The sequence below is a fragment of the Paroedura picta genome, chromosome 4 (assembly GCF_049243985.1).
Source record: "Paroedura picta isolate Pp20150507F chromosome 4, Ppicta_v3.0, whole genome shotgun sequence".
NCBI lineage: Eukaryota > Metazoa > Chordata > Lepidosauria > Squamata > Gekkonidae > Paroedura > Paroedura picta.
In genome coordinates, this window is record NC_135372.1 from 64302327 (window position 1) to 64374415 (window position 72089).

The following is a 72089-nucleotide window of genomic DNA, read 5'->3' on the forward strand; positions in this document are numbered from 1 at the left end:
TTTTCTGTACCAACCATGGGTGGAAAGTCGCAGCGAAGTGATGAAACTTTATCTGTGAAATGGCTTGCTAAAGCCTCGCATCCAAGTTCCAATCAACTATCAATTTGGCATGATCCCTCTAGGGTTGTAAGACCAAACTATCCTAAATAACTGAGCAAGGCATGAGCTCTCAGACACAATGGAGGCAGCATAAAACTTACATTTAGCCATCTTTATCACCATCTCATATGCTCTCATAAGTGTGCAATAATATGCTCTCACCATTTCATTGCAAGACTTCCTCCACATTTGCTTTTGCCATCTCATGACACTCTTCCTCTTATGTAGCACAAAAAATGAAAATCAGAAGCCTTGGCTAATTGATAGTAGTACTTCCATACATACGGCATCAGATATCAATTTGATTGAGGAACTGGATACGGATGCTTCAGAAAAAGTGTGCCTAACCAATGGAGATTAAGTATGCAAATAACTAAAAGGAAAAGTATTCTAGTTAATGGCCATATAAGTGATAGTGGAACTGAAATTACTGCAGATAAGGTTTAATACATTCCTCATTTAAAGGCAAATTTCCTAACTTTGAGAATTTTTTATTTTAGTTCAGCAGTGGAATCAGTTGCCTAATGAGGTGGTGAACTCCCTCTCACTGGCAGTCTTCAAGCAGAAAGATTGTTTTTGTAGAGCTTGTGTTGAGTTTCTGGGAAATATTTTGTTTACTACTGTTTATCAAATTATTTTTTCCCTACGAAAATCTCAATCAGAAGACAATATCATGTAAAGAAAGGGATGTCCATACATGTGCATGCACATACAGTTGTCTGGGTTTCTCACCAGCACTTTCTAGGATCTGACTCTAGAACTACTGATATGTTTTTTGTTTGTTTGTTTATTCAGTTTTAGTTTCACAATGGAATAGCAAGAATTTTGGGATTTTTCTTATGTATGGTAGAGCCACATGGGAAGACAGAGAAAGTAAATTTCCATATATCTTTCTGCCTTGTGGCTTCTTTTTTATAGCACTGAAGTTCAAATTTCAATGTGCCTTAAAAAACAATAATGCATTTGTTCAGTTTGCTTTTACAATGCAAAGAAGTTGGGTATGCATTTTTAACTTGCATTTGAAGTTCTGCTGAACACTGCTAACTATTGTTCTAGTTATCTAATTCAGAAGCCAGCAACTTGAACCTAGGTGATGATTATGGCAGACTGTGTTGTGTTATTTTGCTGAGCCTTAATGAAAAGCTTTAGGTGGCAACTGTTTTTGGATTCAGCAACTCCATAAGTGACTCAAGGTGAGTTAAGATGACTGATTATCAGTGTGGAGGCTGTTGGAGAACTTGCTTTGACTGCTACCTGTTTGATCTTTGAATTCAATGCATTTTTAAAGAAAGAATTCTCATGTGGTGCTGTAAGGATGCTGGCACAGAAAAGGGGTTGGGAAACTTTAGGAAATGTGCTTTGCATAATATTGGAAAGGTATTTTTTTCCTCCTCCTTTCCAGTACTACATATTTTCAAAATAATTGTGCTCCATTCTGAATATTAAAATAGAACAAGCAAATGTTTCAAAATGATGAAGATCCAGCAGCCCTTATCTTCTCTGTATTACAAGACTTGCTGCTGGGATGGTCATAGTGGTTGACTTGCCAGTTGGATCCAGCCAGTTTTCTCCTGGTGTAAAAGAGAGTGATAGCCTTTGGCTACCCAAAAAGCCTGTGCTGGCCATAATGAGACCTGCATTTACAAAAGCCATTAGGAATAGGGTTTGTAGTAATGAGAAAAATAGGGTGACATTGTGTGAAAAAAGCTGGCTGGATCTAACCCAAAGATCCACTTAGTTCTAATAATGGCCAGGCAGTTCTGCTCAATACCTTTTGCTTGCTACAGCTGGATATACAGTGAGAGTGAAAGAGCATTTAGGAGTTGTGAAAATAAGATTATAATGAAATTAAATAAATAATAACAACAATAAAAATCCAGTTGTTTACAAAATCACCATTCAGTTGTTAGGAAAGCTCAAACACCCACCAATTTTTATCTTATTTTTCAGTTGCAAACAGGGAGCTGATTGCTTGAGGATTGTTTCTTGTGTTCATTGCCCTGTTTGTGGCTGTTCAGCAGGCTGCTTCACTGTAGTCCATCCTGCCTATACAATACAGTACAATTGGCTTCTTATTCAACCCAGTTGACTTGTTTGTTCATTCGTTCTTTCATTCATTTGGACTTATATGTCACCATTCCCCAGACTCATGGTGGCTATATATCCCCCCGACAGTTTTTTTAAAGATACAATTCAATCAGTCACAAATTATATAAATACATGCAGCGTTTTAATAACATTCTGCCCTATGATGTTCATCTGAGCATTCTCTAGTGATGCTAGTGTCTGTTCACTGGTTTGAATCAGCAAAGCAGCATCTTTGCAGTTGCACAGTTCTGCAAATTCAATGCTGGTGTTTGTAGCTGTTCAGCAAACTAAGAAGACCAAGTGATTGGCTCATGTCTGATCAACAGCTTCAGACACAGTAAGATTATCCAACATGTCTGTAGTGAAATTTGCAGCATCCCCATCAGTTGTCAGTCAGTCATTGGCATAAAATATGTATAAAACATATAGAAATAGGGCTTAAAATTGCAATGAAATAATAAGACAGGCCACCGAACGGATCTTAAAATGCTAAGATAAAGTATAAAAGATAAAATACAGAATAAGCAGCATATTATCAAAGCATCTTAGTTGTCTTTGTTCTTATATAATATGTAACATTTATATAGCGCTTAAAGTGCTTGAAGATAGGCAGCTATTATTATCTCCCTATTGCAGCTGAGAGGAAATGGGTAGCCTAAGGACAAGTCATGGGCTTATGATGGAGATGAAATTTGAACTGAGGCCCTGTCGATCATAGTTCGTTGAACTGAGGCCCTGTCGATCATAGTTCCTACAACTGTGCCACACCAGCTTTTTGGAAACTTAAGCCTGTCAAGTTCCATGCTTCTTAATACCAGGATTTCATTGGCGTTCAATATAGTACACCAGATATATTAGCCATTGTATCTCAATTTATCATAATTTTTGGATTTGAATCCAGATATTCACAATAATGATCTCCTGTTATTTGTACAGCCCAGTTCAGGATTTTTAGATTGAAGGCAAAAGTATAAGCCTAGTAATAATTTGAGACTGGCACATAATTTGGGTTTCCCCCCTTTAATATTCTTGCTCACATCTAAATTCAGGAATAGAATAAGAATAAGGAAGTGACACTATTATTTTGGGAGCAATTTTAAGCATGCCTACTGGGAAGAAAGTCTAATTTTATTTTATTGAATATGGCTTACTCCCAAGCAAGTATTCTTAGGATTGTTCAGCCTTAGTGTTTTGGGTGAAAGCCCAGCTATCATGGATACTTATTCCCTCCATGACAATTTGACAAAGAGGGAAATCCTGTAATGCTGCCTTGAGAGGATGAGCTTTCTAAACCCTTTCTAGCTGTACTTTATTTCTCTGACTGATGTGTGGAAATGCCACATAGTTAAACTGTTCCATCACATTTCTTCATGTTAAGCACAGGAACCCTCTTCACAATATTAGTTTGAGATCTGATGTTATATTTCGTTAATCTATTCCCAGGACCAACGCTTGGTTGATTTGGAGTTAAGTTTGAAAGACTAATTTATTTGTTTCAGTCACATCTTCAAACTGTAGGCATGATACACTTTCTTCATATTGCTGTGCTATCTTTTCTTTTACTTTTTCTTCCCACCTACAAATTTATTTCCTACAGTCTTCCTATTAGCTTTTTGACAAAGGGAATATGAAGTAGATGCTGCAGCTTGCTTTAGTTGTGTTCTCATGGATGATCCCCAAATTCAGGAATGATCTCAATATTCTTTCTAAGGTCTGATTACAGGTCAGATCCAATCCCACCCACCCCATCCTACAGCCAGTGGGTAAACTGCTTGGATGGGACATGGTGCTCTCTAAAGTGCATGATCACATTGTTATCATTTAGCCAAGAGGACTAGGTAAAAGCAGCATTTCATTGAAGAATGCTACTGTTATAGCTTTGTGGAACATATTGTGGCATAGTGGTTACAGATGAGCTTTCCAGAGCCATGTCTTCAGATATGTGAAGGGAAATCAGACTGGAGACTCTTCTTAGGGGAAGATTACATGGCAACCAATTCCCCCCAGTTCTGCGTCATTTCCCTTCTTGTGTGAATTAGGCCACAGACACCGAAATGCCCCTCTTCCCTAATACACATGGGGTAGTCACAGTGCACAAGTGTCCACCCTGTTCCTTCTTTTCCATTTTTCACTGCTGATAAAATATTATGTGCTGACATGCTTCTTTCATGGTTGCTCCTTAGAAGAAGAATGGATTTTTGTACCCTGTTGTTTACTACCCAAAAGAGTCTCAAAGTGGTTTACAAACACCTTTTCCATTTGTCTCCCCATAATAGTCAACCTGTGAGGTATGTGGGGCTGTGAGAGGTCTGAAAGAATTGGGAATGGGCTGCAGTGACCCAGCAGGCCTCAGGTGTCTCAAAGCATGTTCCACTTGTCTTCCCTTTCTCTCCCCATAGCAGACTCCCCATGAGAGAGGTGGGGTAGAGAGCTTCACATGGAAGCTGGCAACCCTAAGAGGAAGACTCTCTATGCACAGCAGTCTTGACCTTAGTAAGGTTTTTTATGCTGTTTTTTTATTTGCCAGGCCAAGGTTGAAAAACGTCAAGTCAGTTCCCATGTGTCTCCAGCCATTTACTTGTTCACTGTTTACAGTTTCAGGCTGCAAATATTTATTTAGATCTTCCTGCACTTTCCAGATTCACAGGACTGATGCTGGTCTGCCTGTCTGCGCCCCAGAATACAAACAGTTGCTGGTAAGGGCTGGCCATAGCCCATAGCCCAGGACCACACCTGCACCACTCCCTCCCAACTGCAGGCAAAAATGGCTCCTTTGAAGGCTGGACTCTGAGGCATTGTATGATTTTGAAGTCCCACCTCCAAACCTCCAGGAATATTTCCAACCCAGGGGTAGTCAACCTCCAGGTTGGGCCTGGAGAGCTCCTGGGATTACAGCTCACCTGCAGAGTATAAAGATCAGCTCCCCAGGCAGAAAGGGCTACTTTGGACAGGGCTGTGGTAGAGAAGAAACATTTAAGGCCTCCCATACAGGTTGTTGTTGAATTGAAAGACTTGAGGCCAGTTTCATCTGCAGAATAACGCTGTGCGGAGGCCTCAAATCTGCAGAGAGTTGCAAAGAAGAAAGACACATGGCTTGGCTGTGTCTAACCTCCGGGCAGAGCAGTATTTTAAGTGAGAAGGGGCTTTTCTGAGGCCTCCCTGTCAGCCAACTGTTTGGCAGAAGGGGAAAGTTCCCCACCCTCATAAGGAATGGCCTCAGGCTCCCCTGCGTTGTTCTTGGAATCGCCTCCTCCCCTCAGACAGGGCCTGTCAGCGGCTCATTTGCATCAGGCCTGAAGGGAGGGGGACAGAGCGCACTCACCAGCCTCCTGCCAGTTCATGACAGTTAGGACAGCCTTGGGGCAAAAAGGGCTGGCACAGCCTGTCCAAGCCTGTGTTCCCATCCCCCTTGGCAGCCCTACTGACCTCCTCTCCCTGCAGTGGTCAGGAGCAGACTGGCAGCCATGTATCCAGATTGCCCCTCGTTGGGCTGACTGGATGGAACTCTGGTCTGTCCTGGTGAGGGGCCAATCAGAAGGCACTTTGCGCCTTCCGATTGGCCTCTCTGGTTGTCAGTCCAAAGGGCCAATTGTTGCCCCCCCATCCCGGACTGAGCCCACCCCAACACCTCTTACTGTTTTATTAAGAGGGACAGATTGAGAATTTAGTATTAATTAAAAAATGATAATGCTATTAATAATACAGAGTATCCAAGTACTTCCTGTAAACCTTAAAGATCACTAGAACCATCTTATAAAGTAGATTTGGTATCTATTTACATTGAAGGGGTAGGTAGTATCTGTGGCTTCCATAAATTAATTTGGTGAGTCCATGACTGCTTACTGTTAGCAGAAAGCATCTAGGAGCTTTTTTAGTATATTCTTAATTTCCCAGGCAGTGGCATTATTCCCTTCCAATCAGCTTCTTGCAAGGAATCAGGAGGTGAATGTTCCCAATCAATCAATTTTGGAGACAAACCCCAGAAAAGGAATTTCCTTGGAGACATCTGTGCTGATCTATGAGTGCTCAGACAACTCCACATATACAAAGCTCCAGATTTATGCAAATCATTTCCTGTCAGCATTCTTGGGATCAAGAAAAAACCTTATGGGAAGCAAAAGGCACCACCCACACTGACTCTTGTCAGCAAAACCAGCTCCTGTTGCTTTTAAACAATGTTGGAATTGATGTGTGTCTCTGATCAAACCAGAGAAATGAGAGACAATTTGTAAACAAACATGTCATGTATCTTAGCTCTCAAACTACCTCACACTCCACCCTCTTCAGCCTCATTTTTCTCCCAGAACTCCTTAAATATTAGTACTATACTAATTGACTGGCAGGATGGCATAGGGCCAATCAAGATGCAACTCAGGTTTTCTGCTTTAACAAGGTCACAGCTTTATTTGTTGTCAATACCACCAACTGGAGGGCTGGCCTGGTACAGTGAAAGAGCCCACCATTGCAGCTGTCCAGCTGCTGCTCAGGGCTCCAGGTGCACCCTGGCTCACCACCTTCCCACCTGGGAGGGTAGGTCCCTTGTGCCTGGGAGTCCCTTTCCCAGGGGAGATAGTCTGTTAATGATTGATGAGCACCCATGTCATTTGACTACCACATCCGCCTGGCTTTGAGCCCCTGGCATTCCCAGCCGGGTAAGGCCACGCTTGTTGTGAGCCAGTCTCTTATTGAAAAACCCCATGCTCAGGGTTTCAGTGTTCAAACTGATACCCTGGACTAAAGGTTCTTCCCCATGCCCTTTTAAACTGCAGTTTTGACAAAAATGCTAAAACTAACAATACCCAACTTTAACAACAGGGTGGGCGGGAGGGAAGCTGTCCTGGCAGCAACTCAGCGGCAGAGAGGCCAGGCTCCCAAGCATGGCGCCTTAAACAGGTGCCTGAGAGTCCCACCCTTAAATGCTGCCACTCTGGGCCAAGTGGGCACACACAGATGCTGATGGGCCTAAGACACAACTGTGCATCACTTGGCTCACCTTGCTGCATTGTCAACCGCTGGCCTTGCTTATTAAACAGCCACACTTTACTATATAAGATACTAATTAGTATTTAATAAATGTGGCTAAAAAGCATTGAATGATTGATTAATCACCTGCCATCATGTACACACACAGGAAAGTTCTTTTTTTTTAAATGAACTATCTTTAAATGAATGAAAGAGTAGTCTCCAAATGACGCCCTTTTGAAATGAAACAATAGGAATAAGGGCAAATGCAGAGTTTTTAGTGGCAATGTAAAACAAAAATCCATCAGATCCATGAATCAAGGTAAGCTGGACGTGGTCAAACAAGAAATGACAAGACTGAACATCGACATTTTAGGAATCAGTGAACTAAAATGGACAGGAATGGGTGAATTTAATTCAGATGACCATCAGGTATACTACTGTGGACAAGAATCTCGCAGAAGAAATGGAGTAGCCTTCATAATCAATAAGAGAGTAGGAAAAGCAGTCTTGGGATACAATCCCCAAAATGACAGAATGATCTCAGTTCGAATCCAAGGCAAACCATTCAACATCACAGTGATCCAGGTCTATGCCCCAACCACTGCTGCTGAAGAGGATGAAGTTGATCAGTTCTATGAAGCCCTACAACACCTTATAGAAGCAACGCCAAAAAATGATGTGCTTATCATCATGGGGGATTGGAATGCTAAAGTAGGAAGCCAAAAGATAACTGGGATAACAGGCAAGTTTGGCCTTGGAGTACAAAATGAAGCAGGGCACAGGCTGGTAGAATTTTGTCAAGAGAATACAATGGTCATAGCAAACACTCTTTTCCAACAACCCAAGAGACGACTCTACACATGGACATCACCAGACGGTCAACACAGAAATCAGATTGACTATGTACTCTGCAGCCAAAGATGGAAAAGTTCTATACAGGCAATAAAAACAAGACCAGGAGCTGATTGTGGTTCAGATCATGAGCTTCTTGTTGCAAAATTTAGGCTTAAATTGAAGAAAGTAGGGAAAAGCACTAGGCCACTCAGGTACGAACTAAATCATATCCCCGACGAATATACAGTAGAGGTGACAAATAGATTTAAGGAATTAGATCTGATAGACAGAGTGCCTGAAGAACTATGGACGGAGGTTCGCGACATTGTACAAGAGGTAGCAACTAAAACCATCCCAAAGAAAAAGAAATGCAAGAAATCAAAATGGCTGTCTGAGGAAGCTTTACAAATAGCTAAGGAGAGAAGGGAAGTGAAAGGCAAGGGAGAAAGAGAAAGATACACCCAATTGAATGCAGAATTCCAGAGAAAAGCTAGAAGAGATAAGAATGCCTTCTTAAATGAACAGTGCAAACAAATAGAAGAAAACAATAGAATGGGGAGGACCAGAGATCTTTTCAAGAAAATTGGAGATATGAAGAGAACGTTTCATGCAAAGATGGGTATGATAAGGGACCAAAATGGTAGGGACCTCACAGAAGCAGAAGAGATTAAGCAAAGGTGGCAAAATTATACAGAAGAACTATACAAGAGCGAGCTTAACATCCCTGATGACCACAGTGGGGTAGTTACTGACCTGGAGCCAGACATCCTGGAATGTGAAGTCAAATGGGCCTTAGGAAGTCTGAGCAACAATAAAGCTAGTGGTGGTGACAGCATTCCAGTTGAACTATTCAAAATCTTAAAGGACGATGCAGTAAAAGTGCTACACTCAATATGCCAGCAAATTTGGAAAACTCAGCAATGGCCACAGGATTGGAAAAGGTCAGTTTACATTCCAATCCCAAAGAAGGGCAATGCCAAAGAATGTTCAAACTACCGCACCATTGCACTCATTTCTCATGCTAGCAAAGTTATGCTCAAAATCCTACAAGCTAGGCTCCAGCAATATGTGGACCGAGAACTTCCAGAAGTACAGGCAGGATTTCGAAGAGGTAGAGGAACTAGAGATCAAATTGCCAACATACGCTGGATCATGGAAAAAGCTAGGGAGTTCCAGAAGAACATCTACTTCTGCTTCATTGACTATGCTAAAGCCTTTGATTGTGTGGAGCACAACAAATTGTGGCAAGTTCTTAAAGAGATGGGAATACCAGAGCATCTTATTTGTCTCTTGAGAAATTTATATGCAGGTCAAGAAGCAACAGTGAGAACTGAACATGGAATCATGGATTGGTTCAAAATTGAGAAAGGAGTTCGGCAAGGCTGTATACTGTCGCCTTGCCTATTTAACTTGTATGCGGAGCACATCATGAGAAAGGCGGGATTAGAGGAGTCACAAATTGGGATCAAGATTGCAGGGAGAAATATCAACAACCTCAGATATGCAGATGATACCACTCTAATGGCAGAAAGTGAAGAGGAGCTAAAGAGCCTGTTGATGCGGGTGAAGGAGGAGAGTGCAAAAGTTGGCTTGAAACTCAACATCAAGAAAACAAAGATCATGGCAGCCGGCCCTCTCAATTCCTGGCAAATAGATGGGGAAGAAATGGAGATAGTGACAGATTTTATTTTCCTCGGCTCCAAGATCACTGCAGATGGGGACTGCAGCAAAGAAATTAAAAGACGCTTGCTCCTAGGGAGGAAAGCTATGGCAAATCTAGACAGCATCCTAAAAAGCAGAGACATCACCCTACCAACAAAAGTGCGTTTAGTCAAAGCTATGGTATTCCCAGTTGCAATGTATGGCTGCGAAAGTTGGACCATAAGGAAGGCCGAGCGTCAAAGAATTGAGGCTTTTGAACTCTGGTGCTGGAGAAGACTCTTGCGAGTCCCTTGGACTGCAAGGCGAACAAACCGGTCAGTCCTAGAGGAGATCAGCCCTGACTGCTCTTTAGAAGGCCAGATCCTGAAGATGAAACTCAAATACTTTGGCCACCTCATGAGAAGGAAGGACTCCCTGGAGAAGAGCCTAATGCTGGGAGCGATCGAGGGCAAAAGAAGAAGGGGACGACAGAGAATGAGGTGGCTGGATGGAGTCACTGAAGCAGTAGGTGCAAACTTAAATGGACTCCGGGGAATGGTAGAGGACAGGAAGGCCTGGAGGATCATTGTCCATGGGGTCGCGATGGGTCGGACACGACTTCGCACATAACAACAATAACAACAAAACAAAAATATTATCAGTTAGTCACAGTAAGATTATGTTGAAAAATGGATTCTGACAGGTTTTTTTCTTTTAAAAATGCCCGTAGCTGGTACCATTCCCCCCTCAATGAAGAATCAGTGGGAAAGTGTCCCTGCACTGAAAGGCACCTACTTTAAAGGGGGGATGTTTTAGAATCAACCCGATTCATTACTCTGTTTCAGACTTAGGGAATATTTAGATTTGAAACAACTATGATCTGTGAAAATTTGGTGCTATTATCTTTAAAAGCTGTCCCAAGCCCTCAGATTGCTTCCTCATTGAAATTAATGTTTCCCAAACTCCAGAATTATGAAACAACCCCCCTGCCCCAGAAAACCGTGAAAAAAGTTATGTCCTACTTGAATATCAGCAATTATGTTAAAGGATCAACCCCCACTACCACCCCCCCACCCCCAAATACCAGATCTGAAATAATAATGATTTTTGTTTCTTGGTGCACATCCCAAGTATGAAATATCTGTAGGATGAAAACTGTTACAGCCTTTTCATGTGCAGCTGCAGGAGATACTGCAGCTTTGATAAAGCATTGCTTCCAGTCAATACATTACGCTCTCATACAATGACCCTAAAATTGGACTATTGTTTCAAACTAGCCAAATGAGGTAAGTAGTTTGTTACTTTAGTCATAAACATTTACATCTAGTGGTGACAAATATATAAGGAGTCTTGAATATCTATATAATTTTAGTTGCATTCCACAGGCATGTCAGAAGTTCCCTTTATCTCCCGAAGGCCCTCAATGAATAACTCCTGCCAGCTGAATTAGAGCACACACTTCAGCTGTTGTCTTTGGTCTAATTGGCCATTACTAAGGGGCTTTACGCACCGGGATCTTTGTTGCAAATTGGTCACTGAATGAAAAATCGCCATTTAAAATAGTGGAATTCGTCGTTATGCATACCTGCCTTTGTAGTGGAATCCAGTTGCGTTTTGTAGCGTTTCCCACAGCTTCCGGTCTCGGCAGAAATCGCTAGAAAGGAAGAGCTATTGCCAAGCTCGTCCTGCCCCTGGCCGTCAAGCAGCCAATGGGCAGCCGTTAGCATGCTCCCAAACAGCCCCTTTCCCTTTAAGTAAGGTTTTTTTAAAAAAAAAACAGACCCATTGTAACAAATCCGTGTAGATTCGTTGCAACGGAGAGACCCATCCAGCTGCCTAATGTGTTTGAGCTGTCGTTTGATCGTATGATCGTTGCCACGCTGCCTCGAGTAAAAAAAAAAAATCCCCCCCCCCCTCTCACGGGCCCGATTTTCGGCTGAATGAATGTGTAAAAATTAATGGGAAAATACATCAGCAAACGGGCTTTTCAGTGGTTTGTGCTTAGTGACTAAAGGTGAAGGACTGAAGCCAGGGAAGCCTCTAAACAGAAAGAGGCTCGCTGGTGCGTTTATCCCCGCTCGCTCGGAGAAAAAAAATGGCGATCGTTTCACCGGAAGTTTGGAGGACAGGCTCAGGAGGAGGGACTTTGAAGAAACCGCAACAATGTTAACGCACAGGTCTTTTTCGCTAGTGTTGCAGATTGGTTGCAAGAGTGTAGCGCTTTCCGGAGGGTGAATCCACTTTTTGGGATTCCCCTGAAAGCGCTACAAGGAAGCGCTTTTTGCAGATTGGTTTCAGGTGTGTGGCAGATTGTCTACGACATCGTGCGTTATGGCAAATCAATAGCGTTTCCAATTGGCAACCATTGTGCGATTTTGAAGGCGTGCAAAAAGCCCCTAAGGAATTACTTACCTGTGGGGTCTGGCTTGATTCCCACACCACATCTCTTTAAAAGCTCTTTTCTTGGCATACATTCAATGCATGGAATGTGGCTTCAAATGCTCCTGAATTTGTTCTGTTTCAGATCCCAGTAGGGAAAACCATAGGATGGCAGGCAACAAACATTGTTGCCTTCAGTTGCCTCAAGATTTTATGTCTTTGGTTGGTACTTGTTACTTTTATAGAAGTTTATGGGAAAAGTCGTGAGTAGATGCTTTGCCTTCCCAGTTTAAATGGAGTTCAACTGTGATATAGTTTGATTCCAGTTCCAGACAAAAAAGGCTCATCAACACCCTGAGTTCCAGTTCACTGTGAGATAGTGGAACTACTCCTCATAATAGGCTAGAGACAGCCTAAATGTATAGGTTCCTCACAGAGAATTCTGCCCCCATGCTCCTGTCTGACAGAGCCCACTGAAGGAGTGCTTCTCCATCTTGGTAGGACCTTGCCTAGGATCTCAACCAATGTTAAGCCTCCCATTTACCTGCTGGGAGATTGCCAGCCCCAGCCCCAATTTCCCATCCCTGAGGAATTGAGAAAAATGACCTTTACATAGTAACACTTCACGAGACTAGAATGTCACCAGGTCCTCCCCAAGCTCATCAGGCACCACCCCCAGCTGCCAAACCAATGTTGGGAACCTTAACCAGCACAGATGCAGATGTTCCATGTGGCAGAAAATGCAAATTGCATAGGCCTTCTGTGTTTTTTCTCTCTCTTCAGACCACAGGAGTGAGAGAGTAATGTATTTTACTTATGTCTAGATCTTCTCTGAAATACAGTCCAAACAGATGTACCAGTCTGGGTACAAACATTTTGCCTACATTAGCAGTGTAAATAATGAAGCAGCCATAAAAATATTACTTGCTGATCAAGAAAAAAAAATACCTATTTTAAGAGTGATTTGGCAAACACTAGCAATTAAAACAACTGTGCTGTTTAAGTTCTGCTTAAAATGCATTAAGGATAGTTGTTCAGCATAGTTTTGCAGTAGTTTCACAGTATTTGCTTGCAGAAGCCAGCTGTTGTATACTTTATATAATATTGGCCCACGGTTTGCAAGGAGACACTCCGGGGCAAATAAAGCTTAGCATGCTCTTTCTTATATATATTTCTGATTTTTAAAAATACACCAAGTCATCATTTCTTCCAATAAGGTATATTTAATTATGAGATTGGTTAAGCCATATTATCTTCTTGGTCTTATAGCACTCAATCAATAATCGGTGGAATCTCTCACAGAAATCTAAGTTTCAGGGAACAAAAATAGCAGTTGGAATTTTTTCTTTCACTCTCCTTTCCCCCTGCTGTCACCTCATTATTCACTTTGTGTCTTGGGCTGTTTCTAGAGGAACTTGGTAGGGCATGTTGCCTCTTTAGCACAGTAAAAAAAAAACCCTACTTCAAGATATGTCATGTATCAGTAGCAAGACTGGTACAGTCTGCCTTTTTGAAGCTAAGCTTAGCTCTGTTCTGATCTCTTTTTGCAAACTACATCTTGAATAGGTTGCACTACATGGTGACAGAGACAGTGTGGTGTAGTGATTACAGTACTGGCCTGGGAAATGGATGATCCAGGATCATTCATAGACTCTCAGCCTTAAATTACTTTATAGAGTTGTAGAATTCTTTGGGTCCCTGTAGGAGAGAAAGTAGGAGTACATATGAAATAAATAGTATAAATGATAGGAATAGTTTGTTGTTCCTGGATGATGTTCAGGTTCATTTGACAAATCTATGAAAATAACTGCAACTTCCCACCTCTTTTAAAAATAATGCTGGCATGCTTTCTGGGAAGTCAGAAGAGCAGCTCAGATTACTGTATGCCTAAACATTCTCCTATGCATTTTTTAGATGTGAACTATCTTTCAAATATTCTCCAAATTTTTGAATAGTTGTAGTATACTCAGGATTTTAATAAAAGTGTTTAGAATTTGGCAATTGTATACCTAATACACAATGGCATTTTTATATGTAGCAGCATAAATGATGAAGCCAGCAATCATATTCTGAATATGAATTTTTAACTGCAATGCTCATCTCTTCCAAACTAATAGTATTTCTCCATACTCAGATTCCAGTCCATCCCTCTTGTTGCCTGAAATGCTTTTGGCAGCATCCAGGATACATAAGCCCTGCAAATGTCAACTCTCCAGAAATTGACTTTGCATAATCACTTCAGCCTCCACTGTAATCAACTCTGTAGCTATTCAGTTTGATAGGGATACCTGATGCAGTTTGGGCCCCACCCCATGGCCATTTCAGGCCTTCTATGATTTGCCATTGGGTATTGGAATAGAGGTCATGCTGCCATAAAAACCACCCAGAAAAGTCCACCACACCAAGGCCCATCACCCTACTTCCCACAGGCCTGAAAACCAGATGATGAATAAGCCTGAAGTCCATGTATTTTTAGCAACATAAAACAGTTAAGACTCGGTACAGCCACCTGTTGATGATGTGGAAGGCTGGCTGGAGATGGTTGCAACCACCTCAGGGGCCCATTTGGTGTCAAGGGGCAAGGCGGGTCCCATGGTCCCTATAAAGGCCCTATAAAGGCCCACTTGCACAGGTCATGGCCTGTTTGCCCAGGATGCTGCAGGAGCAGCTTCCCTCCCACCCACCCTATGTTTATGTTTAAATAGCTTTATAACAGTGTTTGAGGTAGAAGTTTTATGGTTTATATTTCATCAGAGCTGCGAGTTTGCATGCGAGTCCAGTGTGTGATCAGAGGGGTTTGGGGCCTCCATAAGGGAAAGCATGTAAACAAGCATGGCTTACCAAGCTGGGAGGCCAGGGGCTTGTTTGCCAGGTAGCCTGGGAGCCTTTGGCTCCCCCACATAGGTTGCTTCCCTTAATGGCAGACGTCAGTAGACAAAAGGATATGCTCTCCCAGTGGGGAAAGGTGTAGATCCGCACGGCACCTCTGGACTCTGTGGGGTGTTGGGGCAGCCACTGACTGCTAGGTCAGGTTCCCTCTCCCATGTTCTGCCAACCCTCCCATGGGGAGGTAATAAAGCTGTGGTCTTGTTTATACTCAACATTGGTGTGTTGTGTCTTATGAAAGCCCAAAATGACCTCCTTCAATTCAACTCAGTTTTTCAAGACGAATTCTGAGTTTAGTTCATTTTGAAATGATATTAATGTTTTGACGGAAGTTGACACCAAGCATTTAATAATAGTTAGGATTATTGATACCCGAAAGCCTACCAAAACTTCATCAATTTTAGCTTATAAAACTGAACTTCATAGGCAACTGTCTGGGGTCATGGACAGAGGGTAGCAGTAGGAGAGAGAGAATATCTAGCCATCATCAGCTCACATGTAGAGTCCCACAGGGAGCAATCCTCTCTCCTATCATATTTAACATCACAATGCGCCTTATTGCTCAACTGGTTTGGAGAGTAAGGTTGGTTTGCCACCAATATGCAGATGACACACAGCTCTTCCTTCTGATGTATGACCGCCCTGATTCTATTCCAGTCTCCTTAGCCAAATGCCTGGAAGAAGTGATGAGGTGGCTCAAACAGAGTCATCTGAAGCTCAACCCTTCAAAGACAGAGGTCTTGTGGCTGGGTAGGAAGGAACCAAGTGAGGAAGCACCCCAACCCAGCCTGGAAGTAGTGCAGCTGTCAGTAGCTCACTCTGCCAGAAACTTGGGTGTGATCCTTGATGCCTTCCTGTCCATGGAGGCACAGGTCATGGAAGTAGCATGGCAGTCCACCTACCACCTATGCCAATCCAAGCTACTAGTACCCTACTAGGTCCCAAAACACCTAGCCACAGTGATCCAAGCAACGGTCACCTCTAGACAAGACTTCTGCAACTCACTCTACACAGGTTTTCCCTTAAACTTGATCCAGAAACTGCAACTGGTCCAAAATACAGCAGCCAGGATCTTCACAAATACACCGTGGAGATCCCATATCTGGTCTGCACTTCAACAACTCCACTGGCTCCCAGTTGAATTCCAGATCAGGCTTAAAGTTTTGGTAATCACCTTCAAGGCCATATGTGGTCTGGGCCCAGTGTACCTGAGAGACTGTATCCCTGCATATTCCCCCAAAAGACAAATGTAAAGTTCTGCATTTAGGTAGGAAAAACCAAATACACCATTATAAGATGGGGGAGACTTGTCTTGGCAGTAGCATGTGTGAAAAGGATCTAGGAGTCTTAGTAGACCATATATTGAACATGAGTCAGCAGTGTGACTCAGTGGCTAAAAAGGCAAATGGGATTTTGGGCTGTATCAAACGGAGTATCATGTCCAGATCATGGAAGGTGATGGTACGGCTTTAATCTGCTCTGGTTCAGCCTCACTTGGAATACTGTGTTCAGTTTTGGGCACCCCAGTTGAAGAGGGATGCTGAAGAGGAACGTGTCCAGAGGAGGGCAACAAAGATGGTGAGGGGTTTGGAGACCAAGACGCATGAAGAAAGGTTGAGGGAGCTTGGTCTGTTCAGCCTAGAGAGGAGACGAATAAGAGAGGATCTTCAAGAATTTTAAAAGGTGCCATATGGAGGATGGAGCAGAATTGTTCTCTCTTGCCCCATAGGGACAGACCAGAACAAATTATTCTATGATTCTATGTTTCTAAGAGCCCTACACTCTGCCACCACCAACTGGCCCCAAAGAAGTATGCCAGACCTCAACTAGGGGCAGAGCATTCTCAGTTCTGGCCCCTACCTAGTGGAACAAGCTCCCTGAAGAGATCAGGGACCCTTCCTGAACTACCACATTTCTGAACTGCATGTAAAAGGGAGCTCCTCCACCAGACACTTGGTTGAGGCCAGCCAATTCAACAACGTCTGTTGTTCTCCCGAACACCCCCTCCGTGATCTCAACCATGCTGACCTCCCACAAGTTCATGTTAAAAGTTGAGAGTTGTTGTCATACTGTGAATCTGTTATAGTGTTTTGTTATAATCTGTTATGTTCAATTTTGGAACCACTATTCTATTACCATCACTAGATTTTGATGTATACCCATGACGTTTTATTAAACCACCCTGAGCCTTATGGGAGGGCGGTATAGAAAGTTAATAAATAAATAAACAAACAATGTTTCAAAACTTTATTTCATATTCCGATTTTTATTCAAAACTTCACAGTCATAATCAAATATTTAAAACGCTGATCAATTTCAAGCGGATGTGAATATTTATTTTTGTCCAAATTCTATGCAAGTGTTTTAGGCTTAATACACTTACTCCTGAGGATAAATGCTGAGACTTTTACAACAAATGAAGTCCACAGGTCAGCTTAATTAATTCAATATCTATGGGGGGGGAATCAAATTTCCCTTTTAATCACCTTGAAGATTTGTTTTCAATTCAAAATGTTGTAAGAGGTTTTGTATCAATGTAGTGGCAGCACTTGGCTTGGTAGCTGACCGGGTAAGTTGTTGTTTATTTATGCTTGATGACTATGCCCAAACTTGTAATGGGATGTCTCTCTTTAGAGAAGCTAAACAAGGCTAAATGTGCTGTTTTTTCACCTGTGCAGTTGATAGAATTCACCAGTCCACTTCTGCATTTTTCGTTGACAGGAAATTTCCGTTGTTCTTTTCAAACTCTTGTGTTTCTCAAAGTTGAGCAACTCCATTCTTTTAACCATAGATTAATATTAGGAGGTACACTGACTACTTTTCTTTGACTGTAAAAACACCACTTCCTGACCAGCTGTGCATAAGCTCCATCCCCAACAAACAAAGTATTATGTCTATCTATTCTATGATTCTATGATTCTACCATTGGTTGGTTTTAGGTATATTACAGTTTGTATTGGTCTAAATAACCATTAATAAAAAAGATATCCTTCACTTGGTTGGTTTCAAGCACCTTTGTGAGGACATCATCATCAATACTAGCAACTATTTATAGCTACTGGACTACAACAATTTTTTTCTCCATGAAAATAAGGAATTATTCTAATTAAACGATTCAAGGAGATATGTCATGCTTCTATAATTAACCATGCTTCTGTTTAAGGCAAATTCTACCAGTCTATTCCCTTGGCTCCAGCATATTCCTCAGATGGAAGAAGCCTTATGCTGATGTAAAATGTTCTCCTGCCAGTGATAGAGCATCTTTTGTCAGCAGAAAGCTCCTTGTGCTGGAGGAAAATATCCGTGCTAGTAGAGTGAATGTGTACAATCCAGCACACAGTTATGTCGTTTCAGTGGCATCATAGAATAGGAGGCTTTCACTCAGCTTGTTGGTATAGATTTAGAGGGTACCTTGGGTATGAAAAGCACATGTAACAGGGCTTGTCCTCCAAGAATGTTCTTACTATTAGGATTCTGGTTTTGTTAGTTCCTGGGCTTGGTGAGAAGACATGACTAATGATTCAGAATTAAATATAACCCTTGGAGCTGACAGTGACAGATGTATTTGAAGCACAAATACTAGTCAGATAGTGATAATACCAGATCCTACACTTCCTGTCACCAGTTTTTAATTGACATTCAACTTTTTTTGTTTTCTAAAGGCATCACTATCTTCGGATCACTCAGTAGTTTTGGAAAAAATGCCTCTGTTGTTGTTGTGCACCAACATATTTTGTACAGCATTCTGTTTTCTACCAAACCAAATTACATACTTTAAATCTCAGCTGTCAGGAAGATAATATTTTGGCAGCTTGTTAAGTGCAAAGGAATAAGAGCTATGACTTCAAAGATTATTGTTGTGATATTCCCCTTGCCTGGTCTTTCTGAGGAAGTGGTGACTCTTCTGAGGAGGAGGGGCATCTAAATCATAAAGTACCAGAGTTTTGTTTTTCAAACACTTTAACAGCCTGACCTTGCCTTTCCTATGCTATCTTCTGCCTTTCTAAGTCAATTCTTACCAAGCATAATAATAATTACAACAGCAATAGCAATAAATGTCTTTCAAACAGAAATGGTAATTTTCTACAAGTATCGGGAGGGGGGAAACTAAATTTGGAAGATTGACTTTTACTCGCAACCTTGAGCAACCAGTCCTTGGGAAAGCATGCTGTCTCTAGAAGAGACAATTTCTGGACAGCTTTGGATGTGCATATGAAGTTGCTTTATGTGAAGTCAGGCACTGGTTCATACTATAGCTCAGTATTATCAATTTGAAAGGGCACTAGGTGTCCAGTGTCTCAGCATTGTCTTTCTCAACAGCTGTTACCTAAGATCCTTTGAGCTGGAGAGGATAGGGTTCTGGGACCTTATGTGTACAAAGCATGTGCTGTACTACTAAGCGACAGCCATTCTATCAAAAAATGTTCTTCCTCATGTCTTAGTTGCACTGCGGGAGAGATGTATGAATGCCTGCTTCAGATGCTAATGTCTATTTCTCTTCTCCCACATCTGTGAACAATTCAATGATGCACAAAGGGCTAGTTTAAATAAGATGCTGGATGCTCAAAAAGTATTTTTTCATGCCAGGTTCCATGTAGTTGTGCATTTCATTTAAAGTGTTCTTCATCGGTGCACAGTGTTTGTACAACAGTGGCCAATGGCATAGCATTCACAAACAAAAATGTTTGTGAATGCTATACACATATGGGCTAATACTCAAGTTTAAAATCCTTTATATAAGATGAGAGGCTACTTGGAACCCTGTATGTGGGTACATTTTTGTTCCCACTATGTTGTTTAAATTTGTCCTCCATCATTGGAGAGCTGGTTCTTTAAAATCCTGGAAAGAGTAAGCTGAATGTCTAACTAAATGTTCTGGTTTTCTTCCACCCCCTCATCTAGATCATTAATAAATATGTTAAAAAGTACTGGACCGAGCACCGAGCCCTGAGGTACCTCGCTACTCACCTCCCTCCAGTCTGATGAAACACCATTGAAAACAACTCTTTGAGTGCGGTTCTCATTTACATAGACATGACATTACATTGGTAGGTGATGTATGAATGGCATATGACAACCATGCAGCAGCATGGAACACATTGTGAATAGATAGGAGTAAGCAAGAAGGGATGAGAGTCCAGTAGGACAACCCAATGGGGGGGGGGAGGAGTTTGTGCATCCCTTTCCCCCTGTTCTCTTGCCAGTTCCTCTCTTGCACAACCTAGATAGCCTGGACTCTCTTCATCACTTACTCCCTGGTCTTTTTAAAGAGAGCATGGCAGATCACACACACACATACTGCTGGCAGGCTTGATGACTTCCTTTACTACTGTGCACCTAATAATGTCTGAAATATTTCTTGCACTTACATGTCTCTGCTTACAGCATACAAATCTGTCACTTTATGGTAACAGTCCTTAGTTCCCCTTCATTCTTTTCCAGGCTAACATAGGTAATCCCAGCTGTCTGGTACATTCTGGCTACTTTATCAGAACTGAGATTCATGTCTTCCATGAGAGTCTCTACAACTTTGGATTTCTCATTCCTCTCACAACTATCTCTTGTATGACAGAATGTATTCATAGTTACCCCTCTGGCTCAGAAACTTCAGGTCTGTTTAGCATCCTCTAAACGACTATCTTTCCCTTGAATCCTCTTGTGATGACTTGTTTCTTTTGGGTAATTAATTAATTTGATTTCTAGGCTGCCACTCCTAGCCAGCAAGCTCACGGTGGCCTACAACATTTGGTGTACAAAAAACATTCTTGGATCTTTTAATGAACTTTATTGTAGCTTGCCTGCTAATAGCTGGTCTAAATATGCATATCCTTGGACTTGCCTTCACTTGATTAGGCGACAGAAAAGCCCTGTGCTGACAACCCGTCATCTTATTGATTCCCCACACAGGGAGTAAGAGCAGGGATGAGTGTGCTGGCCCTGATCCCACCTCCAGGTGATCTCTGAGTCATCCGCCCAGTACAAACATGGGGAGAAAGTGGCTTTGGGCATGTCCCTTCCCTGTGAGCAGCCTTATTAGCTTTCCAAATGTTGCTAATAATGGGAAGGAGGCATGCACATGTGCATGGACACTTGCTCTGCACATACATATCCCGCACATGACTAGGTGCTCGTGACCTCTCTTCAACACCATGTAGTAAATCAAGATGTAGACAGGTTTGACCTGACTGCCCTGAAAAAGCATTGAGATTGAGGTGTGGTGATACAAAAGTTCTGTCTTGTACGTTAAATGACATGGCTCATTGACACATACAAGTCATCAAGTGAAGTGTGCATGAGCAAGCAGATCCCCAGCCTGGCCTATGTACTATTAACAAAAAGTTTTAAGTACTGGCAACCTAGCAACATTCAAGAGTGTATCTGCATTCTGATGATCATAATTGCCATCAGAAATTGCTGCTTCCATCTGCAGGTCATGACTTATATGAGTCTATTGCAAAATTTTGCGGCACCACATGAGAGCTTCAATTAGCTGTGTGCTTCTAGGTACTTCAGTTCTTTCATCTTCACAGCAGTCTTTCCTCTAATCAGATTTTTGTATATATCTCAATCCTTATACTATGTGATGTTGTGTTACATGTTAATTGAGAAAAAATTAAAACAATCTTGAATCAGGCATGTTTCATTGCCGGTCCAAAAGCAGATTCTGTACCCACAGAAAGTCTTGTTTCCTTCTCTGAACTCAGACTCTAGGGTTGTGGTTTCTACACACTCAATGTGCACTGCAAGTTCCATACTTGAAACTTATCCCAGGATGGGATCAGGGGTATGAAGCTTGAGGAGAAGGGGTGCATACCTTCCCGCTAAGTTATTTTCCTGCACAGAAACAGGCCCAAGGGGGTGTTGCTTGCCCCACTGGGGAAATTTAATGCATTCAGCCACCAACAGACAAAATAGGAACCCTGTTAAGTATGGCAGGACCCCTGCCTCACAGATGGGCACTCTGTCTTCTACAACCGATGGCACTCCTCAATAATCTAGGCTTAAGCCAAAGCCATGACACTGCTAAAGCCTGCCAAGCCAGGCCAGACCCCATCTTAGAAATCTTTCTCTCTGCCTTAGGTTCAGAATGACAGAATGATAGGTAAGTTCCCAGAGGGACTACTCATCAAGTTTGCAGATGACACCAAATTGGGAGGGCTGGCAAATACTCCAGAAGATAGAGACAGAGTTCAACGAGATCTGAACACAATGGAAAAATGGGCAAATGAGAACAAGATGCAATTTAATAAAGATAAGTGAAAAGTTCTGCATCTGGGTCAGAAAAATGAAAAGCATGCCTACTGGATGGGGGATATGCTTCTAGATAACACTGTGTGAATGAGACCTTGGGGTACTTGTGGATTGTAAATTAAACATGAGCAGGCAGTGTGATGCAGCGGTAAAAAAGGCGAATGCCATTATGGGCTGTATCAACAGGGGCATCACATCAAAATCACAAGATGTCATAGTCCCATTGTATACGGCACTGGTCAGACCACATCTGGAGTACTGTGTGCAGTTCTGGAGGCCTCACTTCAAGAAGGACGTAGATAAAATTGAAAGGATACAGAGGAGAGTGATGAAGATGATCTGGGGCCAAGGGACCAAGCCCTATGAAGATAGGTTGAGGGACTTGGGAATGTTCAGCCTGGAGAAAAGGAGGTTGAGAGGGGACATGATAGCCCTCTTTAAGTATTTGAAAGGTTGTCACTTGGAGGAGGGCAGGATACTGTTTCCGTTGGCTGCAGAGGAGAGGACACGCAGTAATGGGTTTAAACTACAAGTACAATGATATAGGCTAGATATCAGGAAAAAAATGTCACAGTCAGAATTGTTCAGCAGTGGAATAGGCTGCCTAAGGAGGTGGTGAACTCCCCCTCACTGGCAGTCTTCAAGCAAAGGTTGGATACACACTTTTCTTGAATGCCTTAGGATGCTTAGGGCTGATCCTGCGTTGAGCAGGGGGTTGGACTAGATGGCCTGTATGGCCCTTCCAACTCTATGATTCTATGACACAAAGCAATAATCAATTTTAATAGAGAGCAGCCGCGAATTACTGCGGATGCCATTAGCAAAGCAGTGGGCAAGCGGGAGAGGAAGGCGCTCCTGGAGGAGCATCAGCAGTGGGCAGAGCAAGCGCAGCACAGACGTGCCTCATAAGAAGGGAGGAGGCATGGGCATGTGGAGCCTCTAAAAGCCGCCATGTGCGCGAAGCCTGGCCTCTTCTCCTGCAGCAGCAGAGTGAACAGCTTCCCACACACCCACCTAGTTACAAGGATAGTTAAAATGGTACTGTTAATTGATGTTTGTTAAATTGGTTATTACAATGTTACAAAATCTTTCCAACTGGTGGCGTGGCAAATGGATGGAGCCTAATCAGGGGAGGGGAGTCTGGGAGAGGGACAAATGACTCACTAATTAAGGTGCCTCTGGAAGAGACAACAGTATTGAGTGGGGCCGACCCAGCTGGGGATGCCCAGAAAGCACTCATGGAGCCAGGTGATCTGATGGTGAACCTAGAGAGGTCTACGTCTCCTAAAGAACCCCTGGATTCACTGCATTGGATAGAATACCCAGCAGTAAGGGGACCCATGGCTCAGCAGGGGTCTGGGACGGGGTCCCCAGGGTTAGATGACCCAAAAGAAGTAGGAAGGCTCCCTCTCCCCTTGCCAGCCAACACATTGATGTTTTAGTTACTAAAAGCTGTGGCCTATTTTGCTAATAAAAGAAGTTGTGAGCCTCTTCCTTCAGCCTACATTCCCGCCTGTAAGCTAACAACATTTATACCAGAATTTGCTTGTGGACAGGAAAAAAAGGATAACCACAGTTTTGCCCTAAAGTAAAGGTGCCCTTCCAAAGTGAACCAAAGTTGTCAAGAAATCTGGCAACATCCCTAATGTTTCGATACCTGTAATACCATTCTGTACAGGGATTCCAATGTGTCTGTTAAACATTGACATCTTTTGTTCCAAGGACCATGATATTGCTTCACTGAGTCCAGAGTATAAATAATTGTGTCATTTCAAGCAGACCTGAACTTTTGCTTGTATGTTTTCCACTCTTCTAACACGGAGAGCTTAGCCAAAGAGGTTCCAGTTCATGGCATCAGAGCAAGGAAAGGAAAAATACTTAGAAAACAATTTCAGAATATCTAATTCCTTTCTATGGATGAGCAAGGACAGAATGGGATTTCTCCTTCACTTAAAATACTGTCTGGCCTGGTTGAAGGAAATATATGGCACAAGAGGCAATGGTTGACATGGGTCTTTAGGGAATAACTTGCTCTTTTAGGAACAACTCACTTTCTCTCAGCCAGAATAAAGATAAAAGTCAGACAAATCATTAACCAGCCATTGAAAAAGATAACCTGCTTGTATGGCACAGGTGACTGGAAGTGGACTATATTGCACCAGGACAGGAGCTGCCATTTTATTTCTCAAATCCCATACTGCCCACACAGCTGACCCAGAAGACTACGACCCCTTTTTAGCCTTCCATTGAGTTCCTCCCAGTTTCACTTCTCTAGAAAATGACTTCTACAATTGTACCCCAAAGATGATTTAGATCTTAGAAACATTGGGGGGGGGGGTGTAATGACAACTCTGTATATTTAGCATTTTCTTCAAAAATCCCAAGCCATTTTATGAAAGAAAGATGAGAGGAAAGTGGCAGGAACTGGTAAAAAAGGATTAGAGGAAACTTTAAGGGGACCCTAGAATACCAGCAAAGGAGGTGAGAATGCAAAGACTCACTGAATCCCCAGAATGGCAATACAGGCATGAAGATTAAGTTACTTTCACTTTCACGGAAGATTCTGTGAAGAATCACCGTTAGGTCCTAGATACTGATGCTAGCATACATAGCCGTGTGCTCATGTGTCAGGAAGCATAGGAGATGTAGTTCTTGGACGATGGCACTCATTTTATGGAAGCATCTCATACCAAAGGAATCCCCTGGCATGAATTATTGCCGCTGCGCCATCAGACAAGTTGGGATCAGGGAAACCGAAAAAAAGCAGTAAGATCTAAGGGACCCAAGATATAAGAGACTGGTCTCCCACTCCAAAGGGAGTTATCCCAGTTCAAAATGCAGTCAGTGGTCTAAGCACAGAAATGAACATTTCAATAATTTCCTTGTTTTTGAATTTCCCCAGTTTTTAGTGGTCAAAAAGTTCTTTTTTTTACACACAAGGTATTACCATTTGTATTTAATGCACTGTCATTATAGATAATTGCTAGAGTGTCTGGCATTTTGAACTCCAAAACACTGACCTTTTATGAAAGGCATTGAGAGATTATTACATTTCTGCTATTTATGGCAATGTTTTGTAATCTATATTTCCAGGTGGTTGTTTTATTTGATTGTTTTTTGGTAGCAACTGTTCCATGATGAAGATACTCCCCAATAGTTCAAGCCTCTGCAGAGTTTCTTCACAGTTCAAGACAGTTGAACTCAAGGTGCTTAGACTAGAATGATTGCTCTGCTAAGCTCAGACCTTAGACGTCTAGTGAAGTTCCAAGTGACACAGGAAGTTCTTCCTTTCTCTTCCTTTCTCTCCAGATGGTATGGAGGGGAAACAGCAAATGCTGAGCCACCAGTCCGTTCCTTTATTAATGAGCAACTTCTCTGCTTTAGTTTGATGAAATTAGGAACTCGCTGCTGCTGGCTCCAACCTCTGGGAGAATAAAATATTGTCTGGAGTCATGGAAACTAATAAATCCTCCCCTGACAATTAAACAGGTTGGCAGAAGGGATAAAATTACCTTTCATAAAACTGCTGTGCAGATGGTGAAGCCACGGGAATTAAGAGTGGATCAAAATTCTCTGAAAACATCAAATCATGGAAATTGGGAGAAATTGATTCATATGCTTTGAAATTGTTCCTGCTTTAAGATATTCTGAGGGCTTGTTCGGTTGTTTGGTATATGGTCTCCAAACTGCCTGGTGGTTTCCAAGTTGTGTCGTATTTTAAGATGTATAGAAGATTTTAAAATCCATGCCTGAAAAGCAACATTGCTGGGATAATACAGGAGATCATCTTGTAATTTATTCTGCAGTGTTACTCTTTGGTGACTTTGTATGATTTCAGCTTTCTGAAAGTATCAGACTGATCATGCTGAAGTCCTGGTCTTACATATGCAAGTACCTAAATCTGAATGCTTTACGGGATCTGGCTTTTGTTTCAATACTCAATTTGCCACTAGGAATTAGTCTGAGTAAATCAAAAAAGGCAAAAATCCTTTGCTTTTAACAAACAAATAAAAGGAAATCAAATATAATTTCCAGCAGTGCACTCCTTGTCCTGGGATACAGAGAGTCATTTTCAAAGCACCAGTGACACAGGGGAAAAAGATATAAAGGCACTGACAGACAACATTATTCTTGAAATCTGTCTCAGGGGGCTTCGCTCAGCATGATAGTGCCCTTGTCATTTTTCCCAGCAAAGTACCTAGAGGCAATGCTATTCTCTGGAAACTTTCAACGTTATTTTTCAGTCAGACAAAAGTACAAGCTTAGAGCATGCTATGACTGCATTCAAAAGCCAATAGAAATTTAGCATTATTGACAAAAAAAAAGTGTTCAGCTGAGTCCTGCTGGAGAACCTCCCCAGAAAATTTGGTTGGATGCCCTAAACACATTGAGTGCCAAGCTAGATAGATGGTTGGTCTTAGTGTAACAAGATTGTTCTTACACAACTTTGGTTCTTCTTTCTTATTTTTCCTCCCACTCTGGTATTTTAAATGACTATTAAAGTCTATCTCTGATTCAAGACCAGGATAAAATACATAGATCTCCATGAGTTGCTTTCATGAGATATGGGGGTGGGGATGGAGATAGGAACAAAAACCATGTATCCCTTCTAAATTATTGCCAGGAAAATTGTTGCTAAAATTAATTCTGATTATATTGTATAATTGTGTTCCATCAGTTGTTAATTGGAGTCTTATTTTATCCAGACCTGTCTTATTTAAACATCTGTTTTTCCTCTTTTCCACATCTATGTGTCCCAGGAATGGTCAAGGTATATAGAGATATCAGGCTTTCTCAGCCTGGTTTTGTGATGGCTCTTGTTTTCATTGATTTGGTGTGAGTTAATTAATTTTTTATATGTTTCAGCTTCTTAAAGCAAACTTAAATACATAGGTTTGTTCTATTTTCTGTGATGCCACAATAGTCTGAAAGCTGAACCTGGACATGGAAAGCCCAGACCCTTGAATTCCATTCATGGTTAGCTGAGAACAACTCACTTTCTCTCAACCTACCCTGGTTCATTAGTTATGAATGCTGGATTGTATTCACTGACTCCCTTCATCCAGCAGAGGAGCTATGATAGAAGACTTCCTCAGTCTAAGGAAGGTTTAATCTGTCTGAGAAATGTCCATTTACAAGCCGGTTGGGAGGGAATTTAACCAGTTGGCTGCAGGAATAGCAACTATGATCTAAACCACCTCTGTGTTTAACAAGGAATTAGTCATTTATAAAACTATAAATGATCCAAGACAATATTAGTGCCTTCAAATAAGAATAACTTGTCTTATTCTGGCTGGCATTTGGGGACTGGGCTCTGCAGTGAGTTTTAGATGAAACCCATTACTGGAGGCTCCTGAAAGCAGTATGCATGCTGATTTACAATGCTGCAAAGCTGCTGTAAAGCTGCCATAATCACACTGCTAAAAAATCCACTAAGACCACAACTACAAACATTAAAATGCCTCTTGATCCCCCGGAGAAAGAGTCAGCAGGTACAATGGGTATAAATAATGTCTGTGAAACGTGTTTGCTCTGAAGGATTTGAATTGTCCAGTGTGGCAAACATTTCTCATATTAGCATTGGATTAAGCATAATTTACCTTCTACTGTGTTAAGGTAGAATGTTTTCAAGCATTTTGGTGCTGCTTCACTGAGTCACAGGATACCTCAACAGTCTGTAGTTGTTTTCTTTCAAAACAATACATCAAAGGGATTGCAAGACTTTAAAAAGAATCCTGATTTTCTAGGAAATAATTTGCCATCTCTCCTACAGATTTTATTCTGTGATACAGCATTTTAAGAAAACTGATAACATTGTTAACAGCTGAAACTATCAGCATTGACTCATGTTGTTGCAATGATACAGTTGGCCCAGAAGGTGGAGCTTGAGGGGTTTAGCGAGATACAAGAGAATCTCATTAAATTGTGAATTTATGCTGAAGTCTTTTGAAGCACTCTCTTGACTATAGGTGCGCCAAGCTCTTCTGATATGGCTCCTGTCTTCACTGGGTGTGTAATTTGATTTATTTGATGCACATTCTTAATGTGACTAGAATCCCATCTTGTGGACTGGTGGCCATGAAGTTATTGAAGCTTGGCAGATTTCTGTCTTCCCCCACTGGGCTTTCTTCCCACCCACCAGGTTCTCCTCCATGGCAACCATGCCAACCCAATTCTATGCTGAGCTGGTTGCTGACTAACTTCATCTACTGGCTGCCTTGTCACAGCATGGCCACACCTCCCCAACTGGGTCTACCTGCTCTAAGTCCTCATCCTTGCTGATGCCATCCTCCGCTCGAGGCCTCCAAGTTTACAACAGGGATACATATTTTACCAGAACATGGAGGCTCCCTCCTGACCAACCTAAGCAGTGTCTAATGCCATAGAATTCACCAATCAAAACATCCACTTTCTCCAGGAAAACTAATTTCTATCATCTGGAGAACAGTTGTAATTCTGAGTGATCTCTAGCCCCCACCTGGCAATCTTAGATCTCCAAAAGGAAATGGCTGCTTTGGAAGGTAGAGTCTATGGTATTATACCCTCCTGAGGTTCCTCAAATCCTCAAATTCCCTGCTCCCTAGGCTCCACTCCCTAAAATCTAGGACTTTTCTAACCTGGAGTTGACAGCCCCATCTTCTTCCCATCAGTCAACCTACTTTTGTCTCCCTTTCTGGCAAACTCTTCCTTGGAAAACAAGGCTCACTTGTATGGTAGGGAAACTTCAAGAACTTGTGGAGGGGGATCTCACTTTCCATTGTACTCCACCATTCACACTATTTTGTCTTTCTCGTCTCCTGGCAACCCCCATATCCTCTCTCCTTTACTTGCCTCCTTCTCAGCCATTCAACAACCAGCCTTTTATCTGATTTTTTTCTCCCACCAAATGTATTATTTAATTACTTCATTTATACCCTACCATGCTCCACAGTGGGGACCAAAGCAGCTTACATTATTCTCATATCCTCCTTTTTATTCACACAGCAAGGTAGGCTAGGCTGAAAGTATGTGACTTGTCCAATCCTAGACAGATTTAACTAAAAGCAATAGAAGGTGACGTTGACATTTAAACTGCATACCTTCAGGTTTGATTTGTTTTGATTGACTATTTTCTTGACTCATTTGGTCTGTCTGGTTGGTTTAGTCTTAAATATATACAAAGATCACCTTCTGTTAAATGGATTGCAGAACAACAAAAACCAGAACATTTAAACACTGTTCATGTTACAGTTAATACATAGAAAACCTCCATGTATACATATGCATTTGCTTGTAAGAAAGAGCCAGTGAGTGTTCCCTTTACAAATTACATCAGGGACCAGTGTCCAGATAAATGAATGGTTCAGCTGTACATGCATTGAATTTGAAAATAACTTAGCACATGTACACAGAATAATCATGTGTACACTACACAGATTGTTCATGTGTTCACTAGATTATGAACAGGACTACAAAGTTTAATGTTTACTTCCCTTAATGTTGTGAATAGATACAAAGTTTTTAACAATGTTTGCAAACAGAGCTGCTAGAAAGCACAACGTTTAGTTCTTTAGATGGTCCTCCATTTTTGCATATTATTTGATGGCTAATATTTGCCATATTTTTATCACAGATATGGGCAAGGCTTTAGCCAAATCACTGCCTGAATACAAACGCATCTGCAGCAACTTCTTCGTGTACAAGGGCTGAAAGGATAGGGTTCTTACTATGGATGGTCCAGTGAGAAGCAGGATAGACTTTATGATAACCTAACAGGCCAGGTTAGATGTGGTCCAGAGAGGTAAATGACAGAATTTATTTACTGTGAAGTCTGAAATCAAGCGGGGATTTTTGATGGCTCCACCACTTTTTACCACCACTACCACCACCACCACCACCACCTCTATGCTGCCCTTCCATGAGGGTGGCTTACAACAATAATAGTTAAACAATTAAAATATTGAAACATTCAAGTTCATTTATTTACAGTCATTTAGACCAATATAACAGTCAATTATTATTAAAATCATCTGTTATAAACCCCTGATGAATCGCCACCTACCCTATGGTGGAAGGAAGGTGGAATAAAGGGCTAAGATGGTGTTTGCTATATGGTGTTTGGATGTTATTGTCCACGTAGGGAGGCCAGTTTGTGCTGATGTTTCTATAGGCCTCAACCATATGTCTGGTGGAACAGCTCTGTCATACAGGCCCTGCAAAAGTGTTTTCGGTGCTGCAGGGCCCTGATCTTGCTCTGAAGAGTGTTCCACTAGGCCGGCACCATGGCTGAGAAAGCTCTTGGCTCTGGTTGATGCCAGCTTCACATATTTTGAGCAGATTTTGTGTGCTTGAGCACAAGCTCCTCTGAGGGGCATTGGGGAGGAGGCAGTTCCACAGGTATGAGGGTCCCAGACCATTTAGTGACTTGAAGGTTGATACCAACACTTTAAACCTGATTCAGTCCTCAGTCTGGAATCAATGAAACTGGGAGAGCACTGCTTGATTGTGCACTCTCCACTCAGTTCTCGTAAGGAGCTGAGCCACGGCATTTTGGTTCGGTTGAAGTTTCTGGATAAGATTTAACAGCAGCCCTGCATAGAGTGAATTGCAGTAGTCTAATCAGAGGGTGACTGTTGCACGGATCAGTGTCCAGGTCTCGTGTTGTTTTAAGTGGTTTTAGCACATGCTCTTAAATGAGACAAATTTCACTTGCCAAAATTTGGGGCCCTAGAAATATCCACTATTATATGCTAATGATATGTTACTTTTACAATCTTCTATCAGTCTACAAAGATTAATACAGTCCTTCCCCAACTACTCTTGGGAACAAGGCCGGACAATTAATTTCGTAAAGCTGAAGGTGTTTTTTACGTTAGCGAGCAGAGATCTAAGATATTAATGGCTTTTAGATGCGAAATGTACTAGAGTGGATTAATTCTTTTAAACATCTGGGGGTAATTGTGGATGCACATTTAACTTGGAAACCACAAAGTAAGGCTGTGATGGCATCAGCAACCTGCTTTAGTACAGCAATAATATGCTTTTTCTACAGGAAAGCTTCCAGCAGTGCTTACTTACAACTTTCAACACAAAAGTATTCTCTCAGCCACCATATCTTCGTCCACAACATAAATGAGACTGTGGATTGGCCACTAATGAAACGCTTGTGTTGGATGTGTGGGGTCCTGAAATATGTGGCTGGTTCGGCACTTAGACTAGAACTTGGCTAGCATTCCATTGAATCAAGGGGTTGGATCCTGACATTAAATCTGGAGCTCAAAATAATGTTTTCTAAGAATAATAGTTCGTTATACTTTATGAAACAAGACAATTTTGCCATTCCATGGAATCAGGCTGTAACAGAAAATGCGAATATCATCTGCTGCACAGAGAAAGTAGTTTTTTGCATTAGGTTGATCCTACACTGAGCAGGCAGTTGGATTAGATGGCCTGTATGGCCCATTCCAACTCTGTGATTCTATGATTTATTACGGTAGCCCTCTAGTCCTTAAGTTTATCAAGATTATGAAGACCGATATCAATAAGAGCATCTGTCAGGTGAGGTGTGTTTGCTCTTCTTCCCTTATGGGAATTCCACCACTATTTACAATCCCCATGTACTTGCTTAGCCTTACCCTTTGAAGATACAGGTGAGCAATTGTGCTCACAAAATTAAATGCATTACGATCTGCAATCTCCAAAGGCCATATATTAGGAATACCATTTTCATATAGATATTGCAGTTGTGGCTTAGGGATCATAGAAACTGTGAAGCATGTTTTATTTGAATGCCCATGGTATAAGGAGGCTAGAGGGAAATGGATCAAGCCACTTACGTGCCAATGAAACAAGCCTCCCCTACATATTTTAGTTAATAAAATTTTAATGGATCCTAATCCAGAAAATACCTTTTTTTCCAGCTAAATTCCCTGTTCAGGCCATGAGAGTTCAGGCAGCTTGTGACAAGACATTTTTAAAGATATAGGGGCTTTTCGCACGCCTTCAAAATCGCACAATGGTTGCCAATTGAAAACGCTATTGATTTGCCGTTATGCACAACGTCGTTGACAATCTGCCACACACCTGAAACCGATCCGCAAAAAGCGCTTCCTTGTAGCGCTTTCAGGGAAATCCCCAAAAGTGGATTCACCCTCCGGAAAGCGATACACTCCTGCAACCAATCTGCAACACTAGCGAAAAAGACCTGTGCGTTAACATTGTTGCGGTTTCTACAAAGTCCCTCCCCCTGGCTCTCTCCTCTGATCTTCCGGCGAAGCGATCGCCATTTTTTTTTCTCCGAGCGAGCGGGGATAAACGCACCACCGAGCCTCTTTCTGTTTAGAGGCTTCCCCGGCTTCAGTCCCTCCCCAGAGTCACTAAGCACAAACAACACTTTGGACACAAACAACAGAGAAGCCCGTTTGCTGATGTATTTTCCCTTTATTTTTTACACGAAAATCAGGCCCGTGAGAGGGGGGGGGATTTTTTTTTCACTCGGAGGGAGCGTGGCAACGATCAAACGACAGCTCAAACACACCGGGCAGCTGGATGGGTCTCTCCGTTGCAACGAATCAACACAGATTCGTTGCAATGGGTGTTTTTTTTTAAAAAAACCTTTCTTAAAGGGAAAGGGGCTGTTTGGGAGCATGCTAACGGCTGCCCATTGGCTGCTTGACGGCCAGGGGCGGGACGAGCTTGGCAAGAGCGCTTCCTTTCTAGCGATTTTTGCCGAGACCAGAAGCCTGTGGGAAACGCTACAAAACGCAACTGGATTCCACTACAAAGGGAGGTATGCATAACGACGAATTCCAGTATTTTAAATGGCGATTTTTCATTCAGCAACCAATTTGCTACAAAGATCCCGGTGCGGAAAGCCCCATAGTATAACCTGCCTTTTCTGGCAGGAATTATTCCTTTCTTACAAAGTTTGAGTTCAGTGCAACTTTTAAGAACAACATTTTATTCAAGCTGTAGGTTTTGTGTATACAGCATACTTCCTTGAACAGAATGAAATGGGAATTACAAGAATACATTTATAGACAGACAGTGAGACAGACAGACATTCAATGAGTGACCTTGAAGTAGCTGTTTTATTACAAAGGAACTTCAAGAAGAGACTGAAAAGGGAAATTGCTGAAAGTTATTACAACACTCAAAATAATGGAATCCACAGGACTCAACAGGGATATTGGTTTCTTATCTTACTACATATCTTACTCCATTCAGCCCTTATATCTGCATTCCTAACCATCCCCTGTGAGACCCATTATGCACGGGGGTTTTAGCGCACATTCGGGGTGGAATGGCGGCGACTAAAATCACAGATAACGCACGGAGCCGGCTGCAACCGGCTGCAGCTTCGGTGCATGCCGCCGAAAAAGCCGCGTCAGTGAAACGCGGAAGAAAGCGCAGCTTCCGGGTGAGCGGGGCGCAACCAGAAGCGGCGCCCAGATCGGCGCGTGCATAATCGGTTACTCTGGGTTTTGCCGCCGTTGCGCCCCGCCCCGTGTATAACCGGTATGCGTCGCGTCTTCCCCCTCCGCGTTTTCCACGTGACCCGAAATCGCCGTTTCGGCGGCCGTGCATAATGGGCCTGAGAATCATACATCATCTTCATATTATTTTATTTCTTATTTGGGATAATAAAATTGAATAATAGATTGTAATGTTATGAATAATAGAATGCAATATAATTTACAATGGAAGATTGGAATTTAATTCTCTGGCCTGAGGACAGGGGACATAACTCTACACAGCTGGTCACTTTGGGGGATACCTCCATGCCTGGGGGAGATGGATGAAGCCTAGTGACAAGATCTCAGTTAATTTTTTTTTATTGAAGTGAGTAGCCGTGTTAGATTGAAGTAGCACAGTAAAACTTGTAGCATCTTTAAGACCAACAAAAAATTATTCAAGGTGTGAGCTTTTGAGTGCATCTGAGGAAGAGTGTATGCACGCGAAAGCTCATGCCTTGAATAATTTTTTGTTGGTTCTAAAGGTGCTACTGGACTCCAATTTTGTTTAATCACTTTGGGGCATTCTACAATTGGAGATGTATCCATTAGTCTTCAATCTTGACATATTTCTTTCTTTTGTGATATTTTCTTCCAGAGTTGAGTCCAAACAAATGATTACCTTATAAACTTAACTTGTTATTCCTGAAAGACCTTTGAATCTGTTAAACCATTATGCTGTGTACTGATTTATGGCCTATATATATGGAATTGTAATTCCCATTTCTTTGCATACGAGGAAGTGTGCCATGCACACAAAAGCTTACACTTTGAAAAAAACGTCTTTTGATCTTAAAGGTGCTATTGGACTCAAACTTTTCTACTGTTTCAGATGAGCATGGCTACCCATCTGAATTTTCCTTTCTTACATTTATTCTTAGCTGGAATAGCTTTATCGTACTCAAGACCTGATGGTCTCTTAGTGTGTGTGTGTTGAACGGGTAAGCTTTATCAGAAACTTGTACTCACATAATAAATTGTAATTCTTAGGCATTTTTGATGAAGCCAAGGAAGTTAAAATAATTTTGATCTCTCTCTTTCTGTATTCCTGATACCCAAGCAACAAATAAACTAAAATATTTTATTCTCAAGGCCATTTCTCCATGCAAATATGATTTACTTAGGTTAAGAGGCAAGTAGCTACCATCTTCCTTGAAGAGTGAGCATTGTGCACCTGTACAAAGGGTTACAAATAAACAAAGGTTAACTGGTATTTTGGGCTGGAATAAGATGTGACACATCCATGTTGGGAATAAACAAGGCAACAACTTTTACCTCTCCATGGAAGGGTTGGCACAGCATGGGAGAGGGAGCCTGACCTAGCAGTCAGCAGACTACACCAACACCCCACAGAGTCCAGAGACATCCTGGGGAACCGCATAATTCCCTGCTGTGAGAGCATGGGGATCTCCCCATGCCTGCTGAAGTACACTGCTAAGGGAAGCGACTTCTGTGGGGGAGCCAAAGGGGTGCAAACCTCAGTTGACTGCCACCAGGCCACCTGGCAAAACAAGCCCCTGGCCTCCTGGCCATTTCAGCCACGCTTGTTTACATGCCACCTCTTAGGCCCAAACCCCAGGGAGTCTGATTGCACACCAGACTCCCTCCCAACAGGCTCCATCCCAAGTAAACCTGCAGCTGTAATGAAATATTAACCGTGAAACATCCACGACAAACAGTGCTACGAGGCTATTTTCACATCAACATAAAGTGGGTGGGAGGGAAGCCATTTTGCAGTGTGCTGGGTGAAGAGGCCAGGACTTGTGCTCATGATGTCTTTATAGACACTGCAGGTCCCGCATATGTGCAGCATATGGTGCCGTGGGCTGCTAGGGCTGGTGTGTCTGCCTCCAGCCTGCCCTCTGCAGCATCAACCAGTGGCTGTGGTGAGTCTTTGCCAAGCATTTTTCTCCATCATGTTTAGAACATTAAACTATAGTTCAGAATTCAAATGAAGCACATTTGTTTAAGCAAGTGGCCTCATTTGAGAGACTCCTGAACCAGCTGACATTATTCTGAAACTAATAATGCGGGCTCACTAGATGCTGTTACATGGTTTTTGCATATGTTTTTAAATGATTTCAGTATTTATTTTTTTATTGATCTCTATTTTTGTTTTATCCATAGGCTCACCAATCTGTGGTTGAAGGGACTGAAAATTAACTAAAGGTTTGTGAAGATTTGTTTTGATGCCTAGTTCTTTTTTGTTGGAACATATAACTACCTAATAGCTAAATCACCTGCAAACAACTGCATGCTCTATCAGAAAATCCAAGTTTTGGAAGGTTTAATTATCTCAAATGATGTGCACATCTCCCCAAGAGATGATGCTGGGATTTGCAGGTGTGCCATGTTCTTGAACATCACCCCCTATTCATTGAGTTAGCTATCATAAATGTAAAAAATCTTTAATAAACAAGCACCTGGTATCCTGAAAGTCTCATTGATGAATATTCTTTGTTCTTATCCTAGATAATCTTACTGCTGAAATAATGATAATGATGGTTTACTAGTAGATTCAGTATTCGTGGATTTTGGTTTGGTTTTAGGGTTTTAAGGTGTTGTGCACTATCTTTGTACAACAGATTTATAGATGATGTTGAATTGCATTAACAATGTTGATATTCCTAATGGAGATAATTCAGTAGCCATTGATTCAGCTTGTAGTTTGTTATATAACTGGAATAAACAAGACCAGTTATTTGCCAAATTAGTCTTCTATGCATGACCTCTCCACATGTTGACTGAAGCTGTGGGAGGGACATGATCCTCCTTGCCAACAATTGACTGTTGGGTCACCTGCATGGAGGAAGTGACTGTGCTGCCTCCCCATGACAGGAGATGCTGCATTCTGAATCTTGCTTATCATGGGAGAGCGCATGGGCATAGATACTTCCTCCATGCATAGGTGTCAAGCTCCAGTGAAGTGGACACATGTGATATTGCATTGATGCCTACACTCCCTTTCTATGTGTTTAATCAATGTGTAGAGGGATAATGTGTATGGTGCCAATAAAGCATAAGAATATAACATATAACATCAGTCGCTGTCTCACACAGTGACTGTCTCACCAGTTCCTCTGAATGGCCAACAACAGGGATAGAGGCCAAGGTCTTCCTCTGATATTGTCTCCTGGCTCTGGGATTCAGAGGATTAGTGCCTCTGAGTGTGAAGGTTCCCCACAGCCACTGAGGACTTAACTTCCCTGAATCTATTTCTGTTTTAAAGCTGTTCTTGTAGCTGTCACTAGATCCTCTGGCAGCAAGTTCCAAATGTTAATCGCTCTCTGAGTGAAACAGTATTTCCTTTTTGTCATTCTGAACCTACTGCCCATCAGCTTAATTGGATGCCCTTGAGTTCTAGTATTTTGGGAAAGGGAGAAAAAGTTGTCTTGGTTAATCCTCTCCACCTCTTGCATGATTTTATAAACTTCTATCATGTCTTCCCTTAGTTTCCTAAACCAGCCTCTTCAGCTTTTCCTCATAGGGAAGGTATTCCAACCCCTCTAAATATCTTGGTTGCCCTCTTCTGTACTTTTTCCAGCACTGCAATGTTGTTTTTCAGATACAGGGACCAAAAATGTACACAGTATTCTAAATGAAGCTAGATCATACAAGAGCATTACAATAATGGACATTTCATTCTCAGTCCCTTTCTTAATAATCCCTAACACAGAGTTTGCCTTTTCCACTGCTGCCACACACTGGGTTGACACTTTCATTGAGCTTTCCTTGACAACCACGATCACAATTCCGCACGAGGAATCTGCCCCTGGACAGCCTCTGGTTGCTGGCGAGTTTTAGAGTTTCCTCCACATGAAGTCATCTGCATCTTGAGGCTGTCCAGGGGCTGGCTGGAGTTTTGGCCATATTTGCCTTGAGATGAGGGAAATCACCAAAACTGGATTTACTACTTGTTATCTCATTTCACATCAGGGAGCAACTAGGGACAAGCCTGTGTGGAGAGGAAAAATTGCTATAGCCTTGGTAGCATTTTGCCCACCCTCACACCTCCCCTCTACATTTCCTGATCTGAGATTTTTTTTTTTAATGGTGTGGTCTGCATTGCTGTCTTGCAGAAATTAAAATAAAATTTTCCATAAAATGTCCATGGTCTTTTTCGGATCAGGCAGGCAAAACACAGTCCTGTTTGTGTTTTCTGGTGGAGTTGAGTGAATGGGAAAGGGGGAACACATGACGAAGCAGGCCTTTCCCAGTCAGCTAGGCATCCATGTTCTTTGTTTTTAAACCTACTGTTTACACATAGTCACTTTTTGGAGTCCAGCCACCATGTCCAGCCTCTCACAACTCTACCCAAACATAAATAGAATCCAAAACACCATAAATTCCCTCCAAAAGGGGGGGATGCTTTATCATTGTGGCATTTCTCCATAGCAATGCAGAAGTGTTGATTTTTTAAGATAAAATGTATTTACGTTGTGGCATTACTGCATAGCAATGTGGAAGTGTACTTAAAAAAATTAATTTCTGGGCTTGGAGGGACCAGAAATTTGAGTCCCTGGGACAACCACTGTGCTTTGATTGGTAGCTTGCTGTGATTGAGAAGCTGAGGAGTGGGGGGAAGGGGAGGAGAGAAGTTTGACTTGTTTTCCTTTGCCGCCTCGTCAGGAAGCAAGAAGCTATGATGAGGCAGAGGGAAAACATGGGAGGGGTCTCCTGTGAGGAAGCTTGCAAATGTGTAGCTTTCAACTGCACATCTGCATCAGGAGGCAGTATGAGTTTTGCACCTCCATATGGAATTGGTCCAAGATCATTTTCCCTTTCAGTCTCAGCAAATTCAGACCCCATTAGCCTATATTTGAAGTTGGGATTTTTTGCATATGCTTACCAGCATTGAAGTTCATCTGTCATATTGTCACTCATCCAGTTTGTGGAGGTCCTTTTCATGTTCATCCTTGATTTTCATCATCCTGAATACTTTTGTGTTATCTACAAACTTGGCCACTTCACTACTCATCCCCACTTCACTACTCATCCAGATCACTGATGAATGAGCAGTATCGTTCCCAATTAGGGTTGGGTGCTTTGGTGTCCAAAGCGGCCATTTGTACCCGAAGCAGCCAGTGCTGCGGCGTGGGGAGGGGGAGGCACAGGAGTTGGCATGCCGGAGGTTGCACACATACAGGTGCAGAGCTCTGTGCCTGCGTGTGTGCACCTGTCAGCACACCGGCGCCTGCACCTCCCCTCCCAACCGCACCGTGGCGCTGGCTGCTTCGGGCACGAACAGCCGCTTTGGACATTGAACCCTAGTCCCAATATTGATGCTTGTGGACTCCAATGCTTACTTCCCTCCATTGTGAGAACTGCCCATTGATTCCTGTTCTTTACTCTCTGACATTTAACCTGTTGTTAATCCAGTTTTTAATCAATAAAATAACCCATTGTCTTATCCCATGACTGATAAGTTTACAGAGGAGTCTTTGGTGAGGTATTTTGTCAAAAGCCTTTTGGAAATCCAGGTATATAACTTCTACCAAGTCACTATTGTCTACATGTTTGTTCACTTTCTCAAAAGACTCCAAAAGTCTGGTGAGGCAAGACTTCCTTCTGCAGAAGCCATGCTGATTTTCCCTCAGCAGGCTTTTTCTCTCTATGTGTCTAACAATTTTTGAGATACAGCAACCAGAACTACACAAAGAATTTCAAATGAGATTGCACTACAGATCTGTACAGGGACATTATATTGGCTGTGTTATTTTCAATCAGTATTCTCAATACTTTTAATCTGTTGTCTTCAATTGCTCATGCTCCTGTAGTATATAAAGTAATGTATAGGAGAACATGTAGAAAAAGCTACTTTTCAAGCAAACACATAGTACAATAAGGAACTCAACTCTCATGTAAATGAATGGTACAATCATAGTAAGCTTGATTGTTGATTGTGTGCATCTCAAAGTAAGCAGCATTGCTTAAGAAGAAGAGAAAGGGGCAGACTGTTTATAACCTAGTTGTACGTATTTTTCAGGTTTCCTAACCTATATCACTTATTTGTAAGGAAAAAGACTATATCACCTCTCCAGTTCTCTGCTTGAGGCAGCTTAAAATTAAAATAATAAAATGAAACCATTTTAAACAAGCCATTATGAACAAAACCTTAACACTGACACCATTAAAACAGGCTGCCTTGTAGGGTTATAATGGCATTAAAAAAACATTAAGCAGTCTAAAATAATGTAGATACAATGAACCTTGGGCCAGATGAAGATCATAAACATGTTTAAGAGAATAAAATCCTTAGATATCATCATCATCAATTTCTTTTTATATCCCACCACTCTCAGTTTACTCAGGGTGGGTTACAGAATTAAATAATAAAAATATAATACATTTATAACAGTTAAAACAATTAAATTACATTTTACCATTATTATATTTATTTTAAAATATTTATATTTTATATACTATATATTTATATTATATTTATATATTATAAATTTTATACTCTATTTTATCTTCAGATTGTATATTGTATTTTAAATATTATATTTATTTTAAAACATATTAAAACTTCTTATTTTATAATTTCAGATCTTCCGAAGGTTGAGTGGTGTTTAATCAGTGAAGATTAGATGGTTCTTAAGCCTGGAGGCCAGCATTTTCATGATATTATTCCTGGCATCAGCCACAGGCCTGGCAGAACAGCTCTGATTTGTAGGCCCTCCGGAACTGTGTAAGGACTTGGAGGGCCCTGATCTCACTAAGGAGAGCATTCCACCAGGCTGTGTCCAAAGCCAAAAAACTCTGGCTCTTTTTGAGGCCAGTTTTACTCCTTTGATGCCAGATTTTGATCACTTGACCTTAATGATCTTTTGGGGGCACAAAGGAAGAGGTGAGCCCATAGATGCATGATGTGTTCTTCATCTGAAGCTGATTCAGCTAGTATCACCAACCACATCCAGAGAGCCAAAAATAACTTGCCTTGCAGGTGAATACCTGTTGCCATAAAGACACCCAGACAACTGTTGGCATTTAAATAGGCCACAACTTTATTATAACCATAACCAAGCGTTGGAGAGCATGGGGTGAAGGAACCAGCCGTCTCGTGGCCCACCAGCCACAAGGAAGCCAAGCATTACTCCAACAGGCATACCCGGGGCCCTCCGGCATCCTGCCGGGCTCCCCGAGCCCCCAATGGCCTGTTGGGTGTCCAGGGAGGTGACCCCCATTTTGAGAACTCGTTGAGGCGTGAACCTCTGCCGAGTTCCCTAGTCACCCGGAAATGCGGGTTTTGCTGGCAAGGCTCCTCCTCCATGAGGGATGGCCGCCCGGCACCGCATACACACAGCCTCTTATGGAGGCCCCCTTTCTATAGCAGGCCCGCACGCAGGCTGGGTCTGCTCCCATATGGTTCCTCCCCCATGCCCAAATTCCGCAAGTTGTGACAATTAATCCAAACAAATCATTAATACATTCTTATTCAAGTTCTTATTTTCAAAACTTTGCAATTACAAACTTTCCAAAACCATCATATTTTAACAATCATAGTAACAGGGAGGGAGGGTGGGCAACCTCGGCGGCAGGGAAGAGGGAAAGAGACTCGCGCCTCTTTTCCCTCTCCCTAAAAGGGCAAAGCTGAGGAGCCTGGGAGGAGAGGCCTGAACTCCCTCCCTCCCAGGTCTTCCCCGCAACAGAGCCCCCACAGAATCATGGGACTTGAAGTCCCATGCAGCCTCTTCCTGGCGAGGGCTTCCCCGCGGCGGCAAATGCGCCCGGGGTAAGTCCCGATCGCCCTTACTAAGAATATTTCAGGATTGCAAACTATTTGATTAGGAGACTTCTGAAAATTTCACCTCTGTTCCTAAAGATTTCCATGTTGAACCAGGAAAATATATGAATCCGATCTTTGCTCTGGATTCATGAAATATGCCTCCTCCCCAGTTCCACAGGAATTATAGACAAAAGTGTCCTAAATTACCACACCTGACATTTCAGGGCTGTTAGCATTTACCTGCTTTCATGCTAAGGCGAATAAACTCTTAGTGTTTCTCACAGTCCAAACAAACCTGATGATTTCACATGAATTTTATTCCAGTACAGATACCCCCTTTCCCCAAACACTCACACACACATGTGTACCTCAAACCCTAGCAGAGTATTCCTGGGAAAAGAATGGGAATATCAAAACAGAGGTCATATAGACCACAAAGAAGTAAGGATGCAAGTAGCAACTGCTAACTAAAACTCTAGAATGCCAAGAAGGAGTGTCTCTTGTTCAAAAAGAATGATAAATGGAGCAACTGGTAAGACAGAGACCACTTGAGCAGCCTGAGAGGAGGAAGCAAGGTGATGGATACCAAAGCTGGCTATTTTTCATGTATCACAGTCAATTAATATATATTAAAGATCTCCAGGGGCAGGGCAGGATAGCAGAAGTGCATATATTCTGGATATTGTCATATTCAGATATAACTTAGATTTCTCAGCAAAATAATGATAGTACGTTGAGCTGTCCTAATGGAAAATAATATTAAAATAATCCTAGTTGTTAAATTATTAAAAATAATAATTTAACAGCACAAACTTCACTTCTGCTATTATACTGAAAGCATCTCATGAGAGGATTGCTATTCTAAGCAGAAATTCCTGCCATTTAAAATAAATGATAATTTTAACAAGAAACAAGGATGATTGTGTATTCTAGTGTAGTTAACTTTTTGTTTTTACATTTATGATATTAACACAAAGGAGGACATTTGACAAATAACATTTTTTTGTTCTAAATGTGACAGCATTATAAGTACCTTGCTGACAATCTCATTGAGTCTTGTCAATCTCAGGATCTTGAGAAAATAGTTGTATGTGTGCTGAATTATGGATAAATCCTTTATGTCTCACCAGTACCTGCTTACAGATCTGATCCAACATCCCTTTATACAAATTAATAGAGCACTAAACTTCAGAGTTAAGGGGTCCAAATATATCACGCCTAGCTTTAATAACAAATTACAGTGTAACAGCACATGTGAGATAGTTTCAGTTGCTCCGTACAAAAATAATTTCTTTCAATCCAGGGAATATCTTTAATCCGTCGTGTGCATTTAGCTGTAAGGAGTGAATTACATCTTCCAAAAGAATTAAATGTCTGTGTTTGGAACTTTTATGCTAACCAAATCATTAGCAACTGCAAAGGAAGTTGTAGGGATTTAGCTCTAATACAAAGGAGAAGACTTCCTGTATGAATCAGTATATAGCCTAGACCAGTCATGTGATAAATTTGCTCCCGTTGTTATTTTGAATAGGTGATAAGAATAGTAATTAGATAAATTATCATCTGAGGAAAATCCTGGTTCACACTATTTGTCAAAACAGGCATTAGCACTTGATGATAAAAATAAGTCTTGCCTCATTAGATGTATTAGTTGACTCAGGTTTCTAATAAGAATATTTTTAACCACATCTTAATGTCATATTTCCATGTGATTGATTGTAAGGAGCACAGTCCAATTTCTAATTACTGACTTGCAGACACAATTGTGAATTCCCAAGATGGTTTGGAAGAACCAAGTTTGCAGCACCTAAAGATCTTTAGCAATTAGATGCTGCCATGATGGTTCCCAATACAGGGTTGCAGGCAAGATCTTGGAATTGTATACTTTAAGCAATGCTGGAAAAGACTGAAAAAATGCTGAGGGTTCCAAAGCCACCTATTGTTGGAAACTCCCCCCTCCCAGCCCAATTACTGCTCTTGCTCAGGATTCTGCACACACACTTTTCCCTTCAGGCCTGCTGTGAGGGAAGCCTCTAACAGCCCCTGACTGAGGCAAAGGACACATTTCTGAGAGCAATGCAGGGAAGTCTGTTGGCATGCGTGTGCATTCCTTTTGAGAGGGGAAAGCTTTCCCCTTCTATCTAATGGCTGGCTGACAGGGAGACCACAGAAAAGCCCCTTATCAAAATACTGCTGTGGCTGGCCTCGCTGCTGGAGACAAGCCATACGTGTCTCGTCTCCACTCTTTGAACCTTTGAGGCCTACCAGGTAGGGATGTTGTGCAAATTAAACTGGGGTCCATTCCGCTCAACTTAAGTGTAGCCGAAGTCTTACCTTTTTTAAACACTATTAATTTAACGTTCCGTATGATGTCATAAACAAACCACAAAACTCCCGCCAAATTCCAGCAACAATCGGAATCTTATAGTGCTTAGGGGGAAATCCAGAAAAATGAATTCCCCTTGAAAAAAACGCTACACTTCTGAGCACAAGCCACAACACATCAGCAAAAGACATGTGCATTCTCAAAATAGTGGTAGAAAGAATGTCCCTCCCTAGCTCTCGCCCCCGAGCTTCCGGAGACCCAATCGCCATTTCCCCCCCCTTAAACCATCAAAAGCAATGAATAAGCAAGGCTTCTTCAGCTGAAGTCCCTCCACAGAAGTGCTTAACGGTAAAACCTCCCTTCTGCAATTGTGCTAGCTAAGCCCAGTGAAAGCAAGGTTTGGAAGTGGGGCTTCAAAAGTATACAATGTCTGAGAGTCCACCCTCCAGAGCAGCTATTTCTGCCTGGAAAGCTGATCTTTAAAGTCTGGAGATGAGCAGTATTTTCAGGAGATCGCCAGGCCCAACCTGAAGGTTGGCTACTGCTGGGTTAGAAATATTCCTTGAAGTTTGAAAGTGGAGCCTCGAAAGGTGCCTCTGCAACCATCCAACCAGCCACATAGTGCCCCCAGATTATTTCAGGTCAAGAAAACATTGCAGAAAGGAGATAAGGTTGCCAAATGGATGTAGGTTCATGTTCTACACTTCCTAGGTGTCTTTGAACCTGCCTTGGGTCAGGACTGTTGTGCACAGAGAGACCTCCTCTTACGGTTGCCAGCTTCCAAGGGAGGCACAAAACCCACACCAAACCATGAGTTAGCGCCCGTTGTATTAGAGCACGCAATGGGTGTTACTAGTAGTAATTAATAAATTGATTGTTTTGGTTTATTAAACTCTACAAAATCAATGATAATAGTAAGACTAGCATAAAGCATCACATTAATTTAATGTCCCCTAATGGTGGAGCCATGAGCCTCTTGGAGCCATGAGCCTCTTGTGGCACAGGGTGGTAAGCAGCCGACATGCTGTCTGAAGCTCTGACCACAAGGCTGGGAGTTTGATCCCAGCAGCCGGCTCAAGGTTGACTCAGCCTTCCATCCTTCCGAGGTCGGTAAAATGAATGCCCAGCTTGCTGGGGGGTAAAACGGTAATGACTGGGGAAGGGAATGGCAAACCATCCTGTATTGAGTCTGCCAAGAAAACACTAGAAGGCATCACCCCAAAGGTCAGACATGACTCAGTGCTTGCACAGGGGATACCTTTACCTTTACCTTTAATGATGGAGCCATTACATACACTTTTGACAAGAAGAGACTGAGAACATTTAAGTAGAGGTCAAAAACAGTTTGAACCCAAATGCAACCCTGCCACATTCCTTTTACCACAGGTTTGCAATCTGTTAACCTTTCCCTTCCCACATGACTTGTAGAGTTGTGCTGGTATACAATAATTGAATTAAATATTGTATGTGTTTTGAAACGGCATACTTTTGTAGTTTGGCCCACAACTTTTCTCTACTTATATTCCAGTTTTAAGTCAGAAATGGCAGTATATAGTCCATTTGTCTTTAAATATTTCTTTGAGAAATATTAACCTCATTATACATTATAGAGTAGTCCTTCCTGAAACCCAGTTGTTCATGTTCCAAAATATTGCAGTCATCCATATAAGACTTCAATTTGAGTTTAAAATGAATGACATATAATTGGCCCTGCACAGAAAACAATCTAAGCAAGTAGATGGGCACCACACTTGATGGCTGCCAATCTGTAAGGTTTTTACCTGTTTGATCTAACACAGCGGAGAAAAAGCCAGAAGTGAAGCCCATAAATTCAGAGTTAAAAGGAACAGTTCAGGCAGGATACCATCTGTACTTGCAGCCTTATCAGGTTTTAGGCAATGAATTAGACTAAGAATCTTATCAGATTCAACTTCCTCCCATATTTATATAACTGAGGCTAAGCTATGTTTCAATTCAGAGATCTTATCATTGACCTCAGTACCTTGACTCTCAAATAGAAAATAGTCCACTTAGATTTCTGAAGAGATTTCCTTTTCACTTTCAAGATTTCTCAGTTGCCTATTTAAATCATTAGGGGTTTTCTAAAACAATTGTGTGTTCTTGATTGGGCATAGTGGTCCAATTTTAGCCACAGCAGTCTTGTGTGCCTTTGTTATTTCACACCCAATAGCCTTCTATAAACTTATTTCTGATAAATATAACCTGAGACAATGGTTTGAACAGCAAGTTTTCATTTTTAATAGTCCTTGTTGAGTTTTTATGCAGCTTTGTAACATTCACTTTATACCATTCCATCTTTCCCACCCTTCTTACAGTTGCAGCATGTTTTTTAAAATAAGGTTTGAAATATTCCCAATAATTTAGCCAGTAACTGACCTAAATTTTGCCCTCATGTGGGATTGATAATTTATCTTTTTTGATGTCACTTATACTTTCCTGATTCATCAGCTTCCTAGTTTTATCAGGCTGGCTTCCAGCCTGGCCATGGTGTGGAGAACTTCTTATCTTCACACATCCGTTCCAGAGATGGGCTGAAGTTCTTGAGCTCATCTTGCAGATGTGTTCCAAGGACAAACCAATTCATCAGTAATTGGAAGGAATAATTTAAAAGACACATCAGAACTAGGCTGTGGGGGGGGGGGCTGAACCAACATTTCACTGAAATGAATATGCTGGCTTTTCCGCTACAATATTAATTTTGAAAAGAAAAAAAAAACTTCACCTAATATTTTAACTAAGAATTATTGTACTATCATTTTTTTTAAAGTTTGAATTATGTTTAAATTTAAATCCTTTCTAGCCCAGGTTACAAGGCTATCCTCTGGGCATCCTCTGTTAGTCACACTGCAAGTGGCTTGTAGATTAAAAAATTCAAAGCCATGTAATTTAAATGATTCACACAGCATTTTGTCATGTTCTAAGTGGTTCTTAGTAGTTATTGGGGTGATTGGCTTGGGCTAAGGGAACATGGATTCTCCCACATTCCATTAGCCCGGGGCAAATGAGTGGGGGGCAAGTTGGTGATAAAATCCATGGACGGGAGGGCCCAATCCATGGCAGGCTTGGGAGAAGGCCTGCTCGGCAGCTGCATCATGTGGAAGGGGGGATTAGGCCCCCTTCCGTATGAGCACCATCTTGGCCTTTTCTGCCTGTGCAGAATCATCCTCTGAATGAATTTTCCCAAAATATCCTTCCATTTTATATAAGTACTAGCTTCAAAGCCCGTTCCTAAGAATGGGCCTTGAAAGGGCCCCCTACCCTGGCCCTTGGCCAGGCAGCTTAAGGTGGCTTTGGGCTGCAGCCAGGGCCCTCTCTCCTTACCTGCTGCTTGGCTCCAGGCACTGAAATGCATCTGGGAACAAAGAGGCTAGAGTCCAAGGACAAAGGGCGGGAGCTGTAAGGGCAGGGCCAATCAGGGTGCAGCCAGCTTTGCTGGCTTGTAGATAAAAAATTTCAAAGCTTTACTGGCTGCACCCTGTTTGGCCCTATTCCAACTTGGACAGCTGGACACGTCCCACCCCCAGGCTGTTTCACAAATATATAGAGGAACCATGGATAAGGATTGCTCTCAGCATCTGTAATTAACAGGGTTTCAGAAGCTAACAAGGCTAAAACCAGCTATTCTCTTATCCTGAAAAAAAAAATTATTTCCTCCCAGGTTATTCAGGTGTTGCTCTTCTTGAAGAGAGTAACTTAAAAGTCTTGACATCTTGTATCTGTTCTTAGCAGGAGTGCCATGAAATGGAGGTTTAACTCTTGAGAAGTAACTATCCAGTCTTAATTGCTTAGAATCATAGAATCATAGAATCATAGAGTTGGAAGGGGCCATACAAGCCATCTAGTTCAACCCCCTGCTCAATGCAGGATCAGCCCTAAGCATCCTAAAGCATCCAAGAAAAGTGTGTATCCAACCTTTGCTTGAAGACTACTTAGGGGAAGGTAGTTTGTAAATTGGTATAGTCCTTAATCTCTTCTTTGATGGCACCATTGTGAGTACTGTACATTCCACAGTGGTGCAGCCGGTGTCAATGCTTCTCAGTCAACAGCTGAGCACTCAGATAAAAAACTAAATTCAAGAGGTTCAAAGTTCCCTTCATACCTGGAGTTCTTTAGTTGTTTCACTCATTCACTCTTCTTTCACTTGTTAGTCCCACAGCTGACTTATCACAAACTGTTAAGGAGTATAGCTGTTATCGCTCCTAATTTGCCTTGTTTTAGAAGAAACTCCAGTTTGCTGCTTTTTGCAAGCAATGTGTCAGGAGTCAGGAATCTTGGAGTTCAAAGCAATTATAAACAGCAGAGGCAATAATTCACTCCAAACACTTCGAAGCACTTCTTGTAGCCAACGAGACAGTCTGAAGCAGTCTGTAAACTGGGTTTGAACAGTTATTCACCACCATAGGAAAAAAGAAAAGTTTTCAAAAACAAGGCAAGAGGAACTTAACTTCAAGTGTCTGCTCAGGTCACCATCTTGCCTCTCCCAACAGTAAATACCCCCAGTTTGAAGCATTGCACTCTTGTTATCCAGTTCCAACCTTTTCAATATACCTTGGCTTCTGTTCCTCCATTCATTTCCCCATCACACAGTTTGGTGACAGCTATATTTTCACATTCTTTTTTACAGCACTACAATCTTATCTGGATAAAAGTATGTTCAGACTTTTTGCTTAATGTAGACTTTCTAGGTGGTTAGTCCTTTCTTTCCCTTCTCCATCCAAATGCCAAGATAATTTTTCATGTCATTACAGTTTTTCCCTTTTCAATTTTGTTTGTTTTTGCTCTCCTGGTTCTGAGACTATTAAGCAGTTTGCAGTCTGGATATTTTGAAAGGGAAGTAATCACTGTAATATGATGTCATTGAATATAGTTGCCTCAAAGTGAAATTTTCCAATTAACAATAGTCAATATTGTCCCATTTGAGTTGGGTGGGAGTGGGAACAGAGTTAAAGATTTTTTTTTTCCAGAGAGAGAGACTTCTTGGTAGCAAGGGGTTTCTTATTCTCAGCTGTCAAGATTTGAAGAAAGGGATTTACCAGCATGATTTCCAAATTATTGTGAACTTGATAAAATAGGATTACCACCCATAGAGAGGGCAGCAAAGAAGTCTGCTTTATACACAGAAAATGGGAAAAGACTCAAATGCCATACTAAATAGATGGACAAAAAGAGGCACCAAGCAGAGAGGAATGAAGATATTTAAGATATCACCACTAAGTAACCATCAAAAGACAATAGGTGCTCAGACCTCCTGGCAGTGATGCAGCAAAGAATTCTGAACTTCAGAAAAGGATATACTGTCATCCATGACTCTTCCACTTTTGGTTTGTTTTCAAACCCCATTAAACATGATCCGTACAAGTACACTGATTCAACTTACACATTTTCTTTCCGGAGAAGGTGACAGCAGAGGACATGAAACGAGTGAATTCTTCTATGGAGGGGGGGGGGGCAAACCTTCTCCCATGGCACAAGTTGGGTAGTTGCTGACCTGCATTTCCCTTTGTGCTTACTTCATTCTTTCCTACCACTCTGAAGACGATGGAGAAATCTTGCCAATGCTAAGCTGGGGTGTGTCTGGTCAGTGTCTGGATGTGAGACTGCCTGAGAACTCTGTGCATGTTGCCTTGAGTTCCATACTGGAAGGAAAACAAAATAGTAATAAGATAATAAAGCTAATGTCTTAGATCTAGTGATCCACAAGTGGCACTCTGTGGAATGGAACCTTCTTGGCTCTCTGATTACTGCAGATGCTGGGTGTCAAGTTGCAGTCTGCAGCTGAAAGGAGACATATGTAAATGAAAATTGTCCTTCTACACCAGTGGAAGTGGCTTTGTGCTGGCAGAAAATAATTACAGGATCCCTTCTGGGCATATTAAGGTTTTGCTCCAAAAACCTTCTAAACTTGTATTTGAACCCAACTAAGACTGAATCCTATACACACCACTGAATACAAGGGACTTACTTCCGACTAGCTATAATTAGGATTGCATTACACATCTAAAGAACTTATCTCGTACTGCATCTTAAGCTTGTTACAAACTACAGATTATTGGAGTTTCCTACACAGTATGAAATAAATTTTTTCCTAGTACATTCATTTGAGATTTTGGGATTCACTGAAAATCCCACTTAAAGCATTCAGAAGTTTGCATATTACCATGAGATGCTTTAGTTTCAGTATGAAAAGTAATGACTCTGCCGTTCCACATCATCTCTCCTAACACTAGTGACTGTTTCCATTTTATTTAGGATTATGGTATGATGATTATGATAGAAACATTCTTAGTGTCATATTACAGGATTTGACCTACAAGTCATCACTTGGAAGGAAGTTTGACACAGTTCCAACTCCACTGCATTTTTCCTTTGTGGCTATGACTGAACAAAGAAACATGCGTGTTGTGGAGACAATCCCCTCCACACTGAAGGGGGATGCTTTGATGTTTCCACTGAAGTCATATATACTGCTGAAGAGATAAGAACCGTCTTTGTTTGACTATTAAATGGAAAAATGGGTTGTCTCTTTAACGTTTGGCAATGCCAATAAACATCTATGTTTAGCATTTTTCGATATTGTTTTCCTGGGCTAATGGGATATGTGAAACTATACCAAGGATAACCTTTTAAAAATTATTAGCCTAGAGGAATGGTATTAAAAAGGGTGGAAGTTTGGATATAACTTATTTCTCCTCATCTCCATTACAAAGAAGTTCTATTACTGAGGTTTGAATGACACTGAAAATAAAGATGGGTGTGAATGGAAATATTGCATAGTAGTTTAATATTATTATTATTATTATTATTATTATTATTATTATTATTATTATTATTAATTAGATTTATTTCCCGCCACTCTCCGTAGGCTCGTGGCGGGTCACAATAGTCCTACCCCCATTAAAATACCCATTAAAAGACTTTAAAAACAATCACAACATGGCAGAAGCTCTCATTATTCCTATCCCCTGCTATCAAAGTAGCAGGGAGGGTGGGGAGGAGATCTAACTTACTAGGTTTGGGGGGAGGGAATGCTGGCCCTCATTCGCTGACCCCGGCCTCAACCAAAAACCTGGCGGAAGAGCTCCATCTTGCAGGCCCTGTGGAAAGCTGGTAAGTCCTGCAGGGCCCGCAGCTCATCCAGGAGCTCATTCCACCAGGTAGGGGCCAGGACCGCAAAGGCCAGGCGCACTTCTCTAGGGCCAGGAACGATCAGGAGATTCTCCCCTGCTGAGCATAAAGCCCTGCGGGGGAAATAGGGCGGTAGGTGGTCCTTCAGATATGTGGGTCCCAACCCGCATATAGCCTTAAAGGTCAAAACCAGAACCTTGAACCTGATCCGGGCAGCAATTGGCAACCAATGCAGCTGCCTCAGCACAGGCTGGATATGGGACCTCCAAGGTGTACCAGTGAGGATCCGAGCAGCTGCGTTTTACACTAGCTGGAGTTTCCGGATCAGAGACAAGGGTAGGCCAGCATAGAGTGAGTTACAGAAATCTATTCTGGAGGTGACTGTCGCATGGATCACTGTAGCCAAGTGGTCAGGGGACAGGTAGGGTGCTAGTAGTCGGGCCTGGCGAAGATAGAAAAATGCCTGACCCGCTACTCTCTTGACCTGAGCCTCCATAGTCAGGGAGGTATTGATGGTCACCCCCAGATTCCTGGCCTGGGGCGCAATGGTAAGTTGCGCTCCTGCCAGGGTGGGTAAGCGCGCTGCCTGGTCCTGCCCTCTGCCTCCCAGCCATAGGACCTCCATCTTGGAGGGGTTGAGTTTCAGGCGACTCTGCTCAAACCATTCAGTCACTGCTTCCAAACATCTGGCGAATGGTTCCGGGGGGGAGTCCGGGCGGCTGTCCATGAGGAGATAGAGCTGGGTGTCATCAGCGTACTGGTGGCAACCCAGCCCAAAACTCCGTACCAGTTGGGCCAGAGGGCACATAAAGATGTTGAATAACATGAGGGAGAGGACTGCGCCCTGCGGTACCCCACAAGGGAGTCCGTAGGGACGCGAGAACTCTTCCCCCACCGCAACCCTCTGGGTCCGGTTCTGGAGAAGGAGCGTATCCGGCCAAGGCTGTGCTCTGTATCCCCGTGCCGGTGAGGCGATGGATCAGAAGGTCATGATCCACGATGTCAAAGGCCGCTGATAGGTCCAAAAGGACCAACACGGCTGACCCACCTCTGTCCAGCTGGCGACGGAGATCATCCAAAAGGGCAACCAACACCATCTCCACCCCGTGGCCAGGACGGAAGTCCAACTGATATGGATCAAGTGCTGAAGTTTCCTCCAAGAATGCCGAGAGCTGGTCAGCCGCAGCCCTCTCCACCACCTTGCCCAGGAACGCCAGATGCGATACTGGGTGGTAGTTGGCAGGGTCCTATGGGTCCAGCGTTGATTTTTTTAGGAGAGGGCGAACCACTGCCCTCTAGCCACTCAGGAAACTCCCCTGAACTTAGGGAGGAGTTGATGATGTCTCTGAGTTGGCCTCCTATCCCCTGGCCACCTCCCTTGAGGAGCCAGGAAGGGCAGGGATCAAGGGGGCAAGTGGTCGCCCTGACCAAGCTCAGCAACTTGTCCACTTTGGGAAGAGAGAGCCGCCTGAAGCCATCAAACCTCACTGCCAAAGGCAGCCAGCAGGTCTCCAGTTCATTTACTGTATTAATTGTGGAGGGAAGGTCGTGACGGAGTGGCAAGACTTTATCCGCAAAATGGCTCGCAAATGCCTCGCAGCCGAGTGCCAATTGTCTAATATTTTGGCACCCCTCAAGAGCGGTGAATGATCTAACTACCATGAATAATTGGGCCAGGTGAGAGCTTGCGGACGCGATTTCTGTGGCAAAAAACTCTCGTTTAGCCACTTTCACCACCATCTCATACGCCCTCTTAAGTGCGCGATAAGATGTTCTTGTAACCTCGTCACGAGTCTTCTGCCACACTCACTCCAGTCATCTCACTTCCCTTTTCTTCTCCCGGAGTCCCCCGGTATACCAAGGGGCCCGTTTGAATCAAGGGCAGAGAGGACATTTAGGGGCGATCTCATCTATAGCAGCTGTCAGGTGGGACTGCCAGTCCTCCAGCAAGGCCACTAGTGAGTCGCCAGGAGACATCGGGTCCCACAGAGCATTCTGGAATCCAATCAGATCCATAAGTCTCTGCGGGCAGGCAAAAATCTGCCCGCCGCCCAACTGGGGAGGGGGTGGTATCCTGAGCCGAGCCCGCAGGACGTAGTGGTCTGACCACGGCACAGCCAAGGCTGCATCCAGAACCACCTCTATCCCAGCACCAAAAATCAGATTGAGTGTGTGGCCAGTGTGATGGGTAGGGCCAGTAACAAATTGCGAGAGCCGCATTGTTGCCATGGAAGACACCAGGTCTCCGCTGAGTCCTGAGGATGGCGCGTCCGCATGAACATTGAAGTCACCCAGGATTTAAAGCCTGGGAAACTGCAGTGCCCAGGCGGCCGCTGCCTCCAGCAGGCGGGGCAGGGCATCTGGCAGCGTGTTGGGTGGACGGTAAACTAGCCAGATGGCCAATCTCTTGACCGCGCCCCATCCAATACCAACACACTCCACTCCCCTGATTTCTGGCCACGGGAGAGCCCTGTAGGCGAAAGCCTCCCGGACCAGGATTGCCGCCGCCCCTCCCCTCTTGTGGGTCCGAGATTGGTGGAGGACTGAGTAGCCTGGGGTCGCCAGATCTCTCAGGGCCACCAACTCTCCTTCCTTCACCCAGGTCTCGGTCAGGCACGCAAGGTCCGCCTTCGACTCCGCAAAGAAGTGCTGCAGAGTTGCAGCCTTGTTCTTAATCGACCTTGGGTTGCACAAGACTAATGTCGGACCCTTTTCTCCCCTAGCCTCCACCCTCACATCTCTGGGGATGGGACAGAGGTTAGAAGGGAATCGAGCACACCCAGAGCGCTGGCCATGCCTCCACGGCCGGGCCCTAAACGGGACACCAGCGCTCCCAACCCTTCTCTTGTCCTACCTCATCCCCCAGCCATAATGCCCTTGACCCATGATCATTGGAATCCTGGCCCCAGTTTGGGCCCCCCAGGGAACAACTCCCCATCCATAGCCCCACTCTCCGCTCCCCGAGAGAGGATCCTACTCTACTCCTAAGCTAGCTTCTCCTTCCCTAGCTGCACTCCACCCTCCATAACCCACCCGGCCCACTCTAATCTAGTCCCGCCCAACCCCCCCTCCCCTCACCCACCTCCCCTAGCAGCTAGTGAGGTGGATTTAGCCACCCAGCGAGATCCCACCTGAAACAGGGGTTCTCTCTGCCCAGTGGATGAACCGCCCAACTCAGCTAAGCCTAATTCTATTGCAAAATTCCCTCTGTGAAAGGAAATGTGCAGCTTTTCTACAAGGATCTTTCAATGGAGAGTAAATCTAAATTGCCTAGCTTTTGAAAATAAACAACATTTTAAAAAATCAAGTGGCAAAAAAATTGTATTTAGGAGTGCTATGGGATTAATGCTGCAATCCTATGCATGTTTACATAAGAAAAATCCCCATTCAAATGACCAGAGCTTCCTTCTGTCTTAGCAGTCATAGCATCAAGCTGTATGGCACCACCAACATTTTCTGGAGGAATCACTTTTTTGGTAAAAGTCTAAATCCTTACTTGTTCTCGTTCCCTTTCCTTTGTATTGTTTTAAACGCAGACCAGGTGGCATTACCAACCAACAGAAAGGAAAGAACATGTCACTTTGTAACATCAGAAATCAGTAGATGAAACTTTTGTGCCATGTCATTAAACTATAGCATCTGAATTTCTGTATGACAAACAGAATTTTAAGACAGCAACAAGATCAAAAGCTAGCATCCTTAACAGTACAATTCTAAACAGAGTTATGTCTATCTGAATCCTTTAAGTTAATAGGCCTAGAAGGGTGGCCATAGCAGCTTCCAAAAATGTGTTTCTCCTCTGACACCTAATGGCAAAGCCATTTTAAGTAGTTTTTAACCTCATTGGTGAACGTAGTTGGGTGCACGACAGTGCTGTTCTAATGAGAATGACATCTTTACTAATCCATTGCAGTGAATGGGCTTCAAAGATCATACCTCTATTTAGGATTGCATTGTTAATTTTTTAACTACCTAGGATTCCCTCTTGCCTGAAGTTGTTATCAATGTGCTTTTAAAATACAAATCTTCCTCTTATCCCATATCAATAAACTATGCTTCTTGCCACCTATAGTCTTTTAATTTGAAAAATTAATTTGATTGAATTTTCAGTGTAGCAGCAACTTGTAAAATGGTAGACAGAATCATAAATATCACGGCATAAAACATACTATCAATTGTCCATAAAAGTTACTATTTCAAAAATAAGGAAAGGAGGGTATGGAACATGATTCTTATAAAATTAAGCATAGCTTAGTACCTACACATTTAAAAGTGCTTAACTCTAATTGAATATTTCAATTTTTTAAAGAAGCAAAACAAAATAATGTTCCAGTTTATTGACAGTAGAATGCCATGTACAGAACTGCATTCTACAAATCACTGTATCACATCAAAATCATTAGCGAAAATATTTTATGAGATTTCATCAGCAATACCAGCATGTTAAAAATATTTTATTTAAAAAAACCCAGAAACTATCTATGACAAATTTTATTATTTCATACCCCCAAACCAGTATTCAAGCAATAAAGATAATATTGGCATTGTGCAGGTAGGGCAGATGTTCAGGAAAAAAGTCTGCCAGGAAATTGCATTTTCTCAGACTTGACTTAAAACTCTACAGAGGTGTTCTGTGGAATGTGAGCTTGATTTGGAACTCCTAGTAATCAACTTGCAAACATGTGGATCTGAATTGCAAGCTTTTGCCTTAGAAGTAGGAAGATTAAGTCCTCTCGTGAAGAAAAAAATATCTGTGGATTTTGGAAGGAACTGTAGGTTAAATAGAGGAACACAGGTATCAGAGTTAAATTCTTGGCAGGAAGGGAAATTGTTTTGATCAATTTATCTATTGTATAGCCAGCATTATTGCCATTGTGCTTCTAGGGGATGAAATGGCTTAAAAATATTTGTGACTGTTGGTGATCTGTGTCCCCCTGGTAACATTTCATTAGAGAGAAAGAAGAAGACACATGGACACTGTGGCATACCACACATCTTCTTTAATTAAAATTTTCCAGGAGGAGAAGGCATAGGTCAATGGAAACTTCATGTTTCTTGTAACATGTGATTTATTCCTTTTCACTGGTGAATGTGTTCCTTACACAGCCTTACCTCTGCAAATAACTATATTAACTATTGCCCTTCCCTTGCTAAACATTGGTTTTTGTTTGTTTGTTTTTGCCGCACACAGTAGAAAAGGCTTTGCATGTTCCTCCACTGCAACAGAAAGAATTCATTTCCTATCAAGAATCATTTGGTAAGCCAGCAACAATCACATCCATTACACTTTTAAACCATTGCAGAGGAGCCATCTTTTAATTATCTTGTGAAGGGCAGAAGGGGTCACTGTTTCCATGTCATGTGACATCTGGACTAACATGGACCTGCTTTGTTATATTCATTCAACACCTGTTTTGTTTAATTGGCTTAGAGCAGTGATTCTCAATCTTCCTAATGCTGTGACACTTTAATACAGTTCCTCATGTTATGGTGACCCCCAACCATAAAATTATGCAAGTGTTCTTTCACAGAAATTAAACCAAAACTGACCAATGGCCTGAAGATCCATTGTTCATGATTGTATATAATTTTTTTGTTGGGGTTTCTCAGTTCAGTTCTGCCTCTTGTCCCACCATGCCGATCTCTCTCTTCCGCTGCTCCAGACAGACAAACACTCTATCTCGATCTACCCCACAAGGCTGTTGTTTGAATGGCACCCCCCCCCCCCGGCCAAGCTGCTTGCACTGCCTTGATCACTGTGAAAGGGTCGTTCGACCTCCAAAGGGGTTCCTGACCCCCAGCTTGAGAACCACTGGCTTAGAGGGACCACTGCACTACCTTTCTACCTCTGGGGTGTTGCCACATGTGCTTTATGATATCAGAACCTCTTTATGTGCCAGTTCAAGTGGGTATAGGCCACTTACTACAAAAATATATGGATATGGAACCAAATAAATGAGGTAATTGCAGTGGTTCCTGTTCTGTGTCACAGCCCACAGATTGGGCAACACTGACAGCCTGAAAATGGTTGGGTGTTATCAGAGATAGGAAGCATATCATCAGTCTCTCCTGCTTGATCTAAATGAATATATAACAAGAGTAGCTAAAATAAATCATTCTTGTCCAGTGTTGTAACATTTCTGTTGTTTATATAAGATAATGATGACATTCACTGATGTAGCCAGGTGCATATCAATCAGGCTTACCCAAAGCAGAAATGGCATAGAACCTAAGAAAGGCCAATTGACAACAACAGTGGAGTGCCCATCCTGCTGCTTTAAAGGGAAATTGTTTCCAGGCAATTGGCTTAGGGCCTCATACATAATGCAGTGGACCACACGTGATCACTTCTGTTATTACATGGGTCATGAACAGGATCGCAGCTTGGCAGAGTTCACATGGGAGGGGTGCTTCTATAAATTGCTGTCCCCATGTAGCAGATCTACCCATGATCACCTTGATTTCCATCACTGTGATGGTCCCTTCCAAGTCAATCTGACTGCATCATGTCGCAGCTGCTTGTATAATTCTCTATGGAATACCAGTTCATGCAAACGGCTCCTCCATGTGAACCCAGCCAAGCTAGGAGCCCAACAACAGAACTGCACATTCTTGGAATTGATTTTATCACACTGTAATGTGTGTGTGTGTAGAGCCTCTTGTGGCGCAGAGTGGTAAGGCAGCCGTCTGAAAGCTTTGCCCATAAGGCTGGGAGTTCAATCCCAGCAGCCGGCTCAAGGTTGACTCAGCCTTTTATCCTTCCGAGGACGGTAAAAAGAGTACCCAGCTTGCTGGGGGGTAAACGGTCATGACTGGGGAAGGCACTGGCAAACCACCCCGTATTGAGTCTGCCATGAAAACGCTAGAGGGCGTCACCCCAAGGGTCAGACATGACTCGGTGCTTGCACAGGGGATACCTTTACCTTTACCTTTAATGTGTGTGTGTGTGTTTATAAACAATGCCAAATCAGTTTTTGCACTTTCACTGTCTATCATTTATATGTATACAATTTCTATTAGCTACAGTAATAAGTCAAGTTGCAAGTGGCCGCTCTGCTTTCTATTTGTCCTTGCACCTTTCACAAATGTCTCATTCCACAACAATAGATTTTGCAGCATCGTTCATTTTTTAAAAAGTTTTAAATATCTGGTTATCTTTCAAACTTAAAAAAAATCCAAGTTTCATTTTGCATTATAAATATGACATGAACTGTGTCTTAGTTGTTTCCTGTGATTGAACATATATATATGAATGTTCTTCCTTTGCCTTAAAGGTACTTCCTTGAGAACTACTATTTCAGAGAACCAAAGTATTCTGTGGGATTTAAGTAGTGATGAGTCAGTGCTCCTATTTTATCATTTTATATTCATTTATATTTGTGCCATCAATTTTGGTTCTCCATTTTTCACTGCTGGTTTCCTAAATTTATAGATGCCACATGGTTTTTATATCCAATTTGTATGGTATTTATCTGTACTATATATGTAATTTATCCATATATACTATAATATTGATTTATTGATGCAGAAATGAGGTTTAAAATATGTGCATTTTACAGGGGAAAATGCTAAGAGGAAACAGACAATGATGAACAGTGGAAGAATCAAGCATTTGGTTCACATAAACCTGAAGAAAAGGAGGAGGAGATTTTTGGGTTTTTTTAATCAAACACGATGGAGAGGGTAAAAGATTTAAAACAATTTTTTGAAAACAGCAGGGGTGGGAAACTGAAAATGAACCTCTTGATTGAGGTGATAACATTTTTAAAAGATGCACAGCATCCTTGGAACAGATTGTTTGAGAGCCACAGCCTTAGTTTAGTAACAACTTGGGCTCTGACCTGTAGATATGAATACAGAACCTGAGATCTGATTCCCCACCCCTTTTTATGTGTGCAGAGAATTGTAACAGCCACAGCAATGAAAGGTAGCATGCAATGAAAGAGATTGCCTACTTTGGGCAGGGAAAAAAAAGGAAAGCTTTGCAAACCAGAGTTATAATGGATCACTGCCTTCAACTGCCAGGTAACTACTGCTACTCCATAATCAAGAAATGATTAACTGCCTAGCCTGGGTGCAGGCAGAATTGTTTTGTTTTTGTTTCAGCTCCTTGTGAGCATATGGGCAAGTACCTGTCAGCTCACAAACAATATGCTTACCCTCCTCCCATAAGCACACAAACCAGTGATATGCAAACAAATAAAGATGCCAAATAAATTCTTGCTAAAATCCTAGACCTATTTTATGTCTTATGGCTGCCAGTTGCCATCAGCCTGCTCCCAATTGACAACCAGGATTTATAACACTGTATTCAGTGTCATTTTGGCATATATTGTCTTTAAGACAAACATGGGAAAGGAGAAGCTAGACCTTTCTGAGTCTTTCCTTATCATTCTGCTGCCACATTTAATTTCTTTTTTAAAGCGATTAACATGATCATGAGCTACCAACCTCTTTGTTTTGCTTTGTTTTGTTTTCAGACAAGCTCGGTGCTTTCATTCTCTCCAGTTTATTTGGAGAAATTAGCTGATCGTGTTCCTGACACATCTGCGCAGATCAAAATGAGAAAAGTGAAGCTGAACACATTTCTCGTTCAGAAGTTATTTATCTTTTTTCCCCCTTAAAAAGAGAGAGGTTCAGGGGCATAATCCCCTTTGGAAATGCCGACGTCTGGAAGTTGAGCTTCCTTAAACAGTTATTTGGAAGCTTAGTGCGGTTGGGTCCAGAGGTCAACAAAGTCAGACATTTGTGAAGGATTACCACCCCAGCAAGGCTACTCTTCTTAACTGGCATAAGGTATGAAAGGGAATTTTTGGTTTGTGCCCCCCATGTTAAGGTTATAGAGATGAATTTCTTCCCAAAAGGGCCCCAAAATCTACTTCACTGTTGCATGAGAGAAAGGCACTCTGCACATCTGTGATGTAATCCAGCTAGGCATACTACACATAGTGAAGGCAAGATTTCACCACACACTGCTATCTGGATACAGAACTGTGGGCATCCAGGTACCCCTCTCTAATCCACCAATCAGGGCAAGTAGGATTCTTCATTAACCAAAATATGACATACTAGTTTCCAACATTGGGGGGGGGGGGCAGGACTGGATCCTGTCTTTCCTGTACTCCCTGTTCTCTGTCAAATAGCTGATTAGTGGGATTTTAGATGTTTAAAAAAGGGCTCTGTGTATTCAGTTACACGAGCTCACCATGTTCAGTGTCTGATTGAGTCATTTAGGATTATTTGTGTCCAAATGGTAACCTGTATTCCATGTCTGGAGACCTGATGCGAGATGGATTCTGGCAAGACTTACACTCTGTTCTTCTTTCCCTGAAAGTCCTTGCATAAATGATAGAGATCATTCTGTGTTGGAAGGGAATCTTGTTTCACCATAGATTGAAACCAGGTTTCAACATATATACCCTGCTCCATAAATATAGAATGATGGCCATGAATGATTGATGCAACTGACATACACATTGCCAAGCATCTAGCTGGTATGGAGCCTAGTCGGGCTCTCATAAAATAAAGCTCCAATCTTTGCTTTGAAGCTCATTAATGTTTATTTACCAATACCTTGTTATTTTATTTATTAAGTTTGTCAGTGAGCTCTGCTTTGCATATGCTCATGTTTGCTCATGCATACTTTATGAATATAGAAATTAGTATCTCGTTAACTTGATAATTAGGCCAATGATAAACAGCTGTTTGGTTGCCGTGTGGGCCAAGGTTTCTACTGTAGTTCCTTACCTTTTATGGATAGTTGCCTTTTTACTTTTTAAACAACTGCCTAGGATAGCAGATCCTAGGCAAGTCCCCCTCCCCACTTCAACATTTACTCTCAATGAAATTCTGGGGGAACATTCTAAATCCATTTTAAAGGGGGAAATGTGGATTTACAGCCATGTGTTCTCCATTTCCAAGTAATTTAATTATTCACAATAGAAGGATTTACTGGAGCCATGCAAAAAAATTCTTTAAAAAAATCAAGCTTTAAAAGCTCAGCCTTAGCTGGATTACTACCTACACAGTGCAACTTTTTGTTCCAATTTGAATTATGTCACTCTGTGATCATTAAACACTCACTGGCTTAGAGAAGGGTTTTCACAGCTTCCACTCCGAGATCAGTTCATGCCCCTTTGGCTTACCTCCAGTAAACTCCAGTATCTTAATTACTGTGATCTCAGCACATGCTGGGATATTAGCCATATGGAGGAGACTGGGATAAGCAAGAGTGTGGCTGGGCATGGCAGAGTTGCCCATGAGATACAGGAAGAATTTTAGAATGTTCACAGAATTGACCTGCAAAGTTGCACATCAAAAGTGAAAGAGAGGATTGAAGCAGTTTTTTGCTCCTTAGTGCTTTATGTTCCTGGCTCGAAGTTTTGCAGTCAAAGATCCAGTTGATGATTTCAAGTCCATCATGATTTGAACTGGGTCTTTCCCAGCCCTTTTGGAACAATCTCATTTAAAAATGAACAAACTCAGTCTCTTCACAAGAATGCCACCAAGCTTAGACATATCTGGGCAAGGAGAGTTCTCTCACTATTGCCATCCTTCTTGCCCACCAGTTTTCCTCCATTTACCCTTGCTCTGAAGGAGACCAGGACGAGAATGTAAAATGGCAGCTGAGGGGGCCAATAAAAACTGCACTGTTTCTAAGATTTCTTTTCTGACTGGTACAAAGATTTTTGAAAGCACCATCATAAGAAGAACCCAAAACCGGAGATGAATTGGTTTCCCTTGTAGTTGCTCAGGAATCTTTAAAGTGGAGATTTTTAAAAATGTTTGAAATTCTTCTCTGCTGCTGGTCCATATGTGAATGCCAGCTTTCACCTCTAGAGTTCCTGATCATTGATACTGTTCTGCCAGAGGCCATTTTCTTGCCTGAGGCAAGGGTTCTTTGTAATGGTGGTTAAAGGACACGCAACAATGTAAGGTACCATGGTAACAAATACTCCCTATCAGCACCATTCCTTCTTCCTCCTCCACTTCAAGGTGTTCTTCCACAATTGAATGACAGGTACTTTATCTGCACTTGTCGTACAAGGAGTATTGGTTTTTGTACATCTCATATGTACTCCATATTCTATACAACTTGTTATCAAAGTCCTGACATTTATGTTGCTTATGTTATGGAGAAACATCTGTAAATAACAACCCTGAATGTCACTGGAGGAAGGAAATCTGATGCATATGGGCCTGAAAGCAATTCCAGAGGAAGACCAGCCTGTTCCCCTGACTCAGTGGATTCAAGTTCTTCTGGAAAATGTTGTGTGCACTACAAACAATCTGTTTTCCCCATGCTTTTGACTATCCCATTTGTCCTAATGACATGCCCACTGAACTTCTTGAGTATCCTGGGACATCTCTAAGGTGCTATAACCGGTTATCTGAAGTGAAATGGCAGTTTTCCTCATAATCACCCCTGCATTGCATTTAGACCTCATGAAACATACAGAGTAATCCTACTCCTTATGTATCAGTCAGAACACATCCAAACTATCTAGGTTTCTAATCACAAGGCCAGAAAGAGTTGCAAAATTATTCTGGTTTGCACAATTCATTTTAGAAACTAGCTTCTGTTTCTCACTACTTTCCCTTCCTTACCTTCCCTGAACTTCCCTGGGGAAGATCAAGTGCGGATTAGAAATCTAAAGCTGCAGCTATTTTGCAATATCATTGTAAGGGTTGCCCTAAGAAAACAGAGGACTTTGTTCTGCACTGCAGTCTCCTGTGCAAATAACATTATATTCCTCAACCCTGGGCATAAGCAAAGACTGTGGCTGCGGCTAACAATTGTTTCTTGGATATGAATGAAGAAATCCTTTATCTTATTAGATCTTATACATTAGCCATGAAATGTCACTGGTACAGCTGTGGGACTCTTCAGGAATTGCATTTCTGGTATGGAGTAGAGATAGAGAGGTAGTGCTGTGGCTCAGTTTCATCGCACATGTTTTGAATGCAGAAGATTCTGTGTTCAGTCCCTGGTGTCTCCAGTCAAATTATCTCAGGTTACTGGTACTGGGAAAGGCCATTCTGTGTCTGAAGCCCTAGAGAACCATTGGCACAATACTATAAGGACTAAAGGTGATAGTACAGAATCATTAGCTATATGTTCTTAATATAAGTGGAAATCCCAGAAGAGGACAGTGAGTGTCTGAAAAGTCAGGATCATGATTAGGATTAGATTTCCCCTCTATGCTACTTAAAGTCATGATTGAATAGTAGCTGTAAAGGATAAATTGATAGTGCTTTTAATTGAGATATCTTGTGATTATCTAATTCTGGGAATTAGTTTCCATTGTTTTTCTCCTACTAGAAAAAATATTAGCTGTGAATATTAGCTGTGTTTAAAATTCTAAAATCTCATTATTTCAAATGGTGGGAAGCTTTCAGGACACAGTGGATAAATCTTAAAGATATGGCTGACTATGATTTTTATAATGAATGATGACTTCTCCAGAACCTGTACCAAAATTTCAAACAGATAAAGTAAAATAGTCTCCTGCTAGTTTTCACACTCACGCACTCTTTACAAGTTTCAGTGCTCCGACTGAAGTAAATGTTTTTAGATGCCATTTTCTTACTTGATACAATTACTGGATGAAATTAAGGTTGTTTAATAGATCACCTTTCAAACTTCAGAAGTCTGTTGGTGTAATATGTTGAATGTGTCAAATAGTCAAGACAAGTGGGAGTCTGACATGAAATATGACAGGTATTTTTGTTGCCTGATGTGTGATTGTTACTGATTACTAACTAGGATTTTTACGTCAGCTATAGAAATGGAAAATGCCACTATGTGCATCTCTCCAAACACAGGGAAACAGAACACCCTGTTTGGTGGCAGGTTTTTCTGTTTTTTCATCAGTGTCTCTTGAAAAATACATATGATCACACCATGGCTCTTTTTGAAAGCCATATCTGAAGATAAGGGAATGAATTACAGAAAGCTTTAAGATGTGAAGAGTCAGGAAGAACACATGTATTTGAGTCCATTTCTCTCCCTTAAATGATAGTTGTACTTTCTGAAGCAGAAACTGTAATGATAGTATCCAGCTGAAAAACAGTTCAGTAAGGGAAGCTGGATATTTTTATCCCAAATGAAACTGGCATTTGAAACTAGGGATCCCCCCCCCCCACCACCACAAATTCTTTGAAGTTATGGCTAAAAGTGTTGAGATAAAAACTGAAAAGTTACAGTATGTTACAGATTTTAAATTTTATGTAGCGTTCCATGTAGTGTTCCATGTAAACTGCCCAGAGCCGCAAAGAATGGGCAGTATAAAAATCCAAGTAAATAAACATAAAATAACTAAATAAATAAAAATTAGACCAGCTGCATGTGATACCTACAAATTCCCTTCTTTTGTTGTGATTTAGCAAGCTAAGTGTGAAAATTTAAACTGCAATTTAGGAATTAAAAGGGGGATGCGATTTATGGTTATATTATGTTAGGGTGGGGTTGTGTGAAATTTTGTTTGCTGAGGGTTGGCGGGAACGGGACATTCGTGATCCCATTCAGTGGCAGTTTTGGACCGGTAAGGAACCTGTTGGTAGGGAGTCCCGTCTGCGGACTCCTGACTGAAGAGGGTCTCCTTACTGAGGCCGGCCGTTTAAAAGGCGCAGCCCGCCTGGCTGGGAGGCTAGGCGCTTGTGGCCAGGCAGCTGGGGGGGCCAATGGAGGCAGACGCCCTTTGGTCCCCCAATAGCTGCTTCCCTGCGGAAAACCCTGTGGCATGGTGTGACCTGCCCTCCCGGCTGGGAGTGAAGCAGGGGCCCCGAGCGCCACAGAGGCATTAGACTTGTCATTAATGTCTCACAATTCACTATTATAATAGATTTAAGTTCAAGTAGAGCTTTTTTTAAATATAAATTTTGTATTATTGTAGTCCTTGCAAACCCACATGAAAACTTGACTTAGTTCACATATACCGAAGTAGAATTAAAAACTGAGGATATTCTCACCTGTTCCCAAGACTGTTCATTATGTCTGGGACAGTTATGAAAATACCTATGATCATAAAATAAATTCAAGTATATGAAGAAAAATTTTGATGACATTGAGCAGAAGAACAAAACCCAAAAATGTCTGCTTGTCTCTGCTCATGGTAAAAGGTTCTCATTTCTGTTGGGGGAATGAAAAAAGGCTGAATGTTTAAGTTTGAGATCTGGACCAACTGAGAAAATTCACATTCCTGCAACAGAATGGAATCATATGTATGATGCATTCTGTCACACCATATACCAAAAGGACCAGAGCTCCTTTCAAAACAAGGATATATATTCTACAAGTGGCCTTGCTGGACTATTTGTACCTGCTGATTGATGCTCTCCTTTCTAAATTTCAGAAACCTTGCCCCTTCTGCAATACGATCACTCTAATTCCAAGCAGGCACACTCAGAAGCAGTATTAATAATTACTAGTTAAAAGCTTGCTCAGCTGCTGATGGAAAGACAAACCTAGGCACCTATTATAACCCCGGGGAGCAATTTAGCTCCAAGGTGATCTCACCTGAAACAAGCAGCTACATCAGATATATATGCCTAGATATATATGAATATTTCTATAACCTTTGTAAAATTATTCATATAGTTAACCTATAATAAAATCTAACAAATATAATATTAGAAATGTGGAACCTTTGCTAGAGAATGAGAACTAAGTGGAGATATAGAAGCTTGCCTGTGGATAGCACAAGAATATGAACAGATTCGCCTGCAGCCTCCTTGAAGGGAAGAATATATTATACACCTTCTGCAACAAATCAGAAAGAATAAGTAGTTACAAGGGCTGTCTCCCTTTTCCCTATTTCAGAACTGTCCCCACCCAATCAATATGAAATAAGACTAATCAGAAATGTTAGACTGACTGCTGTAGAGGGAAGCACAATATTGACATGTGGGGACAGAGCAAGAATAGCACCACTGTAGTTAAGATTCCAGCAGTAAAAAAGGGCAAATACTTGTTAGCAATCAGATCCCTCCTCGCTAGAAAGGATCCATTTGCTTGCAAAAATCAAATGTTGCTAGGACCCCATTATTATGCTGCTTTGCAATTGCATCTTGGAACTAGAAATGTACAACTGTATGTCAGTTTCACCAGCAATGGCTGCACTCATGCAGAAGAGGAAAAGTGTAATCCAATCAAGTGCCATGCTTTCCAGGAGGAGCCTGGATCCCTAATTCTCAGGCCACAGGTGGATTCAGCTGCTAATGCTTTTCTCCCCTTTCTGCAGGTCAATTGTACACCAAGGAATTGCTAATCCCATCACCTTCTGAATACCTGCCACACCTAAGGTACTCCATTTGCTTTGATTAACTCACCTAAACTCATTTCCTATCCTCTTGGCTCAGGGTCTTCAAGACAATAGTTGCATTTGGTTTAATTTGGCCAGCATAATCATGCCTTTGTTTCTCTTCCTAGGAAACTCATCATGAGACCATCAGGACCATTGGCAGATATTATCTGTGTCCTGCGAAACCTCTGGGACCTCACCCCATGCTTTGTCTAGACACAGATATTGCATTTCTTATTTTTGCACCAGCAATCAAATTAAGTCTATTGTTTTAGGGGCTGCAGAGCCTCGTCTTAGCCTCTATGGAGGCTAAGGGTATTTAAGATACACACTGGAACTTCTCAGTGTGTATGTCTTTCCAGATATCCCAAATACATTCAAAGTATTGGTCACTTTTTCTGTTTTTTCTCCTGGACTTCTAAATGTTAGAAGATAGATAACTTGTCTTTTATTCCATAATTATATACTCTATTCCAACATCTCAGCTCTGTTTTTCCTCCTGCTTGAATGTGTTTAGGTTAAATTGCATGAAAGAATGTTTTAGTTTTGATTATGTTTTTCAATAAAAATAATTTTATTTTATTTGGCCTGTGTGCAAATTTTCTGAAAGGGAAGGACCCTGGTATACGCAGGTGGAATTGCCTGTTGTTTGCTAATTCCCTCTCTAAATTCAAGAGACAGTGTACTTTAGCTAATACGTTTAGGTAGGATGAAATGGGACAAGAAGTGAATTAATTTAATGTTAGTTTACATGCACTTTTGGCTAGCTGGCTTGTGGAAGTGTACAACAGTAAAAATCACAGTAAATCCATACTATAGAACCAGTCTGGCTCCCTGTGAGGACAGGCTGGTATCTGGCATCTGAGGCAGCTGCACTGGTTGCCAATTGCTGCCCGGATCCGGTTCAAGGTTTTGGTTTTAACCTTCAAGGCTTTACGCGAGTTGGGACCCACATACCTGAGGGACTGCTTATCGCCCTATGCCCCCCGCAGAGCTTTACGTTCTGCGGGAGAAAATCTGTTGGTCGTTCCCGGCCCTAGGGAAGCATGCCTGGCCTCAACCAGGGCCAGGGCCTTTTCGGTCCTGGCCCCCGCCTGGTGGAATGAGCTCCCGGGAGAGCTGCGGGCCCTGCGGGACCTTCCATCGTTCCATCTATGCCCCCCCGGGACCTGAGGATTGGGATTAGAGATGGGTACCATCAGTATCCCCTCTCCACCTGCTAGTGGGGGAATGGGTAGTTCATTAGCCGCTCTTGCCAGGTAGCTTATTAATTGCAGATGTGTCAATTGGATTTTAATGGATTTTATGGGGTTTTATACTGTTGTAACCCGCCACGAGCCGCAAGGGAGTGGCGGGTAATAAATATAATAATAATAATAATAATAATAATAATAATAATAATAATAATAATAATAATAATAATAATAATCTGCATAAATACATCAAGGGGCAGGAAAGGTGGCCACTCCTGACAATATATCTTTGGCCAAACTTCCTGGTAACATCCTGGCCAGATTTCTGATAATTTCGCCTTTTCACAAATTAATGATGATGTGGCCATTTGGTTCTAGTTACCCCATTGGATCATCCTAATTGTTCTCACCCTGGGACATCAAAGAGTTTCATGACTATATCTGTGGGGTGCTTCTTTGTTTGTAAGCATCATTGAGCGCCTTACCTCCATCTGTAAGAACCCTGTCATTTTGGACTCTGAAATGTGCATAAGGGTAAGATAATTTTCTAGGCATAATAGGGCTTTTAGATTATACTTGTTTACCAGCCTTAGGGAGAGATGAGAAACAGTTAGGGTTTTTCCTCGGAACTCTGTCACACTGCTTTTGCCTGACTTGCTACCTTGTATTGATGTAACCTTAGCATATTTTTTGAATTTACTCTCTGTAGAAATGTTTAGCTCCAGTGTGAAAGGACAATTATAGATTAAGCTCTTCCCCTGCAGTAGGAGAGGTGATCTAGACACCCTCACACACCCCACCCAATACCCCAATAATCTAAGTCAACAGGCCTCCATGCCAGTAGGCTGGGGTGAAGTAGAATAAATCACTCATGTTAAATAGGAGTAGACAGGTAATTATAGAGAACAAGTACAGTTCTGAGAAGAACATGACCCTCATCTTTTCATTCAAAGCTTTCTCAAGAGCCCTTCTTTATAAGAACACTAAAGAAGCCCTCCATGATTAAATCAACTGTCCATCTAGTCCAGCATCTTGTTTCTCACAGTGGCAAATATAGCCCTAGGAAACCTTGGTATGGAATCCAAATCCACTACAGCTGTGGATTGAGCCAACTGAGCACAAAACGCCCTGGCCGAAGTTACCACCCTGCAGGCAAAGTTTTAAATGGCCCAACAGGGCTTGCAACTCTTTGAAGGTTGCCTAGCCCTTCTCCAATGTTTCATCTATGAGCAGTGCCAAATAAGCTGTCTGCAGGCAGCCAGAATGATCCCTGTACAGAATCTAACAAGATTTCCAAAAATGTAAGTTGAATGGCAGGCCCTTCAGGTCATTTCAGGCACCAAAGGGACCTCCAGCTCTCTTGCCAACCTTTGAAACTCTGCTAGCTTGTCTGTCTAACAGTGAAGACCCAGAAAGCCCAGCAAAGAGGAAGTCATCTAATAATGAGTGACCTCCCAGAACTGACTGTTTCACTGCCCATTCCAAAAAAGTACTAAATGCCTTAAAGGCTGCGCATGCTATTGCACAACTCATTGGCATGGACTTACCCACATACCAGTGTGCACGGAACTTAAAACCAAGTAGGTTGAAATTCATAGAATCATAAAATCATAGAGTTGGAAGGGACCTCCTGGGTCATCTAGTCCAACCCCCCTCACTATGCAGGACACTCACAACCCTATCAATCATCCACTGTAACCTGCCACCCTTTTGCCTTCACAGAATCAGCCTCTCCGTCAGATGGCTATCTAGCCTCTGTTTAAAAATTTCCAAAGATGGAGAACCCACCACCTCCCGAGGAAGCCTGTTCCACTGAGAAACCGCTCTAACTGTCAGGATCTTCTTCTGGATGTTTAGATTGAATTTATTTTGAATTAATTTCATCCCATTTGTTCTGGTCTGTCCTTCTGGGGCAAGAGAGAACAACTCTGCTCCATCCTCCATATGGCACCCTTTTAAATACTTGAAGATGGTTATCAGATTGTCAGGGTGGACTGGCAGGAAGCAAAAGGCTGACTGTGTGTCACATTTTGCCATTAAGGCCCCACATCCACATGATCTGATAATGTTTACTGCTTGGTCAAAAGTATACTGCACCACACATAGTTCAGGTGCTATACCATCATTGATGGACATCCCATGTGGGGTGCCTAAGCCTAAACCGGCCAGCCTCCTCTTTAGGAACCACCCCCAGCAAGATGCTGCAAAAATGGCCCCGCAATGTGACCCACACCCCTCTCCTTATCTATCTTCTCCTCTATGTGAGGAACTTCCCTGGCTGACTTTAAATTAACACAGTATGTGGCCACCCTTTCCCCCATTAAGGGGATCCAAAAACCTTCCATAAACCCTGATAATAAATAGGCAGCTGCCCTTCGCTCCTGGTACCTGGCCAGCACTGCTCGTAAGGCTTCCACCTTGACTGGCAACTGTACCAAGCACAACAGCTCTGCGGAGGTGGCCTCAGGCTGACTTCACACTTGAAGAAGGGCCACTCTGTCCTGGCCCCCCATCCTTCTTGTCAGAAGATAAGGTCCCTTGAAAGGGCTGCTGACCCCCCCCCCCAACCACACACACATTATTAGAACATGCCAAGGCTGTGTGACCTCCTCCACACTGCTCACACCTGTGGCAGAAGCGGCAAGGCTGCCATTTGCAAATCTTCTGATTATAGTCCCGGGAGGGGAGGCTGGAACCCCTCTACGCACCTTCTTCTGCAACCACACACTGAGCCCCACCAGCCAGGTGTCATGTTGTTTTAAGTCCCACCTGGCCGATGCATTGTAGGAGACCAGCTCCCAAAAATCCTGTTCATAATCTAATTCAGCTTCATCGCCTGCATGCTCCCTAGCCTCTAACACATGGGCCAGGTACCAGGCAAGATGCCAACCCCACTCGGGGTAGGCAGCTGCCACCAATGCCATAAACTCAGCAAACTCCCATAGCCAGTTGCCGAAGGTTCTCTCACATTTTGGGACTTTGACCTTCTTTTTATCATGTTTCTTGCTCATGTCCCTGCCCCACATGCCTACCTGCACAAAGGCAAACAGATCATCAAAAAAAGCCCTCAAGGGCCCTCTCCCACAATATTTTGGGTAGAAGAATTCCAGGTGGAGCATCTGAATCAGGATATTTGGCAGGTGGTTCCCCTGTTGAACCAAACAGCGCACCAGATTTGATTAACCACTTGTCTTCCATCCTCTGTTTGTGAACAAATGCTCCCTTGAGCTAATAACACCCATCTTTGTGAGCTTCAGCCTCATTCCCACTAATGTGAAGAATGAGTGCCATGCCTATTGTACCATCTCATATGAGTGGACTTCCTGTGCTTCTTCCTGCACCTTGACCTGGGCGCCTCACTGCTGTTTGAACTTGCCTCAACACTGCCTTCACCTGAAGAGCTGGTGCTGTCCAGCTAGCAGTGCCTGGCTCTAGATCCAGACAAGTGCGCAAGTGCCTGAGCATACCAGTTTGGTGTAGTGAGCCAGTTTGGTGTAGTGGTTAGGAGTGCGGACTTCTAATCTGGCACGCCAGGTTCGATTCTGCACTCCCCCACATGCAACCAGCTGGGTGACCTTGGGCTCGCCACGGCACTGATAAAGCTGTTCTGACCGAGCAGTGATATCAGGACTCTCTCAGCCTCACCCACCCCACAGGGTGTCTGTTGTGGGGAGATGAATGGGAAGGCGACTGTAAGCCGCTTTGAGCCTCCTTCGGGTAGGGAAAAGCGGCATATAAGAACCAACTCTTCTTCTTCTTCTACCCTTGCTAGTATGTGGCAGAACCACCAGCTTAGCGGGTTCCTATCCTGTTGAGAGCTCTCTGACCTCTCCCCCATTAAAGACTCACTTGTGCTGCTGCTTTCATGGATCCCCTCGAGTGCAGCAGCCCATTACCATGTCTCCCATGGTGCTGAGAGCCATCTGGAGCTTCAGCTTGGATGGACACATGTCCCCCGTGCTCCGAGCCCCTGCTGGAGAACCCACGAGGTGCCCTAGCCTCAGGCCTCCTCTTTTGAGAATGACCCCTGTGCACTGCCCCATGCCTTGGCACCAGCTCCTCCCTCACACTGGAGGTAGAATCTGATGAAAAGGCCTGGGTGGATGGCAGGATGTCTTTGGTGGAGGGGAACCTGCCTGCTGCCCTGAAGGGACTGGGGTGGTAAGTCCCCAGCCACATTTATCTCTGAGATATTGGATACACCTGGAGTCCCATTTAAACAGGTTTTTTACCTACCGGTGTAATGTTAAGAATGCCAACCTGAGTTATGATTCTGTGGGATGCTAATGCTGAACACAGATTGTGACTGCAGTTCCATTTAGACAAGATGCTGAGCATATACAACATCACACAAGTAAGTTATTTTCCTGCCAAAGTTATGTTTTATTTAGACTTGAGCTTGTAAGTTGTCTGAGGGTACCTGAGAAAGAGAGAAAATGAGTAATGGGTGGGGAGTGAGAAGCATATGTGGTAAAAGAATGCAGTAATTGATTCCCTATTCTTGGTTAAAGGCTGGTCTTGGATTTGAAAAGCTGAATAGCGAGGGCAGGGCTACTCTTCATTCTCAGAAAGGCTCATTTTCTCTTGCTGCCAGGGCATGGCTGGGCATTGTGATCCTTTGTCTAACCAATTTAACTTCACAATGAGACAAAACTTGGAGGGCGGCCTGAATATGCACGGGAGACTGGCCAGGCAGACAATGACGCTATGCAAACAGCAGCTTGAAATGCAGGTTATTAGTGAGTGAGGACAGAGGAC